The sequence below is a fragment of the Sceloporus occidentalis genome, unplaced genomic scaffold, assembly GCF_023333645.1.
Source record: "Sceloporus occidentalis isolate IW3139 unplaced genomic scaffold, rSceOcc1.0.p SCAF_40, whole genome shotgun sequence".
Classification (NCBI taxonomy): domain Eukaryota; kingdom Metazoa; phylum Chordata; class Lepidosauria; order Squamata; family Phrynosomatidae; genus Sceloporus; species Sceloporus occidentalis.
In genome coordinates this window covers 8,403,525-8,475,613 of record NW_028317020.1, presented here as the reverse complement: position 1 = coordinate 8,475,613, position 72,089 = coordinate 8,403,525, and the positions used below count along the sequence as shown (strand labels likewise).

General features: G+C 40.4%; 5 protein-coding genes across 6 annotated transcripts in view; 3 read left to right on the top strand and 2 right to left on the bottom strand.

Annotated features, from left to right (window-relative positions):
- Positions 1-23,562: 23,562 nt before the first annotated feature.
- LOC149290352 (cell division control protein 45 homolog) lies at positions 23,563-39,648 on the bottom strand. The gene is given in 19 exon segments (XM_089489599.1): positions 23,563-23,627; positions 25,087-25,163; positions 25,442-25,560; positions 25,918-26,001; positions 26,502-26,539; positions 26,542-26,639; positions 30,222-30,383; positions 30,548-30,646; positions 30,836-30,967; positions 31,291-31,410; positions 31,819-31,869; positions 32,379-32,440; positions 32,533-32,581; positions 32,880-32,938; positions 34,757-34,897; positions 35,775-35,912; positions 39,179-39,271; positions 39,434-39,493; positions 39,598-39,648. Coding segments are annotated over 19 exon segments (1,698 nt in total).
- Positions 39,649-40,521: 873 nt separating this feature from the next.
- Positions 40,522-46,751, top strand: LOC149290351 (ubiquitin recognition factor in ER-associated degradation protein 1-like). Its single transcript, XM_089489597.1, has 11 exons — positions 40,522-40,642; positions 40,739-40,771; positions 41,375-41,496; positions 42,019-42,149; positions 42,427-42,499; positions 43,033-43,101; positions 43,748-43,813; positions 44,131-44,178; positions 44,859-44,947; positions 45,639-45,720; positions 46,677-46,751. The coding sequence occupies exons 1-11, from the start codon at positions 40,522-40,524 to the stop codon at positions 46,749-46,751; spliced, it is 909 nt and encodes a 302-aa protein (XP_089345723.1).
- A 3,479-nt stretch (positions 46,752-50,230) lies between these two features.
- Positions 50,231-52,317, bottom strand: LOC149290350 (large ribosomal subunit protein mL40-like). The gene is made up of 4 exons (XM_089489503.1): positions 52,259-52,317; positions 51,404-51,478; positions 50,863-51,018; positions 50,231-50,540 (listed from the first exon to the last, which is right to left on the bottom strand). The coding sequence occupies exons 1-4, from the start codon at positions 52,315-52,317 to the stop codon at positions 50,231-50,233; spliced, it is 600 nt and encodes a 199-aa protein (XP_089345629.1).
- Positions 52,318-53,261: 944 nt separating this feature from the next.
- Positions 53,262-67,418, top strand: LOC149290349 (protein HIRA). Of its 2 annotated transcripts, none has more exons than XM_089489582.1 (25): positions 53,262-53,298; positions 54,041-54,103; positions 54,423-54,533; positions 54,733-54,823; positions 55,440-55,534; positions 55,684-55,779; positions 56,360-56,520; positions 56,693-56,860; positions 57,665-57,778; positions 58,310-58,380; positions 59,060-59,165; positions 59,768-59,986; positions 60,310-60,395; positions 60,826-61,017; positions 61,766-61,909; positions 62,577-62,799; positions 63,281-63,385; positions 63,572-63,720; positions 64,849-65,010; positions 65,454-65,512; positions 65,877-65,982; positions 66,226-66,348; positions 66,592-66,755; positions 66,919-67,007; positions 67,302-67,418. In XM_089489582.1, exons 1-25 carry the CDS (start codon positions 53,262-53,264, stop codon positions 67,416-67,418), a joined length of 3,051 nt encoding a protein of 1,016 aa, XP_089345708.1. The 2 variants fall into 2 exon arrangements, with proteins under 2 accessions (XP_089345708.1, XP_089345710.1); XM_089489584.1 differs by having other exon boundaries at positions 61,766-61,924; positions 62,598-62,799.
- Positions 67,419-70,897: 3,479 nt separating this feature from the next.
- The window catches only part of LOC149290348 (RING-type E3 ubiquitin-protein ligase PPIL2-like), a 20,742-nt gene continuing 19,550 nt past the window's right edge, over positions 70,898-72,089 (top strand). Inside the window, exons 1-2 of the mRNA XM_089489549.1 lie at positions 70,898-70,929; positions 71,568-71,617. Of these exons, the coding sequence (XP_089345675.1) occupies positions 70,898-70,929; positions 71,568-71,617 (82 nt within the window). The remainder of the gene's footprint in view (positions 70,930-71,567; positions 71,618-72,089) is intronic.

The window sequence follows — 72,089 nt, the reverse complement described above, 5'->3', positions numbered from 1 at the left end:
CAGAAGACCACGCATTACGCCAATGCTCTGCATTCCATAGCTGCGGAGCTCTTCCACTGGCATTAACATCAGCACAAAAACTGTGTGGCAGGAGATTCATGGAATGGGATTCCACGGCCAAACAAGCCTCATATCACCAAGTACAATGCTAAGTTTCAGATTGAGTGGTGTAAAGCACCCCGCCACTGGATTCGTGAGCAAAAGGAACGTGTTCTGTGGAGTGACGGATCACGCTTCTCTGTTTGGCAGTCTGATGGGCGATGCTGGGTCATCCCTGCAATAGGAGATGCTAACGGGGAAGAATGTAATGGATTAGTATGTGAGAGTTGAGTTATTGAAGACATGCTACAAAATCGAAGACTGGTGATAATGGTCGAACATTGAGCAGTGGATGACATTTTAGAAATCCATAATTTATTTTAATGGATAGTAAACAGAAACTTTTAAAAATAAAGAATCACGGGGGCGTGTCCTGGTGCTCGAGGGAAATGGACGCACATTGACCGAGCTCCTGCTCTCCCTCGGCAACGATAGCTTTTACAGCCACTACCAGTAGCCTTACCCGATCGTTTTTGCTGCTCTGTTGTCAGGCATCGTGATGTCCACCCTTAGGGGCGGAAAACCGGGGGCCTCCTCTGAGCTCCCAGACTTTTTTAAGAAGAAGGACGCTGCGCGGGGTGACGGCCTAGAAGGCGCGGATGCAGCAGGCCTGAGTACACGCAGCGACATCGCGGACCTCAAGGCCTGCGTGTTGTCGGTGAAGCAGGAGCTACAAGCCGATCTTAAAGCTGGCCTGTCGGCTATTTCCGCGGATCTCACTGCTCTAGCCTCCAGGACCGTCCACCTTGAAGCAGCGGTTGATCACCTTACCTCGGCTCAACAGGAACGGGATGACGCCATTGCTCGCTTGGAGGCCACGTGCGCTGATCTTCAGGATGCTGTTGAGGATATAGATAATCGCTCCCGGCGCTCTAACCTACGGGTGAGGGGGGTTCCGGAGACCCTGACGGACATTCGTTCCTACATCCACCGCTACCTACAGCAACTTCTGCCAGACGTGCCGGACGAGGAGCTACGCCTCGAGCGGATCCACAGAGCTCTGCGTCCTAAACCAGGACATGGCGAGCCTCCCAGGGATATCGTCCTCAAATGCCACTATTTTACGACGAAGGAGGCAGTTCTCCGCGCGACCCGGAATGTTTCCCCGGAGCTGGATGGCATTGCCCCGGTGTGGTATGCGGACGTTGCCCCTTCCACTCTTCGAAAGCGCCGGGCCTTGAAGCCGCTCACAGATTTCCTGCGGGAGCGTGGGGTCCCCTATCGATGGGGCTTCCCTTTCAAGCTTCTGGTTCAGAAAGGCAGTCTCCTTCTCCAACTACGGGAGCTCGCCGACGCTGGGCCGTTTCTGCGCCGCCTGGGACTCCGACCGCCTGTTAGCCTTGACCGACCACCTCCTGAGACGGCAGCTTCTCCTCGACCGGAGGGACGCTCCCCACGGGCTTTGGAGCGGCCTCACTCGCCACCTCGCCCGGCTGATAGCCCTGTAGTGCCCTCGGGACTGGTTTAGCCTCTGCTGACCCCTGCGGCTCTCTCACCGCGTGCTTCGGGGACCTGTTGACCTTCCTTCGGGATCGTCCTTGCTCTCCCGGTGGAGGATGACTAAGTGCTCGATTCGCGTTTATTTGAGTTTCTTTTGCTTTTTTTATCGTTCCGGTCGGTTATTATTTTCGTGGGACTTATGTCGGACTATGCGTTTTTTTGGGGTTTTTTTATTTTTATTTTTTATTTATTTATTTTTTTTTTTTTTCACCGTCGCCGTCATGCATTTATTTGTGTTGGTGCTCCTCGCCGGTGTGGGGGTTGCATGTTTTGCCTTTGGGCGCCTATCTGCTGTTATTCCCCCACTGTATGCATATGTGCGTGTTGTGTACTGGCCTCCATGCTGTCGTACCGCCTATCCCTATGTGTTTGCACGGCCCCATATGTGCATATTTCCGTAGCTCCATACTTCTGATGCGTGGTGTCCTGCATATGTACTTTTTTTTTTTTTTTTTTTTTTTATTATTTTGTTATTGTTTGGCCTATTATTATTCTTACATTGGGTGTTGTGTGGCCGCTGTGCCAAGAGGCTGTACATCGCATCTAGCTGCTACCTACACTGTGTGCTGTGCTCGGCGCTCTTTACCTGTCTGTACATCTACTTATGTGCATGAGTGCGTGGCTCTGCACTGTTGGCTCCGTGCCTGAGGGGTCCTGTATATGTACGCATACGTTTCACTTTTTTTTTTTTTTTTTTTTATTATATTGGGCACTTCTCAGTGCTTGCGCTCTGACCGCAGGATGTACATCACCTCTAGCGGCCTCCTGCGCACTGTGCCTCGCCGACTCCGTACACACTTTCCACATACTCCTGCATGTTCCCTTTTTTTTTAATTTTTTTTATTTATTTTTTTTCTCTCTCATCCGCACTCACGTCACCTCTCCTCCGCACATGTCTCCGTGACTGTTTGTTTGGTCCTGTTGCGGGGGGGTTGTAGCCGTGGTCCATCGTAGGGGTTGTCGCTCCCTATTGCCCTGATCGGGTTTGTTTTGTTGCTCCATCTTACCGGTGATGTGTTACGTTTTTTGATTGTTGCCGGGGGGAGTGTCGTTCTTTCCTCCTCCTCCTGGTTCCCCTGTGTTACTCTTGAAATAGACACATTTGGGTTGAGTCTATTCTGTTTGCCTTGTATTGTTCTCTTCCTGGTGGTCTGTCCCACTGGTGTTCTCTCTTCTGTTTTCCTCTCTTTTTTTTCTTTCTTTCTTCTCCCTTTTCTCCTTGTGTTTTTTTTTTTTGTTTTTTTGTTGTTTTTTTTTGTTTTTTTTTTCTCCCCTCTCTTTTCTCTTCTCCTCCGGGCCCAGCTTTCTGACCAATGGCTTCTTTACTTCGTCCCGGGCTGAAGATAGTTTCCCACAATGTTAAAGGGTTGCTCGCCCCGCAAAAGCGGCGTATGGCGGTGAGACACTATGTCCGCTCCCAAGCTGACATTGTTCTACTCCAGGAGACCCACTTCCGGCAGCGTTGTCTCCCTAAGTTTTGGGATCCGCGCTTTCCTGTACATTTTCATTCTGCAGCTCCAGATAAGCATAATGGTGTATCCATTCTCATACATAAGAGACTTCCTTTTCGTGTCCTCCACAAGTTCTCTGATCAGGAGGGAAGATACCTACGTTTGGACGGATTGCTTAATGATCAGCCGCTCACGATTGTCAACGTGTATGCTCCTAGCCCTCCGACATCTGCGTTTTTCGACCAGCTTGCTCAGTTGCTTCTCACGACTCCACCGGGTGGTCTTGTTATTGGCGGAGATTTTAATTCAGTTCTGGACCCCTATATGGATAGGACTCTTTCGACAGCCCGGACGTGTCCGACCTCTATTTTTAAACCCTTGCAGCGCTTTGTTAAGTCGAGTGGACTCTTTGATGCATGGCGGCTCCTCCATCCTACTGATCGGGACTATTCCTTTTTCTCTCACCCCCACAGAATGTATTCTAGGCTGGACTATTTTTTCCTCAATCAATGCCTCCTCCCGTCGCTTCTTGGATCCAAGATACACGAGATCTCCTGGTCCGATCACGCCATGGTTGAGATTTCCCTGGTCGGCCTTCTCCCGCCGAACTTGCGACCGTTCTGGCGACTCAACGATTCCCTGCTTCTCGACCCTGCTGTTCGCGAGACCATCACCCACTCCCTTACTACCTACTTCGGGGAGAACCTGACTCCGGATGTTATCCTCGGCACTACCTGGGATGCCCACAAGGCTGTTCTCCGGGGCCAATTCTTGGCTCTGAACTCTGCCAAGAGGAAGCAACATCTTTCTCAGATGGAGGACCTTGGGCCACCCTTTCCAGACTCCGGGGACGCTCGTCTTCTGCGGGAGATAGTTTCCACCAGGGGCCAGCTTAACCTATTGCTTTCCTCTGACACTACCAGAGCGCTTCTCCGCACTAAACAGCGGTTTTTCGAGAAGGCGAATAAACCAGACACTATGTTGGCGAGGAGGCTCCAGGACCTCATACGCTCCCGGACTATACGTCATATAAAGACTACATCGGGCAGCCTGACCTCTGACCCTGGAGTGATTGCGGATCGGTTTGTACTACTCTCACCTATACGACGGCAAGAAGGCTTCCCCTGAGGTTTCGCTTTCGTCTGACCTGCAACAGTTTCTCTCTGAGTGTAAGTTGCCTTCGCTTGCTCCTTCGGCCCTAGCTAACCTGAATGCCCTTATTACGGTGGATGAGGTCTCTGCTGCCCTTAAGTGTTTTAAGAATTCGAAGGCCCCGGGTCCCGATGGCTTTACCACTAAATATTATAAATCTTTTGCTGCCTGCCTTCTTCCGCATCTGGCCACATTATTTAATACTTTCCTCAAGGGGGAGGCGTGCCCTTCTGTAGACATGCAGAGAGCCAAGATAGTTATGATCCCCAAGGAAGGCAAGGACCCCTCGCTCTGTTCCAGTTATAGACCCATCTCCCTTATTAATATTGATTTGAAGCTTTTTGCCAAGGTGCTCGCCCTCCGGTTAAACAAGGTCTTGCCCGCTCTGGTCCATCCTGACCAGGTGGGATTTGTCCCGGGGAGGGAGGCCCCAGATAATATTAGGCGCTCTTTGAACCTGGTCCATTCGTGTCGGAGACTCGGGTCACCAATGATGCTCCTGTCTCTGGACGCAGAAAAGGCCTTTGACCGAGTGGACTGGGGGTATTTGTGGTCGGTCTTGCGGGCCTTTGGCTTTTCCGGGGCTTTTTTGCGAGGTGCGCAGGCTTTATATACGCGTCCTTCTGCCGTGGTGGATATTGGCACGTTCCGCTCCCGGTCTTTTGCGATTAAGGGGGGTACCCGCCAAGGCTGTCCCCTCTCGCCATTGTTTGCACTGGCCATTGAGACGTTAGCTCAGGCCATCCGTCTGCACCCGGATATTAAGGGTCTTACTGTGGGTGGTCGGGACTACAAACTTAGCTTGTTTGCAGACAATGTCCTGCTCTCTTTGACGTCCCCCCTCACGTCCCTGCCTAATTTGTATCAATTGCTTGGACAGTTCGGGAAGCTTTCAGGTTACAAAATCAATTCCGATAAATGCGACGCCCTAAATGTTAGTCTTTCCTCCCCTACGGTTAAGCTCCTCTCCCTTAATTTTGATTTTAAATGGCGGCCTTTCTCCCTGCGGTCTTTGGGCATTAATATCACCCCCTCTCATCACCAGATGTATGCGGCCAACTACCTGCCGCTAATTCAGACCCTAAAGCGCAATCTTGCCACTTGGTCCACCTATGCTTTATCGTTTATGGGGAGGATCTATGCGGTGAAAATGAATTTGTTGCCCAAGTTGCTGTATCTTTTTCGTTCCATCTCCTTGCCGATCCCTCGGAAGGCTATTGCGGGCCTTCAGGGGGCTATTGAGAGGTTTGTTTGGCAGGGCCGGAGGAGCAGGCTTGCTAGATCGACCCTATATCGGTCGAAGAAGGCTGGAGGGCTATCCACTCCCCTCCTTTATGAATACTATGTTGCGGCTCAGTTGGCCATGCTTTTGTCCCTCTCGGTGCGCCCCTCACCTGCGCGCTGGGTTCAGCTGGAGTCTGATCTCTCCTCTGGGGCGAATCTCCGATGGCTTATGTGGCTCCCTACCCTGGATAAAAGCAGGATATCTGACAGCCCTACCCTCCTACATTCCTTCTCTCTCTGGTACCGGGTTCGTCGCAAATATAAGCTCATGGACAATGGTTCTAGATTGCAACCGATGTTCCAGAATCGGGATTTCCCGGCTGGTCTTCAGATTCGTCCGTTCCAGTGGTGGGTTGACAAGGGTCTGGTTACAGTGGGAGATCTGCTCCTCAACGGTCGGCCCTACTCCTTCCAACAACTAGCCTCATTGCACGACATACCTATGTCTGAAACTTTTCGATACAGCCAGATTTCTCATTTTCTCCTTCAGTTCCTCAAGCGCTTTCCGGATTACGTTGCTACCTTTTATGAACATTTGTGCGTGCGTTCCCATAAAATCGGTGGGGCGATATCACTTCTGTACAACCATGCTTTGGGGGTGAAGTACTCGTCCTCACCTTCTTTTGAAAGCCAATGGGAGACCGATTTGGATCAAGCCCTCGACTCCTCTGATTGGGGGGAGATTTATGAGAACATTTGGAAAGTCACCGCCTGCACTCTTGTGCAGGAGAACTGCTTTAAGGTGTTGTCTCGCTGGCATCTCACCCCTTCACGCCTGCACCGTATGTTCCCGACGCATTCCCCTCTCTGTTTTCGTGGCTGTGACGAGGTGGGGACCCCGCTGCATATTTGGTGGACCTGCCCCAAGCTTGTGCCGATATGGGCCCATTTCTTCAGTTTGCTGAGCGATGCTCTTGGGGAATCCCTCCGACCCGAGCCTTGGTCGGCTCTTCTCTGTAGATGCTATCCTTCGGATACTCTGTCTAAACCAGCGCATCGTCTTATATTTCGAGTCTGTACGGCGGTCCGTCTCGCTATTGCCCAAGTATGGAAATCTGGCACTCCTGAGCTGTACGCTGTTGAAGCTAAAATTTGGCATATGCTGAAGATGGAAAAGATCACGGCTTACCTGCATGACAAGTCCCACATTTTCTTTCTCACTTGGGGACCGTGGATGGAGAAATTTGGGATGTCGCCAGCAACGGTTTCGTGGATCTGACCTGTGGCTGCTACCTGTTGTTCGGCTGGCTGAGGCTCTGAGGTTTCTGAGAGTTCTATCTCTTTTTTTTTTTTTTTTTTTTTTTTTTCTCCCCCTCTCCTTTTTTCGGTGCTTCTCTTTGGTCTTCTGGCTTTATCTCTTTTCTTTTCTCTGCATTTCTCTCTGGAGATGATTTTCGATACTTACACCTACTCCGGACTCACCAGCGCTGATATTCTGTGCGCTCACTGTGTGCCTTTCTGGGCCTTCGTCTTTTGGGCGTTGTGCCAGGGGCCTATTATTAGGGTACATTCTGTTTACATTATCTCCTGTTCCGCGCTCATTGGCGTTGTCGTGATATGTACACTGTACCTATGATGTGGTGTGTTGTCTGTATTTAAGTTTATTTGGAAGTCATCTTTTCTATTGACAAAATAAAAATTACTTTTCAAAAAAAAAATAAAAAATAAAGAATCACAGGGTATGATATCACATGAATTAAATTAAGTCCTGGCTATATGCCGTGGGTTTCTTAAGATTCAGTTTTCTTGAAAACTGTCTACATCACTGTATTTAATGCTCAAAGAATAATATTTACATTTGCAAAATTTGTAATGTTTCTGTAATGTTGGTATTTCACATTAAAGGGACACTCCAGCCATCATATGCACTTGAATACATATGGTAACTGTCTGAGTGGTCCCTCAGTGGTCCCTTTAACATGTAGTCCTCCTTGTGAATTCCATTTGCCTCTATCTTGCAGTAGATATGTTCAGCTTAACACATTTTACGCTGACTATGCCCATGATGATAAAATTCCAGTACTGTTGAAATATACACTTTTGCAGCAGCCATAAAGTACTCTCTGTATTTTTATTAGTGGTATTGGCAGTTGGCAGTTTTCAGTGCTCTACCACCAGCAACCTTGGCTAATGTTCTACCACCAGAAGAAAGTAAAATTAAAATCCATAGTATAACAAGTGATAAACAACAGGTACCCCTCCAACTATTATACACAACAGCTCCTATGATTCCCAAGTGTCTTTGAACAAGCCACATATTTTTATGGCATCCTAAGTTATGGAACTCCTCTGCACCCAGAGATCCATCTGGTTATACTTTGTTGATTCATAGCAGGATTAACCAAAAGTCTAATGCTTAAAGCCCAAGGAAAAGTAATGGTTTCTCAAAAAGACCTTGGCTATCATTACAGGGTCATACTAGCTCTCATTTTGCTTTTGCCCTCCTCAATGAACAGGGGTAGGTACCAACATTGCTCATGGTGGATATTTACTGCAAAATTAAATTTGTATAACACGGTTATATATATATATATATATATATATATATATATATATATATATATAGAGAGAGAGAGAGAGAGGTACATTTTTAGTAAACTTAACATATGTGTCCCGTGCCATATTTTACATAGCTAAAGGAATATCATTTCTTATGGAGAGAACAGATAGCCCTAGATATTTGATTCCTTCCTACCCCTGACCTTTGTTTACTAAGAAATGGTAAATATTAGTGTTAAAAAGGAAATAAGACGTAGAATCCTTTAGACTATATATATATATATATATATATATATATATATATATTATCATTATTCAGTCATGTTGCTATACTCAACCAAGGTCCACCAACTGATCCCATACTAGCATTAACAGAACCTTAATTCTCTACAGTGAATAAACCCCTTATTCCATACAATTGTCTTCCTTTTTTTAAGCGTGAGGTCCGTGCTTTAAAAATGGTGAAGAACATAGATGTGTTCTGTGACTAACCTATGTGAAAAACCTAAACCTATATGGTCAGCCTTGTCCCAGTTTTCCTCTTGTCCTCTCCTCCTTAAGAGGAGGTCAGGCTCTATAGGTCCCCTTCACTGCACAGTTATCCTTTACCGAACATTAATAAAGACAATTATTGAGAGCTAGCCCTTCTGTTTTAATAAATCCATTAGCATTTGTAATCACTATTTGGTCCAAACACTAGCAAATATTATCCCTGTTATATAAACGACTGTAAGAACTCCTTTGTGTTCCTGGCTACTTGTTAAACAGTTCTGTAGATGGAGAGGAGAAAGGATGAACCTTTTATAGGTGGAGGAGGGAATGGTCCTTACATTTGCCCAATATCCAGTTACAATATTCCCTCAATGCCATCGTCGCTCTCTCCCTGGAGACGCAGAGAAGCGTCCAGGTTGCCTGGCTACCCAAGCGAGTCATTAAATTACCTTCACAAAAGATGGTAGTTGTGAATCAGCTAAACGAGCTGCTTTGTCCGAGCTCCATTTGAACACAAGCTATAACTTTTATGTGTCCTTCACATATTGCCAGATGCACATTGTGTGCCCAGTGCTGTTACTAAAAGCTACAATAAGACAGGTTTTATTTACGTACCATTCAGTATAACTGCTTTTTATTCAGAATCCCACTTTACACAAATCTTTTATTTAGCCTTGTTTAGGCTGTTCTGTTCATCAGCTCCCAAACATTTTCCCATTTTTTTTCAGATACGTGACCTTAAACGAGAGCAATAGAAATTTTGTTTGTAGAGGAGGTGTGGAATACATCTATTTAGGGTTGGGGGGGGGGGTTGTCTAACAGGAATCCGTAATCCAGTTTATGATTAGAGGCGATAAATGGGTTTATAAAATTAGGTCCCGATCTTGGAATCCTGGAAGTTGTGCAGTTTGTTCTCATGACTCATAGATAGTTCCCAAACTGAAAAGTTGCTGCTATTGTCTGCTTCTAAAGAAATATCAAATCAAGTCCAGTTTCTGTGGTGCCAATGTGATGAATCAGCAGAGCCATTTACAAGTCTGCAGAACTTAAGCTTATATATATACATATAAGATATAGCTCGGGTCCAGTTGATAAAAATAATATCTATTTTACATATTCTGGTAAAATTCTACTGAAACACACCGGAATACCTGTTAACTCCCAGGGTTTTGCACCAGTCAGCAGACCGATTCTCAACACACATAGCCTGGAGCGAACTCCTTCCTGTTCTACACTAGTGGAAAAGGCACCAACTGCTCCCAAATATGATCAGTGTGTTATGGTTGATATTCCTGCTTGAATGCAGGTAACTCAATGAAGGGTATTTTTGGTAATGATGAGTCAAGGTCTCCTTGAGGAGAGGTATTAGAGCCATTTGGTGAGTCACTGCATAAAATCTGCACTATGGACTATTATAGGGTTAATATTTCTGGGTCCGATCATTTAGAAAGTTCTCATGTATGCACACCTGGTGTCATAGTTTTATGATTCTATATTTTGTTACATTTTCATCTATTTTATCAATTTGTTAATTATGTATGCAGCTTAATTTAATTAGTTTTCTAAGTTAACCCTTACTACTGGGGGGGGCTACTCCCGATGTATTTTGCGGATTTTCATATTACAGTCGTAGTATACAGACAGATCGTATATGATCGCTATCCAGCCATCGTGCCATTGTTTAGCATCTTTGGTAAACTGCAACCAGCTGCATCTGAAAAAGCTTCAACTGGGCTATATTAATGGGAAACGTAAAACTATTATCCGACAAAGGAAATTAGGAAGTTCCTGAGTCACAAAAAATGATTATCACAATAACAAAGTGTATGGTCATAGCAGGAAGTTACATCTTGGTCATAGGAACTCACAGGGGGGCCGTATGTTATTTGTCCAGTGGGTTCTCAACTTCCTCCTGTTTGTCATCTGTTTCTTCAGGTGACACTCATCAACTCACCAGTAACTCTTTATAGGTTAAAAGAATACTTAAACTTAGTAAGGAAAACAGGCACTCCATTGTATCACATTTTAGAAAATAACACAGTCTAAAGCTGAATTGCGGATATGACATGAAACATTTTGTTAGCAGAACATCCTGTGATGTCACCACATCGAGTTGTGGGTGAATCTATGTGTGACATCATATACCCTTGTAGTCCTAGAAAAGGCCCTAGTGTTGGTAAGTATAAAAATGAAAAGTAACACACAAGACTAGCGGTACAACAACGCATACCAGATCTTACACATGGTGAACTGTATTTAGCTTAGTTTATTGTTTTCTGTAAATAACGAGTCTGACGGCTTCCATGAACCCTATGGAATGATGCTGATCCTGTACAATCAGGCCCTGGGATTAAAAGAAGTCCAATACAATCCTTTCAAATGGCTGACAAGATATTAAGAAAATTCCCCAGAAGGCCTGATGACCTGTACTTAGATAATCCTTTGACCTTTTAGAATTTTACAGCGCTTTTTTCCAGAAGACACTGACTTATTTCTGGTCAAATAAAAATAAGTGTTAAGTAATGGTTTGGAATCACATGTTTTGTGCCAGTCAATGAGTTATTTGCCTGGAAAGACATTTCAGCAAGAGACTTAATTTATGAGTTAATTAAATCGTAAGACTTACTTGATGTGATTCAGTATCGGTCTTTTGGGTGAGTAATAGGCTTAACAGTCCATGGTAATATTACTCCATGTTGCCATCATGTAAATAATAAGAAAAAAAAGACCCAAACACTCGTGAGTTTTAAAGTCAATTAACCCCTTAATGACAAAGCCCGTACATGTACAAGCTCAAAATGCATTGTTTTCAATGGGTTTAGGGACCGCCCGTTGTCCTTAAGGGGTTAAAAGATAACTATTATCAGGGTGATGGCACAGTCAGCAGTGCTTCCATCTTTGTGGGGAGGGATTGCAGATTCATCTCACTAACTTCACTTTATATTATGAATGGCTAAACCCAGTGAGTTTCCACTTATGAATTGCTTGGATAGCTCTGTATACACAATTTTTTTTAAAGTCACCTTACTGATTGAACACTACATCATGCAGGATCAGCTCAGTCCATCTTGTGGAGAAGTAGGCCCTTTAGTGAATGCAGGGCGTTAACTCATAACTCTCCTGTCAATTCCCGGTTTAGTGAATCAACCCCAGAAAGCTGGCCCTAGGATATTACTTTCTTGAAGATTGTTCACATGACAATGAAAGACAATACTATCCATGAACCACAAATGAAATAGAAGAGAACTACGCATTTCTGCTATATTATTAACATATTTATATAGCGCCAACAATTTACGCAGCGCTTCTTACAATACATATGTTGAAGGGGTACGAGAAAACAAGAATTGCCAGACTATACCGATACGTTAGGTAAAGAGGGCCCTGCTTGTACTCTGTATCCTGACCACTTGTGATTACCGTACACGGTTCTTCCATTGAACATGGTATTTTAATGCAACCTCCTACTCTTGTGTACTAGAACAACCAAATCTGGCTGCGCTCGTCTGATACAACCTATGTATTTATTTTTATCTTATTTTATGTTCATGGTGGGCAATGACAGAACCCACAAACTTGCCTTTATCTGTTCTAGATCCTATTCACTGGACTAAGCTCCGCTCACTGCTTGTCGGACCGTTGATGTATGGCACCTTTAAACAGAAACCTAAGCATGTATATATAAATGTACTTATGTTCTGTATCCTTGATGACAAATGTGCATCTATGAACGTGATAACCCTTGACCTCACTACCAGCAGTACCTGCTTCTGTGGCCAAGAACACAAGGAATGGTATAAACACACTGAATGTTATCTCTGTACATGAGGCAGACTAAAGGCGAGTAACTCCTGCAGAGATCTCAGACTTAGAATATCCTGGTATTATTTCAACATCAAAGAACATGAAATATTTTCATATTTTACCACGTAGCATATGTTAGTACAGCAACCTCAGGAAAATTCTGTTCCCTCTAATATTTATAACCACCCATCCTGTGTTTATTTATAGGGGTTTAACCCCTTCCCCGTCTGAAAGAATTAGTGCAGCTTGTCATGTGGCTGACATTTTTTTTTAATACAAAATGTTTGTCGTAAGCCATGATTTTTTTTTATAAAGGCAATCCGTAAAATATTTCATCGATAAGAAAACAGCACTTAAAATGAAAACATGCAAAAAATGGTACATGACGTTTACTGTTACAAAATAATAAACAAGCACACACACGTGAGATGGTGAAGTACCTAGTTTGACTATTAACACAGTGGAAATAATTTACTGGTGATTTACACAGTATGTGGGCTATGGCAAACCAATATATAGCAAATGACCATGACCCATTGTATTAGTGTACTTGATTGGTAATTGTATAAATAACAGGCACTTATTGTTGTAATCACCACTTAGCAAGCAACACCTTCTCTCTTCACAATACAGTCTTTCGCAAAGCAGCAACCACCTTGTTCATCTAAAGGATCTTTTGCCAGATTTCCCATTTGGCATTTCAGACAATTTCCTAGAGCACCATGGTTTTTAGAGGTGGGCAAAATTATGGGGACTTGTGCCCAGGGTCAGGGTGACCAGTTTGGCCATGTTTTCCAGGACACACATATTTTACATATTGCTGACCAGCCCAGACAAAGTGCTGCCCTGCAGTATGGGAGGATGTATATAACTGATTCATTGGTTCCCTTCAATAAGTCTATACAGAATGTATAGACTTATTGAAGGGAACCAATGAATCAGTTATATACATCCTCCCATACTGCAAGGCAGCACTTTACCTGTGCTGGTCATCAATATGAAAAACGTATAAGTGTCCTGGAAAACATGACGGATTTGGTCACCCTAGTCAGGGCTGTCTGTGGACTTAATCCCACAAGGTTAGTTCTCGTGGGTTACCAGGTGGTGGCAAGAGGGCAGGGTGGCAGTCACTCTCTTTTATTAGGCAGCTTTATAGTTATGGGAACGTAGATGTTTTTTTATTTCTCTTCTCTGAGAATTGCAGTAAGGATTCCATGCTTTGACCATTGTCTTAGGTGACACTGACAATGCTTCATAACTATAGTTACCCTCTCACCCACCAGCTTGTGTTTATAAAAATGTGATAGCCAACGTGATATATTAGTCACATTTGCCATGCTAATTTCCCTGGATAAGTAATTCCGTAACAGGCAGGAAAATGAGTCAGACTCTGAGTACCCGCCAAAGGAATGATCCACATTCCAGTCTAATCCACCTGTCGCTCATGCATTTTTACTGGGGTACAGGCAGAGGAACTAGCACTTCTACTAAAGTGAAAATATAAAAGGGTTACAGAACGGATAAAACACTGATTACAACCTATGGATATATCTCTAAACACAAATCTCACACAGGCAGCACTATGTTCGCAAATATGAAAACACTGACATTAATATTGACGTTAATATGCCGGCGACCAATAGAGCCGCTGTTACAGACTTTTAACTCCTGTGCCAAAGCTATTGGCCTGGGAGGAACAGGAATTTGATAACCTTTGTTTACATGAACGGATGCTTATACAGAATTTCTTTATTGTATTTGTGAAAATACTATCTATGCAGAGACTTTGCTACCATAAAAATATGGAAGCGCAGTGTATGGCATTCCTCCCAAGTGTCCTTCTTTTGGTCTCAAATCCCCATATCCCTCTTATCTCCCCTAATACCCCTCTTTTCTATTATCCCAAAATGTTTGGTGGGTATGAGTGTATCATAGTGTTCTACAGCCCTAAAAGTTAAAATAATATGTATAGAAATTAAATTTTGTAAATTAAAACCCTTGCTCATAAATAGAGGTCACATAAAAAAATATTGCTAAAGCCTTGCATCCTAGCCACACACCTTGATGGTCCACTTCACTGGTCCAGGTCTTCAGCTATCCCATACCAAAAAAATCCCCAATGGTGCTGAAACAGATGAAAGGAGGCCACTTTTTTTTCTGAATAAAAGGGTTCTGACCAAAGCATTGCCTCCATAGAGTTATATTTTTTGGCTATGAACTATGCTTTTTACTGGCCTGTTCATTAGATCCCAGTCTTGTAACAGCCTTAAGTAGAACTTAGTGTTCTTAATCATCGAATGCGTGTTTTGTCTTCATTTAGAATGCGTATCAGAAAATCTTAAAACGTCTGGGACCCTACAAAATTATCCAACCCTGGAAGAACCTGGGAAAGTAGGGTACGTACCCAATGTCAGATGAGCCTCCTGCCGGCGACCAATAGAGCCGCTGTTACAGACTTTTAACTCCTGTGCCAAAGCTATTGGCCTGGGAGGAACAGGAATTTGAGCCCCCCATGGCAAACTTTCTACAAGTTGTGATAAGTTTGTATTAATTCCCTTTATTTTGTTAAGGCTGTCGGAGGACCTTCACTATCTTTGTTGACCTCAGAAGGTTGCTGAATTAATCCTTCCACTAATGATTGCCACGTTTCTGTCTTTGTCTTGCAGTGTCCGGTCGCAAAGCCAGAAACCTTTAAGCCATGGGCTGTAACGGTGTGATACAGAAACGCAAGCCTCTGGTTAATGGGCTACCACCGTACTGAGATAACAACATATCAATCTTGAATTAAAATGCTGTTTATTATTTTTTAATAAACATTGTATATTGTCTTAAAAATAAATGGCACTGAAAAATCCACTTTAAATACAACAATGGTATTTATGGTTGTGCTTCATGAATATATTGTGGTTAGAGGGAAAGCTGCGTGGGGCGGGGGATGCGGCCCTTTTATTTCAAATGTTTTAGGTTTATCTTTTTTAACTTCTCTGAGAATGGTCAGGGTGTAAATAGGAAAATAAGTAAAATGATCATGAGAAAGGAGGACAGAAACAACAAAATGCCTGACACACCTTTTGCTCACACAGAACACAGAAATCAGCTTCGTCCGGTGTCACGATTGTAAAATTGTATCTCACACCAACATATACCATATTGGCCTGATCATAGGCCACACCTTATTATATGCCGCACCCTTAAAGTTTGGTGCTATTTTAAAGAATTTTTTTTTAAAAGAAAAATACACATTAGTAAATAGTAAAACAGTATTTTATCTAATTAACAGGAATACATGTATTTTAACATTTTTGGTATCTATTATGCAGTTAGTCAGCATATGTTATATACAAACAGAAATATGGAAAACCATTTTAAGGTCCCCCCTAATTTATAACGCACCTTACTTACAGATATGCAACTCTGCTCCCCAGACTTGGATCCTAACCCTGCTGCTTGCCTGCAGCGGGGCTAAAGAAAAAAGAAAAAACAAAACACCTGCCCGACACCCAGAACTGCATGTCCCGGGCTTTGGGCGATAGGAATTGCGAATCCCTGTGCTAAACCCTGATTACAGGGAAAAAAGCGGCCTATTATCGGGCCAATATGGTATATTAAATATTATAGTGATTTAACTTAAAAAATAGAAAAATGTTGTGAGCCATAAATATCTGGTCTTCAGATGATGCTCAGTGGGGTCCTAAACAGTATGATTATAGAACATCGAAGACTTGTGTTAGAATTTAACCTTCTATTATGTACATTTTGCATAAAACAAGCTACAGTGCAACCAGGGCAAAACCCACAATAAAAAAAAAAGACTTATTGTTATTTATTATTATCTTTTATTTATATAGCGCCAACATTGCACTCACTTTGCACCTACATAAATTGCATCGGCACCCATGTTGCACCTAAAGGACTTGTTTAATTAATGTAATATTGTAAATTTGTGCAGGAATATTTCTGCTGCTTTATTGTGATGTGTTCAGTTACTTTGTTACATGTTAATTGCTGAGCGAATGAGTTTTACAGCTCGGATGATATTAGAGATTCAAAGATTTAAAGAAACATGTATTTCCCCGACTGCCGTTGCCCTTTAACTTCAACCTCTATGTGTTTATTTCTTGTTTCCATGTCAACCAGGAAGTCTAATGTAAATTCAACAAACATTAACACCCTGGTCATTTATATGATAGATACAAATTTGCCCCATCAATAAATTAAAAGAAATCCACCAGAGTATTTACATCCATGAAGCAGTAAAGCAGAAGAGTCCTCATTGTGACCTCACATTGTGAGGCAGTGAATAGTGACATCACTACCACTGTAAAGCAGGAGATTGATTGGGAGGATATAGAAAGCCGCCGTTCAACTCCCCCCGTACCAGCCATCAATACCAAATCTCCGCTTGCAGGAGATTTCATTAGTTTTGGACACCACAGAGGACTCTTCATCTTACATGTCCTCTTCATGTGACATGTCCTCTGCACAGTGGCGACTCTAGAAACAATATATAGGGGGGGCACACAAGATATCACAGTCAAACTGGGGGGGCATTCATAATTTCCAAAAGTAATGTGCTATGGAATTATACTTTTGTTATTGGGCTAAAATAATACTTGATCATTCAACATGGGAAGCCTGAAGCCACAATTGAGTGCAACTAATCCTTGAAATAAATATTATAACAAAATAAATAACTTTTCCACTAAATGATTTCAGGGCCTTGAACGTTTTGTCCCCTGAAGTCACTACAACTTCAGGAGAGCATTTTATCTCTGGATAAATATAAATTAAATAATTCCTACTGTAAGTTAAGTGCCAGGAACAGATGACCAAACACACACACCAACACAGGCTCTTTCACACCAACACTCAGACACACACACCAGGACAGGCTCTGCGACACCGACAACCAAACATACACACACACACCAGGACAGGCTCTGCCACACAGACACCCAGACACACACACCAACACAGGCTCTGTCACACCAACACTCAGACACACACCCGGACAGGCTCTGCGACACCGACAACCAAACATACACACAAACACACCAGGACAGGCTCTGCCACACAGACACCCACACACACCAGGACAGGCTCTGCCACACAGACACCCACACACATCAGGACAGGCTTTGCCACACAGACACCCACACACACATCAGGGCAGGCTCTTCCACACCAACACCCAAACACACACCCTAGGACAGGCTCTGCCACACTGACAACTGAACACTCACCAGGACAGGCTCTGCCACACCAACACCTATACACACACCCGAGGACAGGCTCTGCTACACTGATAACCAAAAACACACAAACAGCAGGACACAATCCACGTCACAGACGTCTGCATCAGGATGGATTTTTCACACTGCATTGTCGTTTATACCCCCCTTAGTGTTTTTGCCCCTGCTGCCCATATATATTAATATTAGCCCCAGTTGCCGATAGCAGGTATAGATCAACACATTAACACACAAACCAAGCTTTGCATGGATAGATCAACTGAAATTCACCTGTGATCTCAGCACTGAAGATATATATCAAATAAACAGAATCAGACATACAAATCCTGTATTTGCAGGTATACAGTAGTATATGAAACGTAGCATTGCAGGTATAGATCAAATAAATACATGGAAACAGCATTGCAGGTATTAATCAACTGAATAAGACATACAAACACTGTATTTGCAGGTATACATAAATAATGTATGGAAATATATAGATATGGATCTACAGAATAACGCAAAAACCCCCCTTACAAAAAAATACTGCAGTTTTTCTGAAGTAATACTGCAGTTTTTTGGACATGAAAAAACTGCAATACTGCACTTTTACTGCACTTTTACTGCAGTATTACTGCACATTTACTGCAGTTTTACTGCATTTGTACTTCACTGTACTGCACTTTTACTGCACTTTTTTTTTTTTATATTGCAAACCTACAGTTGTACTTCAATGTACCGTAGCTTTATTGCATTTGTACTTCCGGGAAGGGGGCCGTGCAGACGTCTATGCAGCTTGACGCCCGCCTAACGCACTGTATGAGAAAACTCTATTCCCGCCCACGTTCCTGCTCCCCCTGCACGGGAAAATAGTTTATTCCTACAGTAACCCGCGTTAGGCAGCTGTCAGGCCCCCAGGCACCCCCCCCCCCCCGATGAGTGGCACCCGGGATGGACCGTCCATTAGGTACACTACTGAATATAGCTCCCATTTTAATTAATTTTTTTTGTTATTGTACTTCAAGTTTAATGGGCTATGTAGGAAAAACATACCTTTTGTCCAAAATGCAATAAACCAGTGAAAATTAGTACACTGGCATCTGCTGATGCTGTGTTCCCACACTCCTTTAGTAAAATGTGAATGGTTGCACTACAAATCATGTAAGATAAGGAAAAGAAAGGAGGCTAGAAACCGTTAGGAAGAGATAAGGTGTTATGGGAAATAGGGGAACACCGCAGTGAATTTTTCTTCAAAGACCCTGACTCATAATCTCTCATTCACACAACGAACAGTTTTTAATGTCTTGGAGCAAAGCGATTGAGATTAAAGGGCGAGTTCCACGTGTGGAACAAATGTTGCCCTGAAGAAGAAATAACCTAGTGCCACATGCTCTAGAGTACTCCTGTCAATGGCTTCCTATAAACAGCAAAGCTTGGGCATGCACCCATGTGAGAACTTTGTCCATGTGAGGTATCTGTCTGATTAGATAGGTATGAAAAATATATGGAAGCCCCTGCAGCTGTTTGATGTTGTAGTTCGTGATTGATAGACATTTACAGTAGATAGGGTGTCTGTTTCTTATCACTTTTTTTAAGTTCATTCTTAACATTAAGAGATGAAAGTCACCAGATTCAGTTTATCTCCCTTAAGCGGTAGAGCATAAACATTTTATCTGGTAAATTGGATCATATTCACCAACTTTTTTACCGGATGGTGAAAGCTATGCTGTAATTAAAAAAAATATATACATATATGAGACCTGGACATTTCTGCAATGCCTAGATTTTGGTTGTGTCACATCACAGAATTTCCAAAGTTTATCAAACAAAAGACTGCAGTCCGCAAAAAACATACAATCATTAAAATGATGAAGCACAAGAGCAGTGGTGTGGAAATGTGGAATGAGACAGCTTTCACTGGGGTGCCCAATTATACAGCTCAAACACCATCAGCACATCCAAGCCAGAAACAGAAACATAACCAGGAAGACTCAGACTGAAAATATTGGGCCACAAACATTAGTGCCGACACACAACAAAGACGTGTGTGATGGTTGATGTCAAATTATACACTGAATATACTGTTTGGGGGTAAAAATGTCACAGCCAGGCTGTTTGAGGGCACTGACAAGCTATTTTAGGGCAAAGATGGCTCTGATAAGCTGTTTGGGGGCAATGGGGCACATATGGACATGTTGCTTGGTTTTGGTGGTTTGCTATTTTTTCTTAGTCACTCAAGTAGCTTAGATGTGAGGGAACACAGTTGTGTGATTTTATTTCTTCTTAGCATGGGGCCAATAATCTTCAAAAGTTAAAATGGAAAAGAAGGGATTAAATCAAAACATTGTTAGTTTCCCATAAACACCAAACTTTCTTCTACTGTATGCTAATCCTTGAGCTCAGCTGTGCTAGTTTTCGTTAAGTGGCCTCTGTTAAATCCATATTTTTTTCTATAATGTCCCGAACAAAGGATGTAGGTTATATAGCTCACCCAACTCTCTTCTTCAAAAATTCAAAGTGCAATACTAATCATATAGTTATAAGGTGTGTAAAGGAATCTGCAACAAATGGAGAATAAATTCATCTTCTGAAATTAATTTCCTTTCATACCGTATTGTGGCTCAAGAATTCTGTTAATGCCAAGTAAAGACATTTTGATTTATCGCTGTGTGACCCCATTATCCTTTTAATTAAGGCTGCTATGCTCAAGTATATGAAAAATACTAAAGGGTATAAAATGTTGCAACATAAAACAAACCAGGCACTGGATGTGTTTAAGATCACTACAGACTACCACTTTTCATAAAAGAACCTATTATCGACAAATCGACATATATATAAGAAAAAGGGGACATAAGGCATAGAGTAAGAGATTTTAAAAGAGAAACGTTCACCTATTTTGTGATACGGTTGATTAGTCAGTAGAGTATGGAGCGTTGGTTGGTTGGTAGGTAAGTAAGTGTTAAGTGAAGCTGAGAGCTAGAAGTCATAGCTAAAGACTTTCCATGGGTAACTATTTCTTGATTGCCTCTCTGTGCATTGGCTGCTCTATCTTCTTTCTTCACATCGCTCCAGCATCGCCTCGTCTAACTTTGGACCAAATAAATCAGTGATATCCTCCCCTGACTTCAGACACTTTTTGTGTGAAGGTGCGTGTCGGCCAAGAATACGTACATGCAACATTAATGTAGTCTTCCGGGTCACAAGAAGAATGCCTACTTCAAAGCATATTATGTTGACAACGTTTAATTTTATTGTTCATTGTCTCCCATTGTAATATCGCGGTGGCGCTATAAATAAAGCAGAGGCAGCTAGGGGGAAGGGATAAATGAGAAGCCTCATCTTCTAACTGAAGAGAAGCTTCTCAGCCTTTTATCTAAGATCACGCAAGTACCTGTGAGGGTAAAAGCTTCTGCCTTTGGCTATAATGCAGAGGGGCATCAGCGCCCCTGTATATGTGCTTATTTTTCATCACATTGAAAGCGCCACAGAGGAGCCAAGCCCCCAAAGTGTTGGCTTTTGGCCACCATCCCCTTTAAAGACTTCAGTTGGCCTCTTTGGAGGAGGAGACCACAGAAGATCCAGCCCTCCCTAAAACCACTTGGATCCCTCATCCCCCAACAGTGATGGCGAGAGCACAGTTAACCTCAGACTTCAAAAGCAAAAGTGGCTATGATCACACGACCACCTGCGGGAGGGAAAGCTTGGTCCATTGGCCTCATGAGTACAGGAAGCCTGAGGTACTGTAATTAGTTCCCGCTGGGGTACTCCCTGTGCGGGAGATACGAACCTTACTGGTGAAGTCCGCACCCCACCAGTAAGGTTAGTACGCACACCTTTTGCACCTCATGGTGGTAGGGATTTTTTTTGGAAGTAGCAGCCATAGGCTGGGGTCAGAAATGGGACTCATATTTCTCAGACCACCTTTTGTGTTTTTTGCGCACATATACATCTTATATTGTTTGCAAACTGAGAAACGCCACAGTGAAGCTGGGTTCTCTGACTTTTTGGAAGGGTGTTGTGCCTTATGGCCACTAAACTCCCTAACACATGTCAGTCTTCCACCATCTGGGACTACAAAATGAACAGAGACAAGCTCAGTGATGTACAAGGACCCTCGCAAGGGAGGCAAAGGAGCACCCGACATCCCTACCATGCGGGGAGCCTTCTTTGTACAGAATGGTGTGTGCAGGACTCTGACAGTGAAATTGCTGGAAATGCCATGTCTTGCTTCTCCTCAACCGGACTACGCCCTGGTTCTATGTGGACATTGGCAAATTTACAGATGGGAGTTAAAAGGGATCGGTTGTAGTTTATTTCATTTATAATTTGCCTTAAACTCAACATAATAATTATACAATTATTACAACTCAGGGTTATTTATGACATTTCATTTTATGTAGGATCTTATTTCATAGAAGAAAAAAAATGCATGTTTCAATCTACACAATATTAAAAAGCTATTTGGGCAAAATAGACTCAAATATACATTTAAAAGTACAATTTTCACACAACTAATTTAGGCAGGTACATTTACACCACTGAAACTAGCAGATAAACACGTTTCACATTGTTAATTTATACAGCACCAGATTGATCAACGGGAGAGACAACGAACGTTTAAATTGGACAGAATCCATCCCTCTTGCTACACTTTTTTTTTCAAAAACTTTGAAAACCTAAGATATGTAAACAGTGCGGCTGTAGCCGTCAGAGCAAATTTATTCTAGCTCAGCGGCAGGTGTCTGCCACTCTCCACTGGAGCCCACCGTGAGACGTCCAGTGGAATGAAAAGGCATTCCAGTCAGCTAAGCAGCCGGCGCGTGTGCCAGCAGCGCACAGATTAGTGGTACACAGGTTCAAGTACAAGCCATTTTACCGCGTTACGCAAACACAAAACAATTAACCTAAACCAGGGAAATAGCGGCTGCCTTAAACTCAGCATTGTAATTCCACAACTGTGGATTAGCACAGATTACAACTATGGGTTATTTATGACATCTTTCATTCTATGTAGGATCTTATTTGATAGAAAGGGGGAGGGAAAGCAGGCAAAACCCCCCCTCTGTTTTAAAAGCCAGCAGGCGGTGTGCTGCCAAATGCAGGGTCTGGGAGTTATTCATGCAGTTTAATTAGTTTGTTTTTGATCTACAACCTCTCCGTACAATTCCAAGGCAGGGGTTGTCAATGGAATCGCAGACCTTAAAGCATTTGCCCATCGAGCCTGGTAATGAGTGGAAAAACTACTCATTCTAGGCGACGACCTAGAGACAAATGAGAAAGGCAAGTGTAGTTCTCCTCGAATACATTCACTAACTCAAAACAAGCATGTTCCCCCTCGTAAGACGCGGCCTTAGAGGCAGTAGTAGTATGTAGGCCGGAAGTTTACTAGAACAGTTTAAGGTACTAAAAAGGAAAGTATACCAGTCTTCACAATTCATGCTTTAATATGCTAGTAATACAACGAAGACAAAAATCCAAACATTTCATTTTTATTTACATTTTTAAAAATTCAGTACAGAGTAAGGTTATATTTTATTGATTGCATTCTAAAAACCACATGAATAATTTAACAGACATAAAAAGGGACGTGTTAAAAATATACAGATAAAAAGCTTTCATTTACAAATAGCAACAGTTCGTACAGCAGCCTCAGTTTTTAAGCAACGCACAGGGAACTGGAACGAGAGAACACAGAAGATCAGGCAGTGACCTGTGACATTTTACTGGTAAATGGCAAAAAAAAACAAAAAACCCTGTTTTTAAAATGTAAAGACATATTGACCCTTGCAGCTTGACCTTTGCTCCAGTCATTGTACTCAACTCATTCCATTCTGTGTTAGACTTTACTGTCTCTGTGTAGGAACTACACAAAGATGGAGAGTTACTGCTGACTGATATTTTGGCAAAAAAAAATGTTACATTTAATCAGGTTTTATTTTAAGCTTTTGCTAAAATGTTATTTGCCTTTTTTTTTCCCCGCAAAAGAAAAACAAACAGCAGGAGTCAGATTAGTCAATCACAACCCTTGCATTCTTTTACATACCTTATGATAGCAGAGAGATAAGGGCATCCAGAAATTTGCTGCGATCCTCTGTCCTTAATTCTATAACTAAATAGAGGAAATAAAGCATTAAATCTAGCATAAATCTATGCTTTTGTTACAGGGAATGTTTTTGGGCACATGAGCAGAGTATTGAGGAGGTTGAATATAATAGTCATTATTAGGAGATTAGGGCCGTTTCTCAGTCTTCTGGCTCCTGTAAGAGTCTGAAAAGCACAAGGTTTTTCTTTCCCTCCTTCATAAGCACAACATGGGAACAGACGACTTGTAAAATTCCAGCCTCTTGAAATCTATCCAGAATAACAGAAGTCGAAGTGAGCAGAGTATACAATGTGTAACCAAAGCCGGAGAGCTACTGCTGAATTATTGGGCATTTATACCTACAGAGGACATATGGTGCATTTTATTAACCCCTTCAAGGCCCCGGGGGGGGGGGGCGGGGGGGATTCATCAATATGTTTGTTAAACAATTCCCCTTTTCCGTATTAGATGAACACTCACTAATCACTTTGTTCATTAGAAGTAGTGTCTTTTAGAATTATAGAAATACATAAGTTTTTTTTGTTTAAAAAACCCTATACTAAAATAAGACAAATCACTGTTGCTTAATAATTTTTCTATACTGTAGGTGTCACAACTGAACGATAACCCAGTTTGTGTTTAGCATCATCTTACAATTAGTCATACATCACCTACATAGTTTTTTCAGGCTCAAGAGGGCCACATCCATCCTTCGCATATTTAATTTTATTTGCTTAAGGGTTGTTTTTTTTTTTTTTTTTATATTTTTTGCGGGAAGGCCAAGTGGTACATTTAAAATGATATATATATATATATATATATATATATATATATTATATTTTTTGCATTGTTCCCATTGTAGTATGCCTCAAGATCCCTTTGGGACCTCTCATACACTTGAGGCCACGGCGGCATCACTGTGTTGCCAATAATTTTTTTTCCCACTAAACTTTTGGAAGGGGGAGAAAAACTTTGTGCTGATCAGGCAGATCAGCAAATGGGGCTCCATAGCCCTGCATTTCTGATCTCAATGTGTGTGATCAGCCAGCAGGGAGCAATCAAATCCCTGCAGGGCCTAGAAAAACTGCAGAGTCTCTTCTCCTTGAGTGAAATTCTGTGGGTGTCAGTAGTAACACCTACCAGAAAAGGTATAGCGGTTTCTATCACATGCTGCAACAGGGAGATGTCCTTGCAACAATGTACCAGCGAGCAAAGGGTTAATAGTGCTTCAGCAGATTCCATAGCACTATAGCAATGGGGGGTAAAATAATTAATACCACTAAACTTGACAATTTTAGACATCTATTAGGAGGTTGAGGGGGGATGAGAAAGGCGAGAGACTGCTAAAATGAACATGGTGTACTAACCCCTCAAATATATTAAGATTCATCTAATCAAGCAGTTTTTACACTGTAAGGAGTTATATTTTTTCACAATAGTTATGTGTAGAGGTTTCTGAAAACAGAGGATTGCGTGAGTCACTTACTAGACATGTCGAACTGATTGTGGAGAGTACGAGAATTGGTGCTTTCTGCAGCTTTTTCAAATGCCCTGCCAAAGAAACTACACCACAAAGAAAGACCTGATCATCATGAGTAATCGACGATAAAAATGAGTAATTATGTATAGCAAGCAGCTGTGAAATACTTGCTATTTTAATCGGAAATACCAAGTCAGGTGATATAAACATTGGATATATTGCATGTTTTCACAGATGTTCACATAACTTTGGCCTGCTAGCCAAAAGGTAATGGCTAGCTTAAAGCTGTCGAAAAACCAAATTGTGTGAATTTAGGCAGGAATTTATAGCTACACGTATCCAGCGGGGAAACACCACTCACTTTTTTTTGTCTGACGTTTCTGCTTCTGGTGGTATGCCCACCACGATTGCGGTTCCCATATCAACATCCAGAGGGGCAGCCAGCACCAGGGGGAGAATTTTACAGCGCTTGTTTCTTGTCTTTAAGAAAGTAAATGAATTAGCAGAAAAAACTGACACCTAATTATAAATATACACCCACAAAGCTATTACTGGCATCTGCCCCACTTTAAGGACAGCTTTCCTAGACCACACATCCAAACTACTGAAATACAATTGCCTAAACAGTTTTCTTCCCTCTAACTCCTAACCCTTAACAATGCAGTTACTCCCCACAACACTTCCCTGAGAAAACTCACCAAAATTACTAGCTAATCCCGTAAAAAACACAAAGGGACTTCTCCATGCTTTCTCTGATCTCTCTGCAACTGCTGCCCAGTCCCTTAAGGATTTTATTGGATGTTACAGTAGTTTTATTGTAGGTAGGGTAATACTTACAGAGGACACAAAGGATTTCAACAAGTATTTACAGAGAAGGCAGAGGGACAATGGTTTAGAAAACATCTTGACATCGGGAGTACCCTAAAAACAGACAAGGTTACTACGATATGCAACAGCACCACCCACTGTTTGTTTCTAATACTGAATACTGTTCAAGATTTTTTTATTTTTTCTTCATGTCGAACACAATTTCATTTTAAATTACTAAGCTTTGACCTTGCCAAAACGAAAGTGCTCTGGGGGAACACTTCCATCCAACCCTAATGAAATGGAAAAAAAAAATAAAAAAAAAAATATATATATACCATTACATAAGTTATGGTGGGTAAAAGGTGATGGAAACCTTCCACTTAAATTTAAGGGGTAGTAAGAAGTATTATTAAACACTCATCTACAGACACCAGACAAGCCAGAAGGCTTGTTTTTGAGATTTCTGAGGGAAAAACAAGTCTTCTGGCTTGTCTGGTGTCTGTAGATGAGTGTTTAATAATACTTCTACTACATACATATACATATATATATTACACACACACAAAAATAAAAAGGCACAGCAAATACGCAGGGCAAGGAAATATACATACCTCCATGAGATAGCAATACAGGAAAGGGCCCTGTGATAAATGAGATTAGTGCAAACGCAGCTTGCTACAATCTGCTGAACCGCTTGGAGCATCTTCTTTGCCAGACCCAGTCCAAGATGGAGTTTTTCCAGATTGCTTCTGTGGAGTGAAATGTATACAAATACATATATACATATATATATATATATATATATTAGAGTTTATAATGTTTATTGGAGGTTTATGACAGATTACTAAATAATGGAAGCCTACATAGAATGTCTTTCATGACATTAAAGAAAATAATTCATGAAATTAGGTAACCTTGTATGATTTATGCATTTTTTCTCTGGTCTGTGGGCACAAGAATGGGTACCAGACCCATGCAAGGTTTTCTTCTAAAGTACTGCCCCTAATACCATGTAATGTGGTGGAATATCCATCAAGGGGCAAGAATCACTTGGCCCTTAATCTTTAGTGACAAATGGATACATGTGTACCTCTCTGCTACAATTGTACACAACAAGGCAGACAAACATGTCCTTAAATTTAAAGGGGGTATGTGAGATTGTAGTGTTTCACATGCACACTTTGTGGAGCATAGGTTGACATGGAATGCCTGTAAATACTGTCAAAGAAAAAAACAAAAAAAACCTGTCCCTTTAAAAACAATAATTTCTTACCGTAAATTTTCTTTTTCCTAGTATAGTGGCAGTACGTATGGGTTGTTCTTTCCCCTTAGGACAAGCTTCTGAAAGACCAATCAAAAAGTAAACTCCTCCCCTCTTACCCATAAAAGCCGGCAAACTGGAAGAGTCCTCAGTAATAACAAGAAATACTACTCACTTCCAACGTATAAGGGAGGGAACTACGTACTGCCACTATACTAGGAATAAGAAAATTTACGGTAAGAAATTGTTTTTTCCTGCGTATAGTGGCAGTACGTATGGGATATAGAAAGATCCCTTACATGGGTGAGACAGAGGCACTGACCGCTTGAGGGCGGACACTTGTCCCTTCAGGGTAGCCACCTGGAGACCTGCATTGAACCCCCTCTCGAGAAACTGCAAGATGACTGGAATAGAGGGAGGATAGCTATGGAACTCTTGATCCTGGCACCATTCCAAAAACTTGCTCCAAGTTCTGAGGTAAATTTCTGATGTAGACCTTCTAACCGAATTTAACAACCGACCGGCCATAGCACCGTGAATACCTTCTCCTGTGCCTTGCAGCATCCATGCCATTAAGCGAAACATCAGGATGGTGTGTATATGGACATTGCGGTTTCCCAGTAGATCTGGAGATACTGGAAGTTCCCAAGAACAAATAGTCATCTGGAGCAGGTCCGAGAACCAGCCCCAGTTTGGCCAGAAGGGAAGGATTGCAAGAATCTAACTCCTCTTGAGACCTGGACCAGCTGGAAAGGATCTGCCACTGAAGTGGCCTCATCTTACTGCTGGGATGTTAGAAGTTAAAAACCCAGGAGACTCATTTCTTTCCTGATTATACAAATCAGATATCGTTACAGATCGTTTGATCCGTGTGATCTTCTGAGAAGTAAGGTGCAAAAAGAGGGATACAGAGTCCATAATGCAACCTACGAAATTGATTCTCCTGGATGGAGTAAGATTAGATTTTACTATGTTTATGATCCATCCGTGCTGTTCTAAAAAGGCTATTGAAGTCTTCAGTTGGTGATTTAGTTGACTTGAACAGGATGCCTTGAGAAGCCAGTCGTTGACATACGGGATGACGGCTAAACCGTCTCAACTGCGCCGCCAGGGGACAGAGAAGCTTTGTGAAGACTTGTGTAGCGGTAGCCAGACCGAAAAGAATAGATTTGAGAGGAAAATGCTTCAGGCCATTCTTTGTTCTTATAGCAAATCTCAGGAACTTCCTGCCATAGGGACGTGTAGATACGCATCTTTTAGGTCTATAGTGACCATGAAATCTCCTTCTCGGATGATGTGGGAAACGGATATAACAGCTTCCATTCTGAAATGTTGATAAGCAATACGATGACAGATGGTCTTTAAATCGAAAAAAATTAGAGAATACACTCCTCTCCATTGATGTTCCGAGGGCACTTGTTTGATGACCTTTCACTAACAACTTCAACACCGCTGCCGACAAAACTTTGTTCTTACTTTTTGTAAGATAAGAGGAACACAGGAAGTGGTCGCGAGGAAGCGTGAAAAAACCTGATCTTGTAGCCTACAAAAACTATTTGTCTAGACCACTCCGTTATTCATGTGTTTTCTGTAGACTAAAACCATGCTTTCTGAAAGTGTTGCAGGCGACCCCTGCTCTCTTGCCTTCCAATGGCGAACCAAAAAAAGTCTTCCTTGTTCAAACAGCAGGTCGCATAAGTCTGCTTTAGAGGCTGTATCCGCCTTCCAAGATCTTAACCATACTGCCCGTCTGGCCGTAAAGTAATCTTCCATTTTCTATATCAACAGGGCTTGATAACAGCTGCTCCCACTGAAGCTGCTTTACTCTGAAACGCAGCTGGCTGAAACATTCTCCTAACGGCTGTTTCGGCTCTCTCATCCATAGCGACTCTGAGTCCCGCTATCTCACCTATAGGAAGCGCGGTTTACTTAGATAACTGTGCAACTTGCACCTCTACCTTTGGAAGCTCTTGCCATTTAATATCTTCTTGAAACTTGAATTGCTTAAAACGCTTAGAAATAAATGCCGGGGTTCCACTAATTTGGGAGGAATAGGGGAAACCCTTCTTAGTTGCTCTCGTTTGAAACTGAAGAACGCAGTTAACTTCTTTAATAAACTTGTCAATTTCTTGAGGTGGAAAGCCAAATCCGTCCTCTGAATCATAAGATGAGCGAGAGCATTCCCCCGAAGAACGGTCAGATGATGCCGCCTTTAATGCCTTTTGCAGGTGACTCATGTGCAGGAGATTTAGCCGCATCTTTAAATGCTGAAAGGTCTGGGATAAATTATCTTGGAACCAGCATAAGAATGCCTGCATGTCTTTTGCTTTTCTTTTGCCAAGATGTCCGCAGCACACTGTTGGCAGGTCTTTTTTCTGTAGCCATCCAGGAGCGGCATATTACACTCTGCACAGGCTAGATACCTAGCTTTAGAAGGAGGTATTTAGCAGTAGGAGCAGGTTTGTCTGTTTCTGGAGACGAAGGGTTCAACATGTTTAGATAAAACCCAAATTAAAACCAATGCAAGACAACCGTGTGAACTCTTGTGGTTAGTCAGGTTTGCACAGCTTAAAATAGGCTGCCAAATCATCAGAATTGGCGCCATAAAAATGAACCGTCCCGCGCATGCTCGGATCGCGCTACAGGATCACAGTGGAATGAATAGCCACCCGGGCGTGCGCTCCACACAGCTTCACATGCTCCTCCTCCGTAACCAAAAAGGATAGAGTGAACGCTGCCTCTGTAAGCCAGTTACGAGGTGCACAGCACGGAACTTCCACCCGGGAAGTTTAAACCGCAGCCAAACACTCACCCCCCCCCCCCCAGCAACAACCCGTGTGCCGCACCATCAGAAGAATCCACGAAGCACAAGAAAGAACTGAGGACTCTTCCAGTTTGCCGGCTTTTATGGGTAAGAGGGGAGGAGTTTACTTTTTGATTGGTCTTTCAGAAGCTTGTCCTAAGGGGAAAGAACAACCCATACGTACTGCCACTATACGCAGGAAAGATTATAAATTAGGAGGTACCAGTACTGCTGAATATGATTCATAAATCAAACAAATCTAGTTACCTGGACAGACTAGATAAAGCCTGAATAAAATTGTCTCTTCCTTGTTCGTCTCGCTCTGTATTTTCTAGGAGAGACATTACAGCCAACACAACGTCTGAGGCCAGGAACTTGTTCTTGAATCCAAACTGCACACTAAACGTTTGCACCCTTATATCCTTAATCCTGTTCAGAGAAAAACAACTTAAATATCCTGGAAGAAAAGTAGCCCACTTAAGAATTAGGACAACAATTGGATAATAAATCAGTAATTGTCATGGCACCATAAACAATTACTTCTTTAGTGACCCTGCTAAATATTCACAACTAACAACACCATGTTTAGTTACCCAAACTTGTTTGCCGATTCTTCTATCATTTCCCGAAGATTTTCTTTTAACGATATGTCCATGGAGTTAAATTTTTGTTTCACTTGCTTCAGAGGTAACCTGAAATGATCACATAAAACACAAGTAGTTTTGTTTCTTTTATGCATTTTAATAGTTAGCATTTATAGACATGTCAAGGAGGAACATGTCAAGTTACGGATTGTGAACAGTTTGCTTATTGTCTTTCGCATCAGAAAACAGTAGGTATCGCAGGGGACAAAAGGAAAAAAACAAACATGTAATGCTTACCCCATATCAGCTAGAAATTCTTGAAGTTTTTTTTGACCTTGCACAGACCAAAGTTTTAGACTGGAGGATGTATAACAGGAGTTGCAGATGCTTTCATACAACGACCAGTGCTGATACAAGAAGAGACGCAAACTGGCATAACACTGTAAGGAAGTAATCTTTGGAAGGAGAATTTTTTTTTTTTTTTTTTATTTCTAAAACATTTTAGCATAAAATCTAAGTGGATGTACAATTTATACACAGAGGACCTGTGTGGCACAACATGAGATTTTTTTCTAGCAATCAAACCTTTTGTCCTAGCTCCTATAAGACAGTATATGGGACTTCTAATATACAAGTGAGTGGAGGAAGTCTAAAACATTATATATCATATCTAATTATGGGAAGATTTGTTTTTAAACAAGTGTTAAGCTGCCCCTTTCATCGTTCCAATCCTCGGTCAAGCCATAGGATACTCATATTCAAAGGCTATCCTCATGCAGTCAATGGAGAGTGAGTTTTCTTCATCTTCATTACGGTGGTTATGTCGGGAGACATGGCGCTGTAAAGTCCCCACATCGGTTACATATTTCATTCTATATAACATAAGAACATGTGTCAACAGGATACATTTAGGAATTTAATATACACGAAATACTTAAAGACTATTGTATATCAGGTATACAGTTTGTATCAAATGCCTATAGGTCTTTGGTGGAGACTCTACAGGGGTCTCTGATAGCTCACCCTGTTCCGATAGATAGAGATATTTATATATATAATCTAACACACACACACACACACGCACAGGAACACTGCTGAACATACTGTATATTGGGTCATCATTCAGCAGTGGTAAATACTATGCAGAGGAAAAAAAAACCAAAAAACATTTTAGTATAGTTTCCCCCCACACACACACAAAATTGTTATATGCTTTTAAAAAAAACAAACAAAAAAAAAAAAACTACATTAGTTGTTCATATGACAATTTACATACTTACTGTGTGATTCGGTCTTGAACCCACTGGTCAGTCAGCCCTATGATTGCCCACCTGCAGGAAAAAGGAGAGTTAAGAAAAGTTGTCCTATGCAAATAAAAGCCATATTCCCAATACAGTACTGGGAAAATATGGGAACTAAGCATGGAGATGACCATTTCCATTTGCTATTTTGGCAATGGGGTCCAGCTTTTCATAAAACACACATATTATGCTAAAGCAATCAGTCCTTGGTCTTAGATTCATGGCAGCTTTAATGACAATTTCATGCAGGTTTTAATTTCCTCACTGTTTTAGCCTTCACCTCTTCTAATGGGATGCTGTTCCATGTATCTACCCCGCTCTTAGTAAAGTATAACTTCATTACATCACTGAAACTTGAGGATCAGATGTTTAGATGTAATTTTATATTTGATTAATCAACAGAATAGACACACTAGATCAGAGCTGGGCTATATTACAAGCAGCTTTTGGTCAGGAGTATAATTATATTATATATAAACCTACATACTTGACAGAAATACAGATCATTGAATAATAAAAAGGGGCAACTTTGCACCTACCACAACATGTCATTTGAATCTTTAGACATTATCCAAGCCAGTTCAAACATTACTATGGCGGACTGTAAGAAAAGGAGAAGGGAAAGAACTTTGTATAAAAGGTGGGACTGCTTGAATATGAGTAATCATAAAATAAAGCCTATATAGTACTTACAGATGTCCCATGGTATTCATACTGTTCATAGTCAAAAAGTATTTCTCTCCTACAAGAAGATCAGATTTTTTTCAGAAATACAATTATTGATACCATGTGCAACCATTTGTTTTTCAAGAGTGCAGGAAAACTAGATAGGGCCCTTCTTTATTTCAATGCCATGGTGTATTTCAAGCAATTGTACTTTAGATTTATTCTCGTTCAATTTTTTTTCATTTCAGGCAAATGAACTCCTTATTAATCACCCAGATTTCCCCCAGGTAAACTGCTTTGCGGCAGCTCATGGACCCTCCATGCTCTCTCACTAGCTGTAAAAAGGGTCAGGAATTAGAAGTGTATAGCATTACCTGCGTGCCTCCCACTCCCTTCTCTGACGGCGCTTATCTATCCTCCTTTCCACTGCACCCTAAATGGAAAAAAGGTAAACAAAGTTAATAAAAAAGAAAATAACGCAATCTGAGGGTACGTCAATGATTACGGCCACAGGGAAGATAAAGACAGAGTCTTTTAGTCTTATAAGAATGCATCACATCATAATGCACCTTTATTAACCCCTTCAATCCCAGGGGTTTTTGGTACCTCAAAGCCCAGAGCAATTTTGCCATTTTTGGGGTATGTCGGTTTAGCGATGATTCTCTTTTCCTGTGAATAGTGTACCCATATAAACTATATATTGTTTTTTCAAGGAGAGATAGAGCTTTCGTTTGATACCATAGTTGGATGATTAGCTGAAAATTTAGAATGAGTAATTTAGTAAAAACTAGCGAAGATTAGAAAATTAAACTAATTTTTTTTTACATTTTCCCTCTGAATCCTCACAAAATTAGGTAAAGTGATGGAAAATCCCCTCCAAGTTTATCAATGCAGGTGTCCTGATTTCAGAAATGCCTAATTTATATAGATTTTCCAGACTTTCACAGCACCAGGGAGCATACTATAAATTGTACAATTTTGTATAATTTTTATGCCTATGGCTTAACGGGTTTGGGGGTTGTGAACGGGGGCAGAAGGGTTATACTGGCTAGATGTTATGCTAGGGCAATGGGAAGTAAGGTTTTTTTTAATAATTTTTTTATTATTTTTTTTAATCTTAATTTTTTTTTTACTTTTTTTTTTTTACTTTTTTATATATTGTTTTTACACAGAAATGGTTAGAGATCATCCTAGGGACCTCCTGAACATGCCAGTGATGTCACAATGACATCACAGCTCACAATTTTTTTTTGTATTATATATATTATTTTAATGATTTATTTAATATTTTTTAAATGAATTAACTTTTTTTTTTTCTGCTTTTCTCTTTCAGGAGGGGAGGGGGAGTGAGAGCGATGGTTTCTCACTCCCCTCCCCACGATCCCCCTGCACCGATCACACTGATCTCTATGCAGGTCGTCACAGACCTGCATAGAGATCACAGCGTCTCTGTGCCTCATCGGAGGGCAGGATATCCCCGCAGGGGATATCCTGTCCTCCGATGACCTTCCGGGTTACGTCAGCAGTGACGTAACCCGGAAGGGAATGCCCGATTGCGCGTTTGCAACTGCGCGATCGGGCACTTTCAACCGTAACAGCTTACCGGCTTTCATGTTTGACAGCCTGGTCTCCCGTGCAGCAGCAGGGATGTGTCCCTGACGCTGCACGAAGGGCTGGACATACCGGGACGTCCATAGGGGTTTCTTTGTGGGCGTTTTTTGGACGTCCCGGTACGTCTATAGGGGATTGAAGGGGTTAAAAAGAAGAATGTATTGTGTACCACCCAATTGAAGCTTCATATATAAACAATGAAGATGGACATTAACCTAAACATAAGAGTCACACTGCCGTTAGGTAGGCAATAAGTTTGTTGTTTCAATATTATTTTCATAGCTGCCTTTGGGATTACTCAATTTTTACCCAGGCTAGAAACCTGACCCATCTTGGATTATTAACATTTCCTTACTTAGGTCCTGAGTGAATATGCAAATATAATTGTATTCAGTTGTGCACAAATTCATTCACAAAGTAAGTTTTTAGGATCAGCCAGTGCTCTACTCGACGGTTCCTTTTATGGTTAAAGCAAACTATTGTTTTCACTAAACTGTACAGCCAATACAGTTAAAAGGGATCATAATGCCAACACACATACACAGGGTTAAAACAGGGTAAGGAAAATACGCAAACAAGTCTGTAGTTAAGTAAAAAACAAATACAATGTCGTACAAACTAATAGCCGCCTGACGTTTACCTCATCAAAGCGCCTTCTCTTTCCAGATGGCTCAGATCCATCACTTTCATTCCCAGAATCCTCTCCCTCTTCATCGTCACGGAAGATGTCATCATAGTTCGGGATCTCAAGATCATCATCCTGCTTGATCAGCAGCTTGATCTTTAAAATACGAATGTTGAAATGTATTTGTCGATATATAGTGCCATCATATTCTGCAGCGCTATGCAATGGACAAAACCACATAAGGATCTTGACTTGGTAAGAAGGGCCTTGCTCAAACAAGCTTACAATGTAGGAGGAGGTGAGGGTATATTACACAAGTGGTGTAAGTGTAAATGTATAAAGGTAGTCACGGCAACACAAGACTATCCCAGCATATATACTGATTAAATTAGAGGAGTGCGTCTTGGAAAACAGGCAGGTGGGACAAGTGGAGTTCTCTTGTCTGTTAATAAGCTTCACAGAAGTGGGTCTTTTTTTTTTTTGAAGGGCTGGAGGGAAGGGAAAACAGGTATGTTGGGGTAGGGCATTCCAAAGAATATAGCCACCCTGACATCTTATATATGCGCATGAAAGGTAGTTATTTGAACAGATAAGTGAGGAAACTGCATTTAAGAGCCTAATAAGCAAGCACAGGCAGCCAGTTGAGATTAAAAAGAGGGGAGAAGTAATAGATTGATGGGTAAGGAAGATAAAATCCATTATGAATGTTGTGGCCAGTTTTAAGAGGGCAAGGCATGCATGGGGACGACACGCTAAGACAGTTGCAGGAGATGAGTGCATGAACAAGAGCCTTAGTTGCATTTTGTTTTAGGAAGGGGTAAATGTTGACAGTGATTTTAAGATGCAGACAGCACTTTTTTTTTTTTTTAATTAAAGAGATTGAATGAGAGATAGGAGTCAATGGTGGCACCCATAGTGTGTGGAAGGGGAGAAGGTTGTGCTACTAACAGTGAGGGAGGCTGCAGAAGGAATATTAACGTTGAATGGAGGAAAGAGTTTAGATGCACATCTATCCCCACCTCCTTTATTGTACCTGGCTATCATTGTAAACATTCACCACATCTATTGGCCTGTGAGTGTCACATATGTAGAAGACTGTCTCTTCTTGTGGCTGTAAGGTTTCCAGTAGATCAATGTTTGCACCGCAGTTTATAAGTACAAAATATCGAAACTACAAAACAAAAGAAACAGGATTGGAATTGCTGAACAAGAACAAATATATATATATATATATATATATATATATATATATATATATATATATATTAGGGCTGCAACTAACGATAATTTTCATAATCGATTAGTTGGCCGATTATTTTTTCGATTAACCGGATAAAAAAAATGAATGTACATTTTTAATTTTTAAGATAATTTAATAAACAAATGATGTTAACTACAAACAGCAGAATAAAAAAAACTTTGATAAAATGCATTTCTTGTCTTTATTTCCCAACCAGCCCCCCCAATTTATGCACATTTGAGCCCAGGCTTGCCACGCTGCCTCCCACATATGCCACGCTGCCTCCCACATGTCACTCCACTCTACCCCCACATATGCCACTGTGCCTGATACACCTTATACACCACTCCATCCTCCCCAGACATGCCACGCTGCCCTCCCCACATATGCCTTATATACCGTATATGCCTTATACCCCCAGATATGTCACTCCATCCTCCCCAGATATGCCGTATACCCCCCAGATATCTCATAGTCCCCTCAGAGTCACAGACCCGTTCACAGCACACTGACACCATACTTTTATAAATAAGTACTGGGTTAATCTTCACTGCCCCCAGGATATAGATTCCCCTTAGTCTGCCCCCCCCCCTTTACCTCTAACTGCACCTTAAGTTAACTTTATTAAATTAACCCTCAGTCCTCATCATTAAATTAACCCTAAACACCCCATTAACCATAACTACCCCTAAATTAACCCTAAAGACCCCATCAACCACAACAGCCCCTAAATTAACCCTAAACACCCCATTAACCACAACTGCCTCAAATTAACCCCAAATACCCCATTAACCACAGCTGCTCCCAAATTAACCCTAAACACCCCATTAACCATAGCTGCCCCTAAACACCCCATTAACCATAACTGCCCCTAAATTAACCCCCACCTCCCCTAACTTTCAGCAGCCCAAATATTAATTTTATACTTAGATGAGTGTCACAGCCATGTGGTTCTGGCCTTCTGGGAGAAGGAAGGGGCGGGGCCAGTTGTCACAGTGATTACAGGGAGGGGCTGGTAAGTAGGAGCTGCTGCTGTGAGTCACTGAAACGGATTATATAATGAGGGGTATTTTTCAGAGCGTTTGCTCTGGAAAAAACCCTCATTTTATAATCGATAAAAATCGAATCAACTAATCGATAATGAAATTCGTTGGCAACGATTTTCATTATCGATTATTATCGATTAGTTGTTGCAGCCCTAATATATATTAATCGAGGCCTATTCCTATATACTCCTACATGGAGGTAAATGTGCACAGCCAAGTAGCTATTCTATTATGACCACTATCCCCTCTTTCCAAGGCACCCATAACCAGTTAGCTTACACCAAAGGGGGTGACTAACTTCAGTACCCCAAAAGCCACACATTTCTAGCCATTGGTTTGGTTTTTTTTCTAAACCATGTGGGTTTAATTGAGATTACACTTTTTCATGTTTGATGTACCCGCAAATTATACATCTTTTTGTGCAATTTTATTATTATTTCTAAAGCCCTGATTAAGGACATATGTCACGTTTTTTTATTAATGTTCTGGAGGACCACATCTATCCCTTACACAGTATTTTTTTTATTTTTGTAAACAAAAACAAAAACATAGCACTTTTAACAGTTTCCATTTGTGGGAGAAGCCCTCTCTTCTCTCCAGTCTCCCCTGCACTGATCAGCAAACAAGTCTTCATTGACTTGCACTGCTGAGAGTAAGCCATCAGGTATCCAGAGTCTAGACAGACCCTGCTGGATATTATCCTCTCCTCCACTGACCTTCTGGTGGATGTCAGCAGCATCCAATTAATCCATGTAGGTTACTTCAACCATCATAAGCAGTTTAATGCATTTGATAGCTACATGGTCCCTTTAAATCTTCAAAGAGTCCCTTTTGTAAATGCCTGAGGTGATCCCACAGAGTTTCCCCATCTGTTTACCCTGCAGAAGATGTGGTCGGCCTTTACTCTCCACCAGTGCTGGCTTGATGAATGCTGCAGATGGGGGTCTATTCAGCACCCCCACGTGCTGGAAGAATACCCATTTCTCATAGAGGGCTGCAAGTTCTTGTAGTTTTTCCTTTTCTTTTTTTAAATACACATTAACCCCTTGACAACAACTGACATACCAGGCACATCCCATTGATGACAATTGACATGCCTGGCACGTCATGAAATTAAACTGTTTTATAAAGCAAAGATCACTTTTTCTCCCAAATGGTGTTGCTCATTGTCAATGGAAAGTGTGAAAATTACTAGCACTTGAAATACCCTGGGTTGCCTATTTTCCAAACATATGGCTTGATGGGGGTAAATTGCACTGACCGGCATCAAAGATGCCCAAATAGGACACGGAAGCAGAATTACCAGTTTTGAAACAGCAATGTTACTTGTACTTATTGCCCTATAACTTGCCCCAAAAATGAAAAACATTGGGCATTTCTAAATCAGAACAGTTAGAATCTATTTAGCGAGGGTTTTTTCCATAGCTTTTGTATAAAAATATCAAAAGTTTTTATAGAAGGCAGGTTATAGAAATGTAACACCCCCATTAAAATAAGGATATTCTTTGCGTTTGCGCAGTATGATACTGTAGTTTGGGGTAGCCGTATTAGTCCAGTGTATAAGAATGCAAAAAAACAGAATGTTGCAGAATCTTGTAATACCTTTTTTATTGGACTAACAGTATTTAAAATAATAGACTCTAATTAAGAAAATAATTCCCTCTAGATTGTAAGCTTGCGAGAAGGGCTCTCTCCACCAAATGTATCGGTTTGTCTTAGTCTGTCAATTCTTGTCTTGTCATATCCCTTGAATTTATGTATTGTATTAAGCGCTGCGTAAACTGTTGGCGCTATATAAATAAAGGATAATAATAATAATAATAATAGACGAGCTTTCGGGAGTCCTCCCTTTATCAAGTCAAAAGCATTTTGACTTGATAAAGGGAGGACTCCCGAAAGCTCGTCTATTATTTTAAATACTGTTAGTCCAATAAAAAAGGTATTACAAGATTCTGCAACATTCTGTTTTTTCACAGTATGATAAAGTTACTCCCAACAGCAATTATATACATTACTTTAGAAATCCTACCTTGTACAAAATCGTGCAGTATGCCTTACTTTGATTACACCTATCCTGACACACACACACATATATATATATATATATTCAGAAGGAATTTCATCAACATACGGAAACATTTTCTCTCTTACCTGTTCTTTATGCTCAAGGAATACAGTGTCAAGCTCCTGCCAGCCAGACACTGGTACCAAAGTGTACTGCACATGATCACACTGAAATAAGGCCTATAAAAAAAGGTTACACATTGGTTTGTAGCGGTCATTACAACTGCAACCCGCCGGAGAGTTCATTTATAATCCCCTCTGGACCGGACCCCGCTGGTTAAACAAGTTAAACGCCCTTGAAACATTTTAGAAAGCACTTCACATAAGCCCAGCTGGTGTTACCTGCAGTATTTTGCACGCGCATAGAGCATCGACATCTGGGGCAACAAGAAGAAGAACGCGCTAAAACAAAACAAAGAAGAGGACAATACGTCATTCTAGAGACTGTCCTAATAATGAAACCATTCCTAACACCCCGCCGTTCACTCGGTACATGTAATCCTTACCTGAGTCACGATAATGTCGTAAAATTCCTTCCTTAGGTCGCTGACAAACATCTTCCCCGGCTGGCGGCTGTCCTCGAAATTGGCGCTAAACTACTGCCAGCAGCTGTCCAATCAAGAAGTTCGCTCCTCCCTACCACAAGTCTACACACTCATTCGTAACACTTCCAAACTGACACAACCATTGGTTAGAATCTAACCAATAAATGTTTTTTCCCGCCTCCAGGCTTCCAGAGGACACATTGATCAGCTGATACCGTGTTGGTTGTCGGGATTTGTAGTCAGAACGTCGCCTGGGTCTCGGCTTCATAGTGTCTAATACAGCCACTTCCGGGAGGTGAGAGTGACTCTACAGTATCCGCTGGGACCCAAACATTGCCGACCGGATACCGGTAACAAAATGGTAAGAAAATCCATTTTAACGCCAATGTTCTCACGCTACAGTACCCCGTAATTATTATTCCTGTCAGCGTCTCTTTAGTATAAACACTATTGGAGTCATAGGCGAAAAATGGCCCTGGTATAGTGGGCAGCTGCGCCATACAAATTTTGACACTTTAGATGTGCTATCTATTGTAATCTGTCAAGAAAGACTATTTCTTTGTGAATAACAAAAACTTACAATATGTGAGTTGGTAAGAAAGTCTAAAATCAAGGTTTTTCTAGCGTCATCTGCGTTGCCAATCCTGTCAATAGTGTGTGATAACAAAATATTTAACTATGATGCAGCTTACCGGTAAAAGTCTGTTTACTGCACTGTTTTTTTCTAATATAGTAGCACCCCTCTCTCAATGTAGAGCGTTAGGCCGCCGGTACCTATTATCTGATCGGTAGGGAAGTCACTATCCTGTGCAGGCTTCTGAACAGTGTAGAATCAGTGACCTCACAACATTCTCTGTTTCCCTTCTTTTTCAGTTTTCTTTTAATATGTTTGACCACCCGATACCTCGGGTTTTCCAGAACCGGTTCGTCACTCAGTATCGCTGCTACTCTGTGTCCATGCTGGCAGGGCCTAACGACCGCTCCGACGTGGAGAAAGGAGGAAAAAGTGAGTAGAGCATCTGTGGTTTTCATATAAAGCATAATCATATATCTATCTATCTGTATATCGATCTATATTAACTGTTGTTTTTTTTGTTTCTAGTTATAATGCCTCCATCTGCACTGGACCAGCTCAGTAAGTGTTATATCTATCTTAAAACAATGAAAGAGAAACTGATTTTCATTTGTATGGTGCTATCACTATAACACAATTGTTCCTACTATATGCCACCAACTTTACAATTCATTGTATCCTAATAATATTACGTAGAAGTGCAAAGACCTGTAACGTGGGGGTGGGGGTGGGGGGGGGGGGAAGGGAAGCTTTCTTTTGTTTTTCTTGAGAAGAGAAGATTAAACATTTTATGCAGAAAATAACCACATATTAACTTTTTTTTTTAAAGATACTACAGTGGTTTTAGGATAAGATTGAGCCCAATTACATATAACAATACACACATTTTGTGTTGCATGTAAATGTTTCCTGTGATGGATGTGTATGAATAATGCTCTGTTATTCATAGACATGCTAGTAGGTAACAGAACAAACATCTGTCTACTATGATTTGGGAGTCCCTGCTATAGATTGTTCTGATTATAATACATTTAACTGTGAAAAACATGTTTAGGGACTGTTTCTAATAGAATAACAACATTTTCTATGAAGTCCTTTGTTTGAGCAGATCCATGTCCGTTATCCTAAATTAAATTTCATGACATAGCCAGCTTTATTTTGTAGGTCGATTGAACATCACTTATCCCATGCTTTTCAAACTCACCAACAAAAACTCAGACAGAATGACGCACTGTGGTGTTCTCGAGTTTGTTGCAGATGAAGGGATATGTTACCTGCCTCACTGGGTAAGTTGGAGGATAAAGTTACTTATCTCATCTGCCATCCACTGAGACATTAGGATCCTCCTATTAACTACTTGATAAGTGACAAAGCCACTAAAGTGCTCTAAAATCAAACGGAGTCATTTATTTGAATATTTTTGCAACATGTTATAAAGAAAGTTGTTGCCCAACTATAGATCTGGGTCTGGGTTTTTTAATGTTATTCCATAATCCACTCCCTATAAAAAAAAATACATTACTGTATAAAATATGTAGTAATTATATATGTTCTATAAATCTGTTCATGATTGGCCTACACAGGAAGGGAGGACATTGCTAATGTGATCTACTAAATGCATCTTCTAACTCTTGGTACTACAATAAGCTAAAGAAATAACTGTCATGTGTTTAAGCAACATGTATGACTGTGGTCTGTGTTATACATAGATTTTCCATTCCTTAAGTAAAATGGAATAGTACATTACAGTGTACAGAATGTTACCCAACATATCACTTTTTTTATTGTGTCCTTATCTAACCTAACAGATGATGCAAAACTTGCTGCTGGAAGAGGGAGGACTGGTACAAGTGGAAAGTGTCAACTTACAAGTGGCCACCTACTCCAAATTTCAACCGCAGAGCCCTGACTTTCTAGATATCACCAACCCAAAAGCAGTGTATCCTGTCTAAATATTTCCATAGGAAAGGGTGGTTGGAGATGTCATTTTTGTGTTGGCTTCGGTGGCAAAATTGCTTAGTCAGTGATTTGATGGCTTGCTAATGGCACCTGTCAACAGCTTCCCTATTGTGTGATTTGCAACTTGGACTGTATTAGGATGTTCTCTGTCTTAATGTATGTTACATAATGATTGGGAAATGTTTGTGCCTCAGATAGGCTATTGCTATTTAATTGTGTAGGCCAATGATGTTATCAGCCTTAACATTCCCTAAAAGATTAGAAAATGCCTTGAGGAATTTTGCATGTCTTACAACTGGGGATGTCATTGCCATCAACTATAATGAGAAGGTATGTGAGGTTACACATTATGTGTCTTGTATTTCAGGAACATTGCCAACGAGCGCATATCGTGTTTGCTGTCATACTGTTTCATTTAGCCCTTTAATTTGCATACTATACAAGACTGAAGTACTGCTTTCGTATAGGAGGCAATTTGAACATAGGTTGTTTATTGACCACTGACCTTAAAGTGCTTAGGACAGTTTAAATCACCAGACCGGCCATGGCGGTTACATTGTAATTGTATACTCAAGATGTTTGAAGACAGACTGGACTCCTTGTATGTCACTTACCATCTTGAATGTGTTTTAAGAGGGTGCACTATGAGTAATATAAAGTATAAAAACAGATTAGATGGACAACATCCTAAAATCTTGAAAGAAATGCAAACATCATTTTTTTTATTTTTTTACATGGTATAAAGTTTTTTTTGTTTGTTTTTTTAAGTGGGATTGTGTTAGATTATATATAGTAAATATGTTTCTGAGTGGAGCGATGCTGTGTTTCTGCCAGCTTTGTAATCCTTACCTCTCTGCTTACAGATTTATGAGCTGCGAGTCATGGAGACAAAACCTGACAAAGCAGTGTCTATCATAGAGTGCGACATGAATGTAAGTTCCAGCAAGTAAACAAAAACACTACTTCCATTTTATTTTAATACTCAAATGTAACGGGAAAACATAATTTGCAAACTCCAGTAGCTGGACACCCAGTTATCCTTGAGCTGAAAGAAATTGTAGACACTTTTAGATTGGTTTAGTAGTGAAGATGGCAAAGCAGCCTACACAAGCAATGTATCAAATGTCTGTTCCTGAATGCATAGAGTCGAGTTCCAAATAATTAATGAAATTAAGATCAGACCCATGATTGTTAATACCACATCCATCTGCTTCTAGTAGACTTTTGGAGAAGGCAATAATTAACATGTAAAGACCTTAGGGGGGTCTTACAAAACCTTACTAGCGATTCATATTCATAGTTCATTGTTTGTAATTGGGTATTTATTTAAACACAAGAAATAATGTTCTTCCTTCCATAAAGGAATGCATAAAACACAACCTTTATTCCTTTATAGTTACTCTTTAATCAGCTTGGGCAAAATGTTCTTATCTTGGGGAAGCAGCCTGAAAGAGATCACAGTGTAATAAGACTAGGTACTAAACCCTTTCATTTGGGCTGACACCACGGTGAGCATTTACATCTTCATTTCAAGTCCAAGTCCAATATTATGTGATGTGGTAAATTTTTATATTACAGGTGGATTTTGATGCACCATTGGGTTACAAGGAGCCAGAGAGGCACACACAGCAGGATGAACCAACTGTAAGACTAATTCCCCCAATATGGGCTGCTAATTGGCTCTGGATACAATATATAATATTTTATGCCCCTTTAATTTTAATCTGTTATTTGATTGCTGAGTCGTAATAGTTACTATTTTTTCATGGATTGCATGTAAAGCGGTTGGTATAGACATGACTTCTGGAGCAAGGTACAGCGCAGTAAAATCGCAGGCCTTGTGTATAATTTGTAGAATGGATGCAGGTGGTATCAGAAAAGTCTTACTTAGCGGGCGTCCAACCACAGCATGTGATGCCCTTTTTAGAGCAATTGATTCTATTAAATACATTCTTCCTCAGGACATCGAACCAGACCACAGTGAGTACGTAGCAGATGTGGGCTTCAGGGTGAGTCAGTCTTTGTTTCGCTATCTACTCCCCCCCCCCCCTTACCTAGAAAAGGAGATGCTAAACTTTTGCTATTTCAGCAGTTGACCTTCAACAGCTATCATTGCCGGGATGAATATAATGGACCTTATAGTCTAGCTAATATAGTGACACAACGGTTGGGCTTTTTGTGCAGCAGTAATTCTGCATAAATGACAGGTGGTTCTAGATAAAGATATTGAAGTCTTCAGTATACGTATGCATTGTTTTAAAATGTGGTTAATGCCAGGTTGTTCATATTCATTCAAAATTCTATTTTAAAAATGTCAGTAAGATACCCAGTGATCCCGTTGATCACCACAGTAAACTGTGTAAGATTGCAAGGCTTTAATACAATACAGTTTCATGATGAACACTGTGGAACAGAAATTACTAATGCATTCCTCCTCTAGGCCTCCCTTTATTTCTGCTATATTAAGTGGTCATTGAAATTAAAGAAGGCTGAGATTCTAACATAATTGCTTGAATTAAACAGCGAAATTACATTCCAGGGAAATGTTTTTCTTTCCTTTATTTCACAATGATTCTTAGATGATGATGAATGCCAAAAGTGTCCTTCTCCTTGGTAGAGTTACACAGTTAACCCAGAAACCATATTGAAACCGATTAAGTATTTGCATCTTAATATTCTGTACTTGCAGGCATTCACTGGTTCTGGGAATAGATTGGATGGAAAGAAGAAGGGAATTGATCCTAGTCCTTCACCTTTAAAACCAGGCGAAATTCGGAGGTTGGTGTATACCTATAGTTGTTCATGGTTACGGTTATATAGCCAGTGTTTCTATTTTGGCAATAATGTTGTTTTTGGAAAAAGATGATCTCCTTGGCTAAATATCAGTCTTATTAACTAAATCAATGTGATGGGGATCCCTAAGCAAATTTACTCTTGTACTTATCGTAATAGCACTTCTTCCAGTTTTTTTAACCCCTTTGGGCCCGGTGGTTTCCATGACCAAAAGATCAAAATATGGTTTTTTTACCAAAATAGAAAAACATAAAATAGAAATAAAAACATAATTATAGTGATAAAAATCTATAATAAAATAGAAAAAGCAACATCTGATAACATTCATACCCACATACATCTATTTTATGTTTCAGAGGGCCACATCCATGCTTTACGTATTACTCCATATTACATGTTTTTAGTACTATTGGCTTAAGGGGTTTGTGATTTTCTTTTAAATTATGGTGAAAGGGCTAAGGGCCACTTTTCTTAGTTTTTTTTATTTTATAATTTTCATATTTTTCATATATTTCTTTTGCATTACAGTATGGCTCATACATCTTTTAATGCCAATGTTGTCATGGTGACACCACTTCAATCCCAATGAATTTTACTTGTTTTTTTTGTTTTTTACACTTCCTTTATATTTGACATTCTCGTATGTGGCTTCATCTGTTAATAATTTCTCTTTTAGGGGAATTCCTAACTATGACTTTAAGATTGGAACAATAACTTTTATCAGAAACTCCCGTCCACAAGCAAAGCGAGTGGAAGAAGTAAGTACTTCTAACTCTTTAACTCAGTAACAGCCCAGAATTGTGCAGTGAAAATGAATTTACACAAATTAACAATCCAAATATTACATATTACCATGAAGGCTTTTCAATCAAATGATGTTATTTTGTAATAATTTGTTTTAATAATATTTTTTACTCTCTTCCCCTCCGTTGTCCCCTGTACTGATCACACTGTGATCAGCAAGCAAGTCTCCATTGACTTGCGTTGCAGATCACGTGCGTGCAGTTGGCTAGTAGGGGAACAATCTGGTATCCCAGCAGGGACCTTGTCATCCAGTGACCTTCTGGTGGATGTGGATGTCATCGTTGACGTCTACCAGAAGGGTACAATCTTATCTTATTACTTATGTACCGATGATTAAAAGCGAGTGGTCAACCTCTGAACTATTTACATACTTAAGGATTAAGAATCTCATTAATCGGGTAGGAATTGATAAAAACCCGGCATTAGAACACTGGTTGACGTCACATTAAAAAAAAGAAACAAATCCCGACCTCAATCACCTTATTACAAAGCTTTCACAGAGATAAGAAAGATTCACCGATCTTACGGTGGGAAAGTGACCTGGGCATAAAATTTCCACTGGAACAATGGCAGCAGGCCTTTCTATCAACAAAAAAACATGTCCATTCGATAAATCTTATAGAGACCTATATTAAGATTACATATAGATGGTATTTAGTTCCTCTCAGACTTAATAAAATCAATCACTTTTTTATTTTTAATACGTAACGGTACATCAGTATGGGCGTAAAGAGGTTAAGCTATAGATTTTCAGCTATAGTCTGTTGAAGCGAGAACTGCGTGAGTAGATCAGCAAATCTTAAGGTGAGAAAAAATGCTTGAAAAATCAGAGCAGGGTTATGAGGTATACAGATTTTGGATGGATGATAAAAATACACAGAGAATATTGATATTTATGATCTCTCTACAGGATGATGCTGCGAGTCACTTCATCGCGTTTTCTGGGGAAGGACAGTCCTTGAGAAAGAAGGGCAGAAAACCCTAATTGACTGTTTGAACTGAGTGAATAAAATAATAAGCTTGTGGCACATTTGTTTGATGTCTTCATGCAAGCAGCAGATGATGATACCCCTGCTAACTCTACATAAAGTAGTGTGCATAAGCGGTAGTACTTTTGTTAGAGAGGCTTCTTAAACGGGACAGAGAGAGTTACTCTGCTCATCTGCCTGTTATTTCTATGGTTTTTTGGGCTCAGATGGCCATGGTCTCTGTAATTATTCATTGGTTGTTAGCGGAGCCACCAGTTAAAATCTTACGTACACCATCCACAACACTCAAGACAATCTTTTTTTCCAGTAAGAATTTCCTATTTATCTCCTCCAGCATGTAAAGAGCGACAAAATGTTGGAGGAACACTTATTTTAGGGCAAATAATGTACCCAGAATTATAAGAAAAAGGCTGACAAACCATAGCAGGGATGCCATGTAGAAAATAATGCAGTGCATTTGTAAAATAAAATGCTTAATATTGTGTATGTTTTCATTTGGTGTGCTTTTTGTTTGCCATTTTTAAAATGCAAGCTTTGCTAGATAAGTTCCATTTGGGCTTCATTCAATGTCCCACTGGAGCTGGATGGCACTGCGTATATATCACTTTCCGCTGCCTGCTTTCTCGACCTGCGCCAACCGTATCTAACGCTGTTGGATCTTTGTTGTCGGAAGGGAGCACGCTGGCATCCGCTCACATTCTTAGAACAAAAACAAGGTGCTGATTAGACCAAAAATAATATTTGCGCTTACAGTGTAAAAGGAAAATAAGCCTTTACAGATCTATGATTTTATTCGTTCCTCTCCGGGTGTAATGACAGAACATGACTTTAACAAAACTTATTTTCAGTTTCTATGGCAAATATCTTATCGCTGCCTGCCTCTCAGTTACATGACAAGTGTTCCCAAAATCTAATTTAAGGATAATCTGGCACCCACACGGTGATAGCACCGCAGCTGAAGCAGAGTCAACGAGCCCAATTAATGTGTACAATAAACTAGCACGTTCCTGATTGGATAACATTATCACGACTACAGCTCGGAGCCCGAGGCCTATGGGGAGAGGGGGCTGGGTCTTCTGGTTTCTGAGTAAGCCCCGCCCCTTTGATTTACGCTTCACAAATTGCCGCGGTCGTCTATTGGCTATGCTTCTTACAACAGCTCCTTGCGGTTGGTTTACATAGTATGGTGGGCGGGGTAGAGAGAAACAGGAGGAAGCAGCATGGCTGCCAGGGACACTTGGAGGGTGAGTGTAGAATCGGTGGAAAACCGGTAAATTCCAGGATGTGAAATCGTTTTACGGGAAGCAGGCCATTAACATGGTAAAGGGAAAGCTGTTTATGTGTCCTCGCTTCCGGCCGGTATTTTACATCTCTCAGTCGGTAAAGTGCCTATAATTCCGTTTTCTTATTTATTGTCAGCCTCCCAGAGACTGCAGGGATTATTGGGCAGAATGGAAACACTGCATCAGCCTAAGAAACCGATTCCATCACTACTACACCCACGGTACAGCCCCCGTCTGCCAGCAATGGAAGCTCGACTACAAGAACTGCAAGGACTGGGAAGCCAATATGAGCAAAGAGGCAAAGGTAAAAAACTTTTATCGCCAGTTATAAGCATGTTTCTCGATTCAGCATAGAAACTAATAAATGATCAATCTCTGTATATTCCAGGTTTAAATGCTGAAGCATTAATGCAAGTGTTATATCAAAACAAGTGTGTGTATATATATGTGTATATATATATATATATATATATATAAAATATACACACACACACACACACACACACACACACAGTCTATATGCTTGCAGTACTAACTCAAATTGTAGCAATTTAATTGTTAATGTAAACCCAAGAGTATCCAGGGAGTTTATTATTCTATAAATGAATATAGTATCAAACCATATCTCACTACACCTGTTTATCTCCTTCTTGTCATCATATGTATAATGGTATAGAGTTTGGTGCTATGCCTAATAGTACCGTAGTTACAGGATGACGTGCAGATAGTTGTGTATAATATGCACCTGCCCTATTGCAATATACAATGCTAGTTCCCAGGCACCCTGTATTGTACATAGCACATTATTTAAAACTGTAACATTATAGCTTTTTGAACGGCTCATTATTACAAGCATTTTCTTACCCTATAAAAAAAGAAACATTCACACATGTTTAACATACAACAGGGAAGTTTATTTGAAAGATTTTAGAACAAGAGGGCATAATCTAAAACTAGAGGGTCAGATGCTTCAGTGTTATGCAAGGAGGGTTTACTTTACCAAGAGGGTGGTGCATAAGTGGAACGGTCTCTCAGCAAAAGTGGTACAGGTTAGCACAATAAGGGAATTTAAACATGCATCTAAGACATGACCAAGGACTGAACAAGGGTTGAGCAGGAACAATACTGGCAGACCAGATGAGTCCAATAGTTCTTACAGCTTCAAATTCTATGTTTCTGTCTAAAATTGTACCTTTGTATACTGGAGGCTTTTTAATTCTAATCAAGTGGACCTTTTAGCCAATACTAATTTGCTCTAGCAATAATGATACATCATTAATGGCTTTGGGCAGCTGTTTAGTCTCTAGTTGTCAGACTAAAATATAAAATGCCGATTTCATTTGGGTGACGGTATGCAATACTGAGGCCTTTCTAACTTGATGGGCAAACAAGAAATTCAACCATTTTATTCTTTGCAGGAAGCTCTTCGGCAGAGTGAAAAAAGCCGTCTTGAGGAGAGGCTTAATCATTCTCCAGTATGGACCTTGAGAAGGAAACCCCCTCCAGACTGGTACTTACCCCTGGACACAGACAAGCCGAAACAATGAAAACTCGGGGACTAAACATTACGCTTGTATAAAGGACTTTGTGTCAAGTAATATCTGGCATTTGGAACTTTTCTCCGCCACACCAACCCACAATTTTACTGGTATCTTTAAATGCCATTATTTACAGATTCATAAATAGTGTCCCATGAACATTTGAGACGTGTTAACCTTACTGCATTAACCTGGAACAAAAGGAACCCAATTAAAACACTTGTTTTTGTCATAGAATATTTATTTCTGTTTTTACACACTGGCTCCATTTTGGCATAACACACATGTTCTCAAGCTTCATTAACTAGTGAAAATTCTGATACTTTGTGTCAACAATGTTTTATTATGAAAAATAATTAAAATAAAGAGTTAAGTAGCCTTGCATACCACAGCTATAGGTGAAAGAGCTCAAACGACAACTACATAGTGACAGATCTAAACAACCCCTTGGCTTTACGTTTTTGTTGCTGCATTTACAACATAGAATTTATTTGCATTCTACATTATAGTATTTATACATAAAAAAAGTAAGTTCCATCATTTTTTAATTGACTTTTTAAAATCCACATTTGGCTCATATTACAATTGCAGCATATTCTGCCCCACTCTTTAAAATACAGATACCAATACAAACAAGTCTTAACCACTATAATCTTACTGTGTGTATACTTTGGTGATATCATTATATTTCCCTTCAGGAGCACTGTATTGGGGGATAGGGGGAGTGTGGCATGGCCCCTTACTCTCTAGCGGGAGAAGTCCTGGATCACTTAACACAGCTGCATTGTAGAGGTCCTCGGACTCCAGGCGCAGTTCCTGGAGAGCCTCCCGTTGAGATTCCACAAGAGACTCCACACCCTTGAGCTCTGCTTCATGCTCTTTTTGCTTGTGCAGTGCCCAGGTCTTCATCAGCAGTGCTCTCCTCTCCTGCTCCTCTGGAGGGATTTGTGGAGCGGTTCGGACTCTGGAAGAGAGAGAGATTTATAGTTAACTTTTAAGAAGAATGACATTTAATGCTTTATTGGGACTCCCTTCAACAACCCAGACCAGCGTCTTTTTAATGATGATACACGGGAACAAAGGAAGCAAGTATAATTACCAAGCCTCCATCTTTCTCTGTTGCGTGGAAGTACCTAAGCTTACCAATGTCAATTCACTCACATTGTAAGCTTTCTGCACCACAATCTGACAGATGACATGAAGTACACGTTTCTTGCCAGAGTTAAAGAAACAATAAGACTTGCATTTGCTACATAATACACTGCTTCTCGATTTATCCACCATACCGGGTTTCATCTAGGAGCATTGCTGGTCTTGTAAAGTCCTCAATGGGGATGAGCTGAGGAGGGATACGTTCCAGTTTCTTAAGTCTTTTCTTCATGCGTTCCCTGACTGCCTGTTCTCGTTTTGGATCCACCTTTTTCTTTTTCTTAGGCTCTGCCCTGAGGTGGGATGAAAGAAAAAGCACGTGGATGAGGTGTTAACACCAACAACTGACCCCATCCAAACAAACCTTATCAACCAATGTAATTCACATGGCATTTGTGGAAATGAACATTTACACTTGCTCATTCTGTCCTGTGAAAAGTTAAAATGTATTGCTTAGACCATATGGTCAGCTTAATTTTAGAGCTGCTGCAGAATATCCAACCAGATAAGTGTATGGTTTATTACACACTTCGGTGAGTTTGGTATCACAATGACCCCTGCTATAGTAGAAATAACTTACAACCTATTTATTAAAGGACATAAAAAATATAGCTCAACGTTGAATAATCGACTTGCAAACATTCTCTAACACAGATACGCAAGAGACGCGCCTCTTACCTCATAGGGAGAGTCGAGCGAAGGGTTAATAGGGACGTCTGCCAGTGACTCTCTCGTTTCCATATCCACGGTGGACTGTAACACACCAAGATTCATTTAGAAAATAAGTTACTACTAAGAGAATCCATCAGTCAGCCCGTCAGTGTATGCGCCATTAGAGAAAGCTTTCTGTATGTGAAATTACCCCAGTTGTCTCACACATTATTAAAGTGCAGCTTAATAGAATGGCTCAGTCCTAATAACCCTGACAGCAACACTATAACAAGTCTATGGAGGAACTGGCTCCATTAGCATCGCTGTAAAGCAGCAGCTCAGTGTGGTGCTTGAGCAGGAAGTCAGCTCGCTGCATGTCTTAAGATAAAAGCAGTTTATAGGCACAAAAAATAAAGGAATAAAACATTTATGGTCAAAATGAACATGAATTACTGTATACAGCACTGGATTTTATGCCAAATGAGAATTTTTACTCTCCAACAGTCTTCAGTTTTAAATCCCCTAAACATTGTTGGAACATTTGGACGACAGACTAGTACTGTAAGGAAGACAGCAGAAATGACAGCATTAATTGACTATATCATAAATTGTTTGTGCTTATTAGCTCATTTTGAAATAATTACGTCACAATTAAAGGGCCTTATTTTCATCACTAATCACAAAAGAATAAACTACAAACTGACACAGTGTTTCAGTTTGTTTTCGTGGTTCCAGTCGGGGCAAATGATTCCTCCATGTTTGCTCTATGCTTCGCCCTTTAATTTAGAAGTAACGTCCGCAGCATCAGTCTGACACCTCGTCCCGCCAAGCTCCCTCAAAAACCCGGATCACACAGAACACGCAGTAAATAAACCCACTCACCACGTCCTGCTGCTCTGCCGATACACGCGCAACAGCGTATTACAGGCGGTCGAGCTCATGTCCTCGCAGCGGCAATCACTTTCCAGACCCAGGGTTCCAGCGACTGTAATTTAACCTCAATTCACACTGCTGAGTACCCTGTGCGTTCGGATAAGCAATCCGTGCGGAAACCAGGCGGCTGACTCGGGGTTCCTGGGACAGATATATAATGACATCACGGCAATAGGAGGCAACTTGAGTGTGGCGCGTTATTTCAGATGTCATCCGACTTACTCATCGGGTTTCTTCTCTGCGGCTTCAGCGCAGCACAATCTCATTGATAACTGTGTGTTTACTGACGTATCTTGAAGAGATAAACCGCAGTCGCATGATGTTAGGGGCTTCACTCACTTTATTAAAGACGGCATTCACGTTGAAACACGCAAATACATAAAAGCCGTAGAATGAGACGTATGTCTAGTTTCCCTACACATAGTGAATAATATAAGCGCACATACTGGCTTTATTATATAAATTCTAACCAATAATATCACGCATCCAACAACACTTGCAAGAAGATTATGTTAGCACTCAATGGGCAAATTACATACCCTTTTAGTCATAACAATGAAACGATTCCAATTACTTTAGGGATGTAAAATGATACATCCTGAAAGCTTCTAATCGCCCGTTTGGCCGACAGGTGGCGCATTCTGTGACTGTAGTGTACCAGGGCTATTGTTCACCAGCACTGCTACTACAGACCCACCCCTTGTGCACTGTGCTTCTCTCTAGAATGGAACGGATGGTGTTATTTCCAAGTTTCCGGTAGGACAGTTTTGAACTGTGCATCCCGCGGGTTTCCGGTCTTGGTGTGGGTTGCCGGAGCGGGATGGAGCGGCGCTGAAAGGCGGCTCCGCGGCGGGGATAAACCTGCAAACAGAGCGGGGAAAGCCCCGGGGCTCAATGGGCTACCAGAGCTGACACCCTCTTCCCCCCCCCCCATACCCGGAACAAAGGGACAATGAAGCTCCTGAAACCCGCTTGGGTTAATCACAATGGTGAGGGAGAACCGGGCGGAGTCAAGGGGCCCCTGGGGGCCACGATAGTTGAGACCGTAGCAAAAAATGGCTATCTTTGTACGCAGAAACCTTGTAATGAGTAATACCCGTAATTAGCATGTGTGCTTAATTTGGTATGTAGGAGCGTCATGAGTTAAAAGGGGTACAAAAAAAGGGCAAGTTTACAAAGGTGGGCAAGACTTAATAGGAAGAATAGGGGAAGTGATGGAGTCATGACTTTTGGTATTTTAAAATACTGGTTCAATATGAAATATATGACTGGTCCATGTCAGTCCAGAAAGGGTCAAAATGAGGTGTCCCTCTCCAAATTTAAAATTAAACACACGATTTGTCAAGTCCGATTGCTATTAGCCCCAGGGACTAGTTACCGTCATAATGTTGTGTTGCTGGACACGTAATGCCATGTTTGTGATTCCTCACGATGGAAGCGTATGTCGGTCATTGATTAATCTAGGTGACAGTTTGGGCATGAAGGATAAATTGTGCTTGTTAGATAATAATCATTAGTAAGTGATATTAGCTCATGGTTTCTACCAATGTGTGGCATTCTTTATCAGGCTCATCTTAAGGCAGATCAGGTGATGTAAGAGAGGCTCAGTTGTCTATCCAGCTCCCGTTTTCTTCTTAAGTATGAAATAATGGACAAAATGGTATTGTTAATTTTTCCACATTCTCATCTCCAACCAATTATGTGTTCCTGATTTGTTTTCTCTCAACACAGGCAAGCCTATATTTTCAGTGGATATTCACCCAGATGGCACAAAGTTTGCTACAGGAGGCCAAGGTATGTTATCAGATTTGATATGTCCCTTTTTTATTTTATTTTTTAGCTCAGAAGTGTTAAAATTGCATAACAATACGCGTGATATTAATAAGCTACTGGGACACCTGCAACCAGATTTATTATTCAATTTATGGACACTAAATGTTAAAAAAATAACATACTGAGTATCGCTTTTACTCTGTTAAAAAGGATTTCAGATCATATTCTAATCAATAAAATAACTTTCACACAGTTTGTATCTGGGTACCTCCATTTGTTCAGCTGTACAGAATATTTGGACAAAATATTGTAAAAATGTATTATTGCTCTTGTCTTCCAGGGGAAGATTCTGGAAAAGTTGTCATCTGGAATATGCCACCTGTCGTTAAAGAGGAAGATGAGAAGAATGAAAATGTTCCAAAGATGCTGTGCCAGATGGACAACCATTTAGGTACCAGCCGACAAGGCAAATAGCTGCTCTGGGGGCTCATTCCTCTTGTGAAAGATAGAGGGAAGCTTTAACATTTTGTGAAACATCTCCGTGATGGGAGACTAGAATTACGAAGAGAGGACACAGTACAAGCAGTGTGTTTCCAGCCCATGTGCTGTCCCATTGGAGTGGGATTAATCTTTGCTACGCTCTGTTTCAGCCTGCGTCAACTGCGTGAGATGGTCCAACAATGGAGCTTATTTAGCATCTGGAGGGGATGACAAGCTCATCATGGTGTGGAAGAGATCAGGGTGAGCCGAGGACAACGGTCCACAATATGCCTTGGCTTGTGCCAACATCACTTCTGAAACCTGTAAAAAAGTTCTTAATTAAGTTGTAAGGCTGGAATCTAGATAGATGCGATCTTACCAATGCCTGCAAGAAACTTCTTTGTCCTTTTGAGTAAGATCTTTTGATGCGGAGAAGTTCCTAGCTGTAATTTATTTTAAATTCATGCACTAAATTGGTTCTTGCTTTTCCAAAAATGTTTGAAATCCTAGGGCCAAATTAAGGTTCAGTCATTGTTGATAAGATGATGTGGACTTTATTATATCTGAGAGATGACTTGTACATACATTTAAAGCTAATTTTAAATGTAAAGCTTTACATGTATATGGTTTAAATGTATAGTTTAGTGCATTAAACAAATGCATGTATTTATTATTATTAACACAACGTAAAATGCAAACTACATATTTTTTGACATTTCCCCTTTTAATATAAATATGCCAGCTAATTTGATCAGAACAATGGAAGGATTTATTGGTGGAGGTCCTGGTTGTTATTTGGCAGGGCAGGTAAATTATGGTCTGTATAAAATAAAAATGTAAATGATGATAGACTTTCACTTTTTTCCCTCTCTCTCAGATACATTGGACCCAGTAGTGTTTTTGGTTCCAGCAGTAAGCTTACCAATGTGGAGCAGTGGCGATGTCTCACCATTCTTAGGAGTCATTCAGGCGGTTAGTACCATTTTTGAACATATGAAAGCTAAATATACCAACAAAACACATCATGTTCACTTTCTTGCACATTACTGGTTGTATAAGACTACCCTTACTGTGTTTGTTTGATTTTCCACACATGCTACTTTGCACATTTTGTGTCTCAGATGTGATGGATGTAGCATGGTCCCCCCACGATGCCTGGCTTGCTTCCTGCAGTGTGGATAACACCGTGGTTATATGGAATGCCTTGAAATTTCCAGGTATGTGAAGAAAGGTATTACGTTTTAAGTTGGTAAATTCATGTAGAGCTGCACGCCCACGAATAAACGCAAAAGATTTACCAAATATAAAGTACAATATTCATTTATTATCACATGCTGCATGATTTCATAATGTGTACATACCACAGAAATAGATATATGCTATTACAATGGAAGTGAAAGCAAGAACAGAGGAGAACACCCTGCAAGATCCTCCAGCGTTTCGGTATCACAATATGGTCAGGGAAGCATTTTTATAACACACCATTCAGTGTAAAGTTCTTGGCAAATTAGTGCTCCGAGTGCCATCTTAATGTTTTTGTTGATTAAGCTTTAAGTTGGTATCGTTTGTGTTATAGCTGCTGTTTATTTATGCAAACTGTGTATGTGTATTTATTATTAATATCGTTATTAAAGTAGCTAGATGGACTAGGGCCTGCATGTCTCGGTCACTTATTTTAACAAAATAGAGAGCCTCAGCCCTCTGAATGATCTGTTATAGTGGGGTTGGTGTCAATAGCAATATGAGTATACCAATATAGTTGTGTTTGTCATCACATCGGTTGAACTTATTTTACAGAGATAATTGCTACATTGAGGGGACACTCCGGCTTGGTGAAGGGGCTGACCTGGGACCCCGTTGGGAAATACATTGCCTCTCAGGCTGATGATCGTAGCCTGAAGGTCTGGCGGACTATGGATTGGCAGTTAGAAACCAGTATCACCAAGCCCTTTGATGAGGTTGTCAATTTTGAAGGAAATCTGACATTTTGATCTGAATACAAGGTTGCATCTCTGATCCTCTATAGCATTTACACTGTACTTTTATAGGTCTCATTTCACTTTATGAATCTTGTATTTTGATTGGACACAAGACAGAAAGTGACAACACTCATCTATGTTTTTCCTGCAGTGTGGAGGGACCACCCATGTTTTACGACTTAGCTGGTCACCAGATGGCCACTACCTTGTGTCTGCTCATGCTATGAACAACTCGGGACCAACAGCCCAAATCATTGAACGAGATGGCTGGAAAACGAATATGGATTTTGTTGGACACAGAAAAGCAGTCACTGTTGTGGTAAGAGAAGTATTAAAATTTGACAGCACTGCAAAATATAAACATTCTAACTACAATGACTGTTTAGTACCATACGTTTGCATGCAGAAAGTTTTTTTTTTATAAATAAAATGGCAGTTTCCTCTTACTGTAAAAGCCTTCACAGAATACCTGTTTTAAATAGTGCAGTTATTACAGAGCCGCAAAAAAACCCTGAAATCAGATTTTACAAACCTAAAATAAATATGGGGAATTTTACATGACTTCAAACCGTCAGACAATAGCGTGCTTGCCTGTGGTTTTCCATTTAGTTTTTTTTTTTCTTTCCATTTGAGCCTTCACTTTAAACCAGATTCATTTTTCGATGTACCATTTTTACACTGTACCAATAACTCTGTATTGGCTCCATATACACTCCAGAATTAAATTCTGACTCCCACAGAGCCCTTAACAGACATTTTCTCTTTTATTCTAATTTCAAACATTAAGTAAAAACCCACCTGGTCTAAGGAGCATACAACCCCCCCCCCATGCCCTCAACCAGTATGCCAAAGAAACCATCTACTATGTGTACCTTGCAAGGTGAACATGGTCCTTCTTATTGCCCTTGCTACAATCAACGCATTCGCACTCCCCTACTGTCTCTTTTCCCTCAACCAGGCTTACAAGAGTAAACTTCTGTTAACGATATTTAAATTGTCTTATTACTTCCAGTGTACCCTATTGTAACAGCATTAGTGCTAATGTAATGTAATTCATTTATACAAATAACTGTTTTCTTCCCTTTATGAATGAAATACTTAAGTGTATTTTTTTTTTCTCTAGAAATTTAATCCAAAAATCTTCAAGAAGGAGCAGAAAAATGGGAGTTCCAGCAAAAGCAGTGGCCCTTATTGCTGCTGTGCTGTTGGTAGTAAGGACCGCTCGCTGTCTGTATGGGTGAGAATTATTTTATCTTGCATAGATTAATGCGAAAGGACAATGCATGTTAAAGTACTTGGTGAATACTTTTAAAATGCATTTCTTAAAAGGTTTTTTTTTTTTTTTTTTAAATGCTTAAGGAGAAGCTGCAGCTGCTCCCTGCTTCCTCTTTGGTCCAAGGATTCGCACCACCGATTGGTTGCTTGAAATCAGTGGGATTACTGTCCCTTTGTGCACATAGGGGCTTTGTTAGAACCCACTTTGTTAGATCCTAATTATTATCTGCATTAAAGTACATATAATGCACGTGGTGTCTATTTTTATACTTATACGTATAAACCGTTTTATTCAATGATGAGTTTTCACAAAATACAATATTTAAAGCAGCTGTATAGTGGAAGGTGGTACCTTTTTATTGTGCTAACCTAGAAAAGGATATAGAGGCACATACGATTTTGGGACCTCAGAGGTCTCTTCTTTTCCCTCTGTAATGTAATAATTTGTATGTATTATGTGCTTCCTGAGTGCTTGCTTATTTTTCCCTCTCAGCTCACGTGCTTAAAGAGACCCCTGGTTGTAATCCATGAGCTGTTTGATAAATCTATTATGGACATCTCGTGGTAAGTAGTAGCTTTAGTATGGATTAGATATTTTTGTTACCTACCACTATGTGATGGTTTTATTGTTCTTGAATCTGTGAAGGTATATTATTTTCCAATGTGTCATTGGGACATTCCTATGACATGTTGTAACGAGGTTGGCTAGGAATAGTGAAAACATGTTTTTCCTTATTATTAGAGGAGGAATTTCTGACCAGTGCTTTTGGACCATGTAATGTATTACATGTAATATTGGCCTCTTTGGCAAATATTCTTAATAGCAACTTTTAGGTGGGGTACATATAGCACAATTTGGGAAAGACTCATTTTAGAACATGGAGCTGCCGTTTCGGTTGTTTGAATAATTAGCTAGCTTTACTTCCTTGTACACCCTCTCATAGAGCAAAATAATGCATTTATTGGATATCTGACCAACTATATATTTTATCTTTACCCCAAACATACCCTAAATCAGCCCTTACAACTACATGGTATATGACATTACTAAAGTCTTAAAGATTCTTCAATTCCAGTCACTTCTTCCCCAGGGTCTTATCCACAGTTGAACTTCTGGCAAGTCCGTTGAAGCTTTTATTCTGACATATTACTTTGTGCTGATACTAGCTACCCTATCTCATAAGGAATTCATCACCAAATTGAATTCTTACAAGGAATGTAACATTTGTTTGTTTGTTCGTAGGACTCTCAATGGACTGGGTGTTTTGGTCTGTTCAATGGATGGGTCAGTGGCTTATCTGGATTTCCCACAGGATGAACTTGGAGACCCACTGACTGAAGAAGAGAAGGTATGTGGTGTCTTGAGCCTAGAAAATTCAGAATACTTTGGAACTTTCCCCAGTTTGGTTATCTTGCACTGCAATCATCAGGTCATTTCCATCACACATTTACACACACAGACTTTCACACTTACACGCTCACGCTAAGATTCTCATAGACTCCCTCCAACACACACTTACACATACGCACACTCCCTGCAATACACACACGCACACGCACTCACTCGTAACGTACATACTCCCTCACTCATTCACAGCCTCACTGCTTTGCCTGGAACCTTTTTTCTTGTTTCTCACACACACTGTGTGAGGAGCCTTGCTTTTACCTCTGGATCACCGCGTTATGTTGCCCCACTGCATTTCTGCCTTTTTTGATGAATTTTGGACTAACCCATCCCTGAGCATATGGCACCCATGTTACTGATCATCTGTCAGACTTCCATTAAGCTGCACCGTAAAGGGTGACGTCCTGATTGTAAATGCCTAGACTTCGTTGAATGCCAGGAGAGGATTGCACTTCTAGTTCCCACAAGTGCAATTAATATACGAGAAACGAAGCACAAAGGCTGTTTCTGCATCTGTATGATTAATTCTGCTGTATTCACTAACAGAATAATATCCATCAAAGCACCTATGGGAAGAGTCTGGCCATCACAACCGAACCCCAGCTGTCTACCACTATCATAGAGAATCCAGAGATGCTAAAATTTCAACAGAAGCAGCAGCCGCTGCAAGATGTGGAGCAGAGAGTGCTTGCTCAGAGAGGTTGTTCTCCAGCACCAGCAGTGGCCAGCATGGTAAATGGTGAGAGTCTGGAAGATATCAGGAAGGTAAGAACGGTTACTTTCTGCCCATCGCTGGTGGTAAAGACAAGTCTAAATGAAAGTACGGGTATCTTATTGGAAAACATCCTAGATTCTTAACGGAAAAGGGATAGAAATTATGTAAAATGCATTTTTGATTGTGTGTGATTTACAATTTTTCCAATGAGTGTAACAGCGCTATGGAAACTGCTGGCTCTATATAAATAATTGTAATGTAAAGGAAATTAACTAGGGCTAATAGCCATAGCAACTCAAATATTTGACAATATTTCAAATACTGTGACTGTGCAAGCTTTCTGTTTATTAATAATGTTCTAATTGCGTTGCAGAATCTTTTAAAGAAACAAGTTGAGACCCGGACAGCTGATGGTCGGCGCAGGATCACTCCTCTGTGCATAGCCCAACTGGACACTGGGTATTTGTAAATGTTTCAGATATACATTGTCTTAAGACTATATAGAAAACAACCCATGAGCTTAAAGGACCACTCCAGCACTTCTAATGCTAAATGCTTATTGGATTTCATTCTGCATTTGTAGTGCAAATCAGCACATGTATTCTTTGACTACTGGGCTTGAAAAGGAAAGCAGGGGACATGTCTCAATATGCCTCTTGCACATGCTCAGTAGAACTCGCTACTTACGCTTTCTGGTTTCAGAGGCGAAAAGTCCTGGGGCTTTTTTATTAATTTATAATTAAACAACCTATGCTTCCATTTGCACGCAGGAAAATGTTATTGGAGTCAATGGGAAAAATGGACTCCAATACAGTTTTGTGAGTTAGATTCATAAGGTGTTAGAGCCACATTTGTTCTCTTATATAATGCTAATTTTCTGTATTTGCAGGGACTTTTCTACTGCATTCTTCAACAGTATTCCAATATCAGGATCCCTCGCGGGCTCTATGCTGTCCTCTCAGAGCAACCAGCAGCTTATATCCTTAGATTCCAATACAACCAGCTCATTAGGTGCCCCCAAAACCAGTCAGGATCCTACAGGCAACGCAAAACCAGCAGACGAGACAGCCAACAAAGAGAGGTAAATGTGTAGTGTAATAGTCGCCTTTCCAAATCTCCATATTCTAGATCTAAATAAATAAATGAATGACTGATGCTGAAAGCTCTGTAAGTTCTGAACACCTCTTGTGTATAGTTCTCCCTGACTAGATACTAAGAGAGTTTGACAGCCTGCCTGAATATGCATTTAGACTTAGAAAAGTATTACGTATTGGTGTGTGGTGTGTCTAAATATGTAAGTATACGTAAATTATGTTAATGAAAGATGTTTATATGCAGAAAAATATAACAAGGGAAGCATACCTAATAAAGCATATTAAGTTTTGTTTGGTGCTGCTAAAATGAGCAGTATGCACCAACAACAAAGCAAGAAATTGGTGCACATCCACCATATACTACTTTAAAAGGCCTTATTATATATACACACACGTGTCTATGTATGTATGTAAGTATGTATACTAGTTGGTCTTCATCAGGACCCCTTATAATTCGAGTTCAGGTAAGTGCTTCCTTTTTGGGCTTGTTTATATATTATGTAATCGCAGCGTACAGATCATGTAGTAATATAGGTTTATCCTGCCGTATAGGTTTGGTCCAGACAGTCTGTGTGATGAGATGCAAAGGTTCTGTGGTATCTCCACAAAAATCAAATCTAAAATCATTGGTTTATATTTTGTTAGTTTTGGTTATATGTGACATTACCAAACAAGAACCCAAAACACCTTTTTCACAAAATTCTTAATTCTATCTGTTCTTCCTTTTGTCTTCAGCGGGAACGCTTCCTCCGTCAGTCCAGCTGCACCCCCAAGTCTTTCTGCCCACACAAAAATTGAGCCCATGAAAGCACTTGACTCCAGATTCACTGAAAGGTCAAAAGCCACCTCAGGGACAACAGGCATATCTCACTTGAACCAGTCAGTTGGAGACAGGTATGATACAAAGGGGCATTCAATTGATTCTTTAGTAATGATTGTTATTTATGAGTCAAAACACTCACTGTTTTACTAATATACAAGCCAAATGTCTCAATCACAAACCTATATACTCAACTTAATGTGCTCTTTAGGCTACTTACTGTCACTACTTAAACATTTAATTACGCTTTCAGATTATTTTGCCATTTTCTCTGGAAAAACATCTTACTGAGAACTAATATTTACCGTTTCGCTAGACATCTTTTTGGTGTAGAATTTCATTCCTAAATCGAGGATTACTTTATTTTAAAGCTAATCTTAGTTTGTAGAAGTCTATTAATATACGTTTTAAATGCAGAACTTAAACTTTTGCATTTAAATGCTCTGTGCATCCTATTCTGTTGCATTAAACCCTTTTTTTAACCAAATAGTAACAATAGAATCATTACCCCAGTACTTAAAATCATCACCCCCAGATACCTTTTTTTTTTGTTTGTTTTGTTTAAAAACTTCATATGAAAGACTCAAATTAAAGTTTTGTTGTTTATGTATACCATTTTAGAGAGCTCAATGTTTTGTCTAAACAGCGCAGCACCTTTTAATACCGTAAGGAGGCTTTCAGTCCTTTATTGGTCACTGCCTCCTGAATCATTACCAAGACACTGAGAATTTTTCCTGGCATTCACAGAATAAAAGAGCAGAACACTGCGAAAGACCAGAAGCCCACCCGAGACCTCCTAGAAAGCAGCAGTGACAGCGAGGAAAAAATCCCTGCAGCCAAACCTGTCTCCAAGCGTAAAGCAGAAGCTGACGCAGACCTCGGAGAAAAGAGGAAGAAAGGTCGACCTCGGAAAGACTCGCGGCTCATGTCCGTCTCTCTTGCAGTGCAGGTTACTGATATTCACTTTACTCAACGAGAATTTTTCAATTGATTTACATCATTTTTTTTCTGGTGAAATACAGTTTGGAATCAGAGATTCACTTGTATTTTTTGTTGGAAATGTTCTAATAGTAGAGCTGTCAACATTTATTTGGTAATTGCCCCTCATCCAGTGATGGATGCAAAGATTGATATCTAAAAAATATACTCTCTCCACCTGGTGAAAACTAAACGAATTAATATACCCATGGAAGTAGTGTGAGATTTAGTACCTTTGGGGTCACTGTTAGACTCCCTAGAGTTGCTTTTATGACATAAGTGACAATCTATACCGCCAAAAACAAGGGATTGGTTCTTATAGTGATTTTTGTGAATGACCATTTGATTATTAAATTCTAATTAAAGTAATATAATACGTTTTGTAATAGCATCATGTATGGTGCAGGCTTTTTCTTGGCGTAATTTTTTTTTAACATTTCATTTTGTAACAGTCTCAAGCTGCCTCAGCGTCAGAGAAGGAACTAAATTGTGTTGCCACACCATCGTTCGTACTCAGACTCCCAACTCCAGCCTCCCAGAAATCCTTCAGCTTGCAAGTAAGTTTGTGCCAATATACTAGAGCTTAAAGTATAGTCTTGCAGCTTTAATTTGAGGGTATTCACATCCAAATTGGAAAAATGGTTTAGGAATTACAGCTCTTTGAATCCCGTATACCCAAAAGAATTTGCTTGTACCTTTTTTATATTACTTATTTTTTTAACCAAATTATTTTACCTCTTTAGATAACCACCGACCCCTCAATATACATTGAGGTGGAAAATGAAATTAGAACAGTTGGAGGATCTAAACTCAGCCGGCTCAAGTGTCTACGGGAAGGAAAGGAATGGGAGACTGTGCTTACGAGCCAAATCCTGGCCGCTGCAGGCAGCACGTTAGTGTTATAAAGCTTGTGGTTATCACAGTGGCTAGTGTAATAAGAAGCTGACAGATTAAATTGCTGCGGCTACTGTAGCAGGTTTATTTCAGGTTACCGGCAGCAATTAAAGTGGATCTATACAGTCCAGTATAGTAAACCTATATGATGGTGCTTGCAAATAAAAAATTAACATTGTATGTGTGTTACACTTCCACGGCAGGAGCAGCCATCCAGTCTCCCTGTTCTCATGACCTGGATGATTCCTGTATCTCTCTGTAAAATTATCCATCCCTTTGCTACTTTCCTGCTCGCTTTTGGTGAAAGGGGAATTAGTTGCTATGTTACTATGTTACCATCTGTAATAAAATAGTTCGTTACCTTTTAAGTATACAAAACTAGGCTTTTCAATCTCTGATGTTATCTGACATCACAGATTATGGATAACCTGCATCATTTGATAAAGGGAACCTTTAGTTATAACTGATGCAGGTTGCCCATAATCTGTGATGTCAGATAACAACATTACTCGGATGACAAAAATATATAAAATCTTAACGATAACACTTGGCTTGAAGTGCTATCAGTGGTGTATAGCTGATCATGAGTGGTGTGCAGCTGTGTGTGAACTGCAGCTTTCAAATTTCACCATAATTGAGATCAAGACTTTGATTTGACCTCTTAAGGACAGTTATCGTTTTTTCCTTAAGCCACTAAAACGTTGTTTTAGATTTATGCTTGAGATGATTGTCCTGCTAATAGGTGAGTTTCCTACCAAGCGTCACCTTTTAGTGAGCCAGGTTATTTGCAGTATTTCCTTGTATTGCCCACGCTTCCACCTAGCATGATGCTGCTGCCACCATCATACTTCACTGTAACTATGGTGTATTAGATTTGTGCAACACATAGCGCTTGAAGGTTTGCCCAAAAAGCTCCATCTTGGCCTTACAGGCTAATGTTATGCAGTTATTTATATGTCACTGATGCATAATTACCAATTCAGCTGCTGACTTCTGTGGCTGCTTCATTGTGATAAAGTGCTGATTAGTCTAGACGCCGTGGGCAAGGACTATACCGGTCATTAAAGCGTAGAGGAAGAACATTGCATGTTTTTAGACCCTGTTTTTTAAATGCTCCACTCTACAGGGATGTGGTATGTGTCGCCTGTGAGAAGCGGATGTTGTCCATGTTTTCTGGCAGTGGAAGGAGAGTCTTCCCACCCATCATCCTGCCTTCACCCATCTCCACCCTGCAATGCACAGGATCCTATGTCATGGCTCTCACAGCTGCTGCTGCCCTATCTGTCTGGTGAGTGATATGCATTTGTTTTTAATTTGGATGTTTTATAAAGTGTTTTGCAGTTTATAGCTGTGACTGTTGTCATGTGTGGACAGAGGTAATCAAAAGTGGTTTTAAACGGTAAAATGCTTGGCAAAGGTGCTACATGATACTTTTTCTTCTGTAAAGGCACAAATAAGCTTGCTGACAAGCTTGCTAGTTCTTGCTGATGTAGGCAGCCCTCTGCCCACAATGCCCAGAGCAATCGGCACTGGAGAGACAGTTTTAACCCTTTTTGTAATGTTTCTGGTATTAGCTAGGGCTAATCTAGCTAGTAGAATTGACTAAAATTGTGACAACAAGCACACGACTGACAGAGAAGTAGGTTGCATGTATTATAACTATTTATGTGCAATAAGAAAATCCGATGACCCCTTGCTGTGATATATCATTCCTTATTTTTACCCCCGCAGGGATGTCCAGAGCCAGACGGTAATCATTAAGAATGAGTCTTTACAGCCCATTCTATCAGGTAACTTGTTTGTATGTTGAATGTTTAGGTTTTTGTTAATATCTTCTGAATATTACATTTTTGAGCTGAAAAAATCTGCATTAATTGACCGTTCAGTGTCGGTCAGTACTAGACTGGACCAGATACATAAGTGACTGTATGAAATTTCCCCAATCAAAATTGAACCTGTTTTATCCCAAAATTATTGTAGCCATTTCCTTTTTTTTTAAGCTGCAGCGTTGGTTTTAGTCGGCCGAATGCGCTAAATGTAACTATTATTGTCTTGATCCTCACAGGTGATAATCTTTTATGTATTTTGTGAAGGTGAATGAATTAATGTGCTCATCTGCTTATCGAATTAGGCAACTTCTGTTCTACTTTCTAGGGAATGACTTGACTGTTTCCCACACTTTACTGACACAGAGGGGTATACCAGTGCTCAACCTGTCCAACGGGAAGGCCTACTGCTTCAATCCTGCACTCTGTACATGGTAAAAGCAATATTACTTGCCTCTTTGTTAATCCAGGACTCCCCCAAGCCAAATTATATTACTTGCAATAAGGTTATATTCCAAGTAATTTATTACAGGCAAATTGTACATGGAATTTCCATTCGCCTTGTACACATACGGGTTACACTATGAACTATTCTGTATTGTAATTAATTATAAGCCTTTTCATATTTCTCTTAAACTCTTTTTTTAAGATCAATTGTATTTCCTCTTTCTGCACAGGAACTTAATAAATGACATGCAGGACTCCATGGCGCAATGCGCAGATTACATGAACTGTATGTCCTCACAGGATGGCATCATGTGCTCTGGACCCCTCTCCATCATTCAGGGACGAACGTCCAAGTAAGTCTTACTTGAGTAGAATGAAACTTGCATCTGATTACAGGAAAGGAATACAGTGCAAATGCTAAAACATCACATTTAAATAATTATGCCTATTTTAGCTATTCTATTCCAGAATGAGGTGCAGACAAATATATATTTCATGCCTTAGCAAGTAACTGTCATATGAACCAGTTTAACTTATTATGTGCAAGGCTTTTTATGCATACTTTTAGTTTATTGATGATTGCTTGCCCTTAGCAGCGCTGGCAGACAAGCTGCACGCCTCTTCACAATGCCTCACCAAGTACAGCAAGAGACCACCATGGCTTACCTTGAGAATCAAATTGCAGCCGCCCTTATACTGCAATCCAGCCAGGAATATCGATACTGGCTGCTCATCTATGCACGGTACCTAGTCAATGAAGGTAAGAACCTTGTGTTGAAAAATATATATGATTATCTTGTGTAACAGGATAGCCAGTAGTTGCAGCTACTTGGTCTAAAGCTACATCCGGTGTAAAAAAAAAACAAAATTACAAAAAAACATCGCACATCAGTGAGTATTTGTACATAACTTCCATCTCTTAGGGTTTGAGCAGAGGCTGCGAGAGGTTTGTCAAGAGCTGTTGGGTCCTGTCCATAACTCTACAGGAAGCCAATGGGAATCAAGAATCTTAGTAAGTGACATTCTAAGATTTTTTTTATTTTAAAGGGACACTCCAGCTATCATATGCACCTTAGTGCAGAATCCCCTATATGCATTTGCCCCTTTTGCCAGTCCTGGATAAATGCCATGCAAGAGATGTGTTTGGCAGAACACATTTCCCTGTATGTGACACATACCTCCAATCAGTTACAGCACTAGCTGTAGGGTGTCCGTTCAGACCCCTTACTTAACTTTAAAATGGAGATTAGTTGTACACTTTTTAAAGTGTTATCTAATTATCCATACAATTTTCTATTTTCAATAGGGTTTTCGCAAGAGAGAGCTGCTGAAGGAACTCCTACCACTCATTGGACAGAATCTACGTTTCCAGCGTCTTTTCACAGAGTATCAAGAACAGCTGGACAGTTTAAGGGACAAATAGCATTGTTTGGTTCACATCCTTATCCCCTTCATTCAGTTTATCTTATGTACGAGAACACCTGCTAATGCAGAAACCTGGACCGCAAGGCAGCTTTCACAAAGAGAAGCCATGGTGCTGAAAGGGGACATGCATGGACATTGGTGTCAGAATGGAAGCTTTTCTTCTTCTTGCAGCCTCCACAAGCTTATTGTGCATCAAATCCCCATTAATCCTGTCTTTCATGGTTCATGGAGAATGGAAGATTTTTGTTGAAACCTTAAAAATTGAATGAGAGAATGTTGGCCAATGTTTGCAAAAGCACAGTTACATCACTTTATACATTTGAAAGCCATTGTTTCCCACCCTGCCCAATGCCACCCAAACTTCTGTCCCCATACTCAACAAGACCTTGCACTAAATTTTATGACCGTATATAAATATGAATGTTTGCAGCCAAATGTCACCTTTTAAATACAAGAAGAATGCAAGTCTTTGTTGTTGCATCAGACTTTTCTTTTTGTACTAGATTTTGCTAACTTGTAATACTCTTCATAGGCCAACAACCAAAACCTATTTGTCTGCTGAATGTAGGAAGCTCTAGAGAGCTTTGTTATAAAAGAATATCCTACAGCTGACTGTCCTCATTCAGTTTTTAATATTTAAAGGTTTGTAAAAGGCAATTTTGTTTTTATTTTATTTTTTTTTCATTCCTTTTTTCTAATTACCAAATAAAACAAAACAGAAACACTTAGCGGTCGATAGTCAATCTATTTTTTAATACTTTGTAATTGTGGGTATGTCTTTATATGGTTGGAGGAAACTATATAAACCTAACTGGAGAAAGTTCCAACATTTATGATTAGTTGTTTCCTGTAATAATGCATGTTCTTTTACACAGGTTAGTTACCTGAGACGGATCTGATACCTTGAGGCAACTGTATCTGCAGATGATCTACATAAATGTTTTTGGTCAAATATTTAAACACAATTCCTCCCTGATATATACAGTGATCAGATCTACACGTATAGACAAAAACAATGACCATCTTTCATGTCTTTATCCCCTTAACGACAATTGATGTGCCAGGCACATCACGGAAATGCACCCCCCTTATCGACTCTTGACTTGACTGGCACAGCAGTGATCAATGATTGCTTTCTTCACTCAGCTGGTGTTGCTGCAACGTCGGGGCATTAAGAAATACCAAAAAAATGTTTTTGGGCCCTGTGTGAGCACTCTCCAGAGTGATCACATTTGTCATATTCAATATGGCGGCACCCGTCTGTCGTAACGCGTTTAGGAAGCAATCAACAATCCCCTCCAAAGCTCAGCCGGTGTTGATGAAGTGCCTCAATATCAAGGCATTCAGCAACATGGGCCCGCGTGATAGCTTCTGAGAGTTGCCTCTCACAAGATGGTAGTGCCCAGTAAAAAGTAAGATTTCCCAGAGGTTCTGTCTAGGCCTGTGGTTCGTAACCTTTTTGATGCCACACTTCCCTTGTGAAAAATCATTATTATTATACTTTATTTATAAAGCACCGACAGATTCCGCAGCGCTGTACAAAGATAAAAATGTTGCAGACAATGACAAGTACAATACAGCAACTGACATACAGATCCAAGAGGAACCCACACCTCCCATGTTTTAACCGTCCAAAATTTAGGCTTAGAGAGGAAGAGTTTGCGGTAAACAATTTATAGTTCAGAGGTTACTCACACCTTCCCTGGAGTCAGTCCAAACCTCCCCAGGGGAGGCCTACTCCACAGGTTAAGATTCCGGAGTGTAGATCCACCTGAGGTCCCCCTGTAGGTTGATTACAGGTATTGCAATCAACCATGGAGGTCAATGGAGCCCAACTAACTAATAAATATGTGGTTAGTAAAATTATATATATATAATGTGTGTGAAAACTGAAATAGTAATAATGCTCCAGTGATGTCACCATGATATCATAAGAGGAACCATCCAGTTCAAAAATCTAATAAAATGTTTAATTTTATGAGCAGCTCCTAAAAAATGTGCTGTATCTTCCCAAAAAGGCTGGAAAGTGTTAAAATACCCTGCATTTTAAATACCCGGTTGTTTCTTGTTTTCAAAAACATACACTATATGGACAAACGTATTGGGACAACTGACCATTACAACAGGGACTTTTATGGCAACACATTCTAAATACAGACATTAATATGTAGTTGGTCCCCCCTTTGCAGCTACTGGATTGAATTGGCTGGATTCAAAGATGCCCTAAACAGGACATGGGCTCAGGATGACCAGATGTCAAACTTCCAAACTGAAAAATGAGCACCTTCCAAATGTGGCCTTTTACCCCCCACCAAACACCATGGATGGCATCACTTTACTCAGGAGATGTTGCTAAACATATATTGGGTATTTGCAGTGACATATACCAGGAGCTGTAAATTCATATCTGAAGTACAATATGTTGGGGGGAAAAACACAAAAAATGATTACCACAAGTTTTGACAAAGGCTGGTGGTAGAATTAGAGCATGGAAAGAGTACCGCTATATAAAATACCCTGGGTATTTGTGGTTTGATGGGGTAAATTGCATTGACTGGCTTCAAAGATGTCCCATCTGGGCAATAGCAAATGGGGGCAGGATGACCAGATTTGGAAAAAACATTTTTAAATAGCAAAACGCTACTTGTACATATTGCCCAATAACTTGCAAAAAACATAGACATTGGGTATTTCTTATCTCAGAACAAAGAGTAAAATCTATTTAGCAGGATTTTGAATTAGCTTTCGTACACGAGTAAAAGATTATTCAAATAAAATTGAGAAAAAGCTCAAGAAAAAGATTTTTTTTTTCATAGGAAATTAGATGATTTAATTTACAAAATTGGTGACTTAAGAACGCCTGGTCCCCAAGGGTAAACTATAGAGAGAACAAAATTACAGCTAAACATCAACACTGCAGAAATGTTAAAACAGCCTTGGTCACGAAGAGTGCACCCACCCACCCCCCAAAAAAACAGCCTGGGCCTTAAGGGGTTAAAAACAAACTTTCTCTGATTCTTGCATGAGATGCTAACTGGAGTAGACCGTTTATAAATGACAGCGAAGTCCACATGCCCTTCTTGCCAGGTATGCACTAAGGAGGGCGATTAAAAAGTGGAAATATCCAAACGAAACCCCATCACCAAACATATTGGAAGCAAATACATTGTCTGGGGTGTGTTAGTTTTTTAAATATTTTTTTATTTTTATATAAATAGGGAAGCCGCGTGTCTAAAATGTTCGTGTTCGGTACGCCGGGTTAATGACGACGGTTCAGCACTAGACAGCTACCGTAGCCACAGCCAGGGAAGCCATATTTGAACTCCGTTGAACAACGAGCGTAGCAATATGGTAAACTCGGAGCTTCCGGTTCGTAACTTCCGTCAAGCAATAGCTCTACCAAACGAGACCGGAAGTGCTTGTGTTTGATGAAACTTGGACTGTAGGTTGGGAAGAGGCGCTTACAACAGCTTTAAAATGGGGAAGCGACAGCATCAGAAAGACAAAATGTGAGTTTGATTAGAATTGACGGTGTGTCAGCGCTGTACCTACGCATTCTCGCCACTAACCATGTATAGTCTATAACGCCCCCTGTACAGTGGAAGTGTGGACGCTGTTGATGTAAAATTACTGGGTCAAACAGTGCTTTGAAAATATTATTGTTTATCATAATGTATAAGTATTCTGTTTGATAACATGCTGTTTACAATACATAAACATACTGTTTCACAATAAAGAAATATTGGCCATGTGTTTTTTTCATGCGAATATTACCGGTCCTCTTGTAGTTTAATGACAATAAAATCTGAATTCCAGTAATATATTCAGTATTTTGTGTATGTATAAAGTATACCGCATCTCTCTCTAATATACGCATCATTGTACAGAGCTAGTCTAAGGCTACCGCGTATCAATGGAGCCCACTCCTGCCACTTGTCTGCCTGGTTTATTTAACTCTACAGACTTAACGTTTGACTTGGTCTGAGCCGTCAGACAGCGGTTGGCACCGGAGTAAATTATGGAAAGCGTTGGATTGCATGTAACGCAGGACACTATAATATTATATTAAATGTGTATGTTCATCATTGTTATTTTTATGTAGTGTAGGGCATGACGAACTATGTTTTGCTTATCTGTTCTTTTCCAGGTACATCACATGTACAGAATATACACACTTCTACGGTGGAAAGAAGCCAGGTATGATCACCTCTGACACACGCTTGTCTTATAATGGGAAATGATATAAGTAAATTACAAGAGTAGTCGAGAGTATCCCCAGCTACGGTTTCATGTTGCTAAATGTAAAATGATGCACTTGGGGCTTAAAAATCTCAAAGCAGATTATAGCTCTAGAGGCGTTGTTCTGTCAGCGACAACAGAGTGGTGAGACTGCAGAGTAGTTATTTCTGATGACTTAAAGGTAAGCAGGCAATGCAGTAAGTCATCGAAAAAAGCAAGCAAGCAATGTGCTGGATTGTATAACTAGAGACATCAGTAACAGGAAGAGAAATGGTTCTGCCACTTTATACATCAGACCTCAACTATTGTGTACTGTTCTGGAGACCCCCATCTCCAGGACATTCACCTATAGCAAAGCGTACAGAGGGGGCAGGCTAAAATGGCAAATGGTCTGCATGATGAAAATTATCAGGGAACAAGGAAGTAATTA

Excerpts from the sequence above, each read along its gene's own strand:
- LOC149290349 (XM_089489582.1), top strand. The coding sequence starts at position 53,262 with ATGAAGCTCCTGAAACCCGCTTGGGTTAATCACAATG. Across the intron at positions 54,824-55,439 it reads ATGGTGTGGAAGAGATCAGG|ATACATTGGACCCAGTAGTG; the intron begins GTGAGCCGAGGA and ends CCTCTCTCTCAG. Across the intron at positions 60,396-60,825 it reads ATAGCCCAACTGGACACTGG|GGACTTTTCTACTGCATTCT; the intron begins GTATTTGTAAAT and ends CTGTATTTGCAG.
- LOC149290350 (XM_089489503.1), bottom strand. The coding sequence starts at position 52,317 with ATGAGCTCGACCGCCTGTAATACGCTGTTGCGCGTGTATCGGCAGAGC. Across the intron at positions 51,479-52,258 it reads CGGCAGAGCAGCAGGACGTG|TCCACCGTGGATATGGAAAC; the intron begins GTGAGTGGGTTT and ends GGTGTGTTACAG. Across the intron at positions 50,541-50,862 it reads ATGCTCCTAGATGAAACCCG|AGTCCGAACCGCTCCACAAA; the intron begins GTATGGTGGATA and ends TCTCTCTTCCAG.
- LOC149290351 (XM_089489597.1), top strand. The coding sequence starts at position 40,522 with ATGTTTGACCACCCGATACCTCGGGTTTTCCAGAACCGGTTCGTCACT. Across the intron at positions 43,102-43,747 it reads TCATAGAGTGCGACATGAAT|GTGGATTTTGATGCACCATT; the intron begins GTAAGTTCCAGC and ends TTTATATTACAG. Across the intron at positions 45,721-46,676 it reads AAGCAAAGCGAGTGGAAGAA|GATGATGCTGCGAGTCACTT; the intron begins GTAAGTACTTCT and ends ATCTCTCTACAG.